The sequence below is a fragment of the Xenopus tropicalis genome, chromosome 8 (assembly GCF_000004195.4).
Source record: "Xenopus tropicalis strain Nigerian chromosome 8, UCB_Xtro_10.0, whole genome shotgun sequence".
NCBI classification, from domain to species: Eukaryota; Metazoa; Chordata; class Amphibia; order Anura; family Pipidae; genus Xenopus; species Xenopus tropicalis.
This window is the reverse complement of record NC_030684.2, coordinates 44169419-44232930: the sequence shown is the minus strand read 5'-3', so window position 1 is coordinate 44232930 and position 63512 is coordinate 44169419. Positions and strand designations below refer to the sequence as shown.

The following is a 63512-nucleotide window of genomic DNA, read 5'->3' as shown; positions in this document are numbered from 1 at the left end:
CCTTACTTACATTCTGTAGATCAGTGATCCCCAACAAGTGGCTCCCGAGCAACATATTGCTCACCATCTTCTTAATGTGGTTGTCATTTTTGACTTGGAGGCAAGTTTTGGAGGCATAAAGACCATGTGTACTGCCAAACAGAGCCTCCTGTAGGCTTCCAGTCCATATTGGAGCTACATAATAGTCAATCACAGCCCTTGTTGGGCACCCCCTAGAAACTTTTTTTCATGCTCCCCAAATTTTTTTATTTACATTTGGCTAACAAGTAATAAAGGTTGGCGGGCCCCAGCTATAGACTATAATGGGAATCTGTGCCAGTTCATGTGACTTGGTGAGAGTGGAAGTAATAAGAGCTTAGCCGCAACCAGACATGAAATATACAAAGAGCAGGTGTAAAGTGCAAACATGGATACATCATTTCCATCATAAACACAGCTTTTGTGCCTGTATCCTATTTAGTGTTTGCCAATTACTATTTAGTATTTGTGAATTGCATTTGTGTCTGATTCATTAGGTACAAGTTAGTTAGATGGGCCAAGTTATATTGGGGTCCTGCCTGCCGCTTCCTCATAGCCCCCACTACCCATTGGCTGCGCACCAAATTTGCCACCACTGGCAACGTTTGGTCTGCAGTGCTCTCCGACAGCTTGGCACTAGCTTCCTGTGCTCCTGTCCACCACTCGCTCCCTTTTGAAGTGTTCCTCCCCCCCCCAACTGTGCGCTAGGCATGTGCCTTTCCTGCCTACCCCTAGCTATGGCCCTGACCAGTTCTGTGAGTAGGAGCAACACCCAAAGGGAAGCATGGAATTAGCATGTCCTTAAGGCAAGACTTAACTCCAGGATTCCATACCTCTATTTGCCCTGAAAGCAGCATCGGACTGGGCCGCCGGGGTACCGGGAAAAAACTCAGTGGGCCCTGGCAGCCCAGATCCGACCCCCCTCAGGGAGCTCCCGCGGCTACCCTTCCCTGACGCCCGCAGGTAATTGTCTTTTAAGAGTGGTCAGGAGAGGGGGTTGGAGGATATTGGGTTGTGGGAGGGTCCCTCAGGCAGAAGCCCAGGTGGGCCCTGCACTCCCCAGTCCGAGCCTGCCTGAGAGGCAGAAGTAATTGGCATTTTGCCTTCGGGCAAGTATAGAGGAGCAAGTATAAGTGTTTGCATTTGCACTTGCTTTAGTAAATGAGCCCTAAAAACATGGTTTGGGCTTATAAGAGAAAATAACACAGAACAATACTAAACCTTCTGGAATCTCAAAAACGGGGCACAGCGGGGGTATTGCTTTAATCCGCAATAACTGCAAGGAAAAACTCATTCTGAGTGTGCATCTGAGTCTGGCTATAACAATGCATGGACATATTCCTACATATAATATATATCTCTTGGCGCTGCTCTCCCTGGCTTTGCATGCACAAATGAGTTGCTATTGTGCACAGCCAGTAAATCTGGGAAACAATAATACTAGAGGATTTCAGTATCTAACTGAAAATACCTCAGAAATGTATATTTTATTCTGTCTGTTGACCTCATTCTTAACTTGTGCACCTTTTAAAGGGATAGTATCATCAGAATCATCTTTTAATTGATTACTTTTTATTTATTTTTTAACCAATATTATATAATAACAGAATAAAAGTGTTTTGATCCTGCTTTACAGATTTGCTTTAGGTTAGTGGTGCACTGACTGTTCTCTCCTTTGCACAAATCTGCCCCTGCTGGCTCTGTTTGACTTCCTAGGGTGAAGACACACAGAGCTTCTAGTAGTAGCTACTTGTCACAGCTACAAAAATAGACAGTGCTGATCGTTTACTGATAATTGTCTCTATGTGTGTTTTAGCAGAGGCAATTCTCAGTAATTGTCTATGGCAGGGTATTTTCTGGCGTTTAATAGTTGTGAAAAGCAGGGGCGGGCCGAGCCGACCGGGCGCCCTAGGGAACCCAGTCAGCCACCTCGCCCCTGCACCTGCGCTATCGCTAGCCCCCCCGTGTTTTTTGGCGTGCATGTGCAGTTCGCGCAGGGGGGTGTGATATCTCAGATACAGGGGCGATAGCGATAGTTATAATGGAGGACAGACTAGGGGTAGGCAAGAGAGGCTCCTGCCTGGCGCCCCCCCAATCATTGCACCCTAGGCAGCTGCCTCTTCTGCCTACCCCTAGTTCCGGCCCTGGTGACAAGTAGCTCTATGTGTCTTCACTCTTAGGGACGCCCAAAACACTGCTGGTACAGACAGTTCTAACTCCAAAAAAACCCAACAAAGTGTTTCCAGTAGAGCGCTACCTTTGTTGGGAAATTATATTAGTTGGCTAGTGTTGAAGGGGCATGGACAATCAGTGACATCAAGGGGTGGATTGGTTATGTCATGGGGTTGGGGAACTATTGATGGTTTATGTGGTGGGTCCCAGAATGCAGGCTTAAATGGACTGGCCCACAGGCATAACAATGCAGGGAGGGAGAGAAGGAAGGGGAATTTACCACCAAGTACATTGCATATTTGTAATACCCACCCTGGCCCCAATTGGTGATGATTGGCTATGTCTGTGAAATTCCAGCTGTGTGGAAACCCTATGTCCCAGGATAAAAATCACCTGTACTAGCTGTATTAGGCAGTTCATATCAAAGTCAATAAGAGACAGTAGATGCAGTTTCAGACACTTTTCTGCCTTTATGATACATGTCTGCAGAGAAAAACCTGCTCAATATGACAGAACCATGTTGGGCTACATTCATAGATCACATTCCTAGCCGTGGTTTTGGGGGTCAGCTAGGGAAAGAAAGGTTTTATATTTTTTGGTTCTATTGAGGATGGGCCTCCCAGCTGCCCACACCCATTGGTGTTCCAAGTAGGCAGAATGGGAGCATGGACAGTTTATAAGATAGACATTACAGCACAGATATGTCTAGCCAGCCTGTTATACAGAGTATTTGAAGAAACACTTGGTTATAAAAGGACAGTAATACATGATAAGGCATACCCCCTTTAACCACCCCTTATAACAGAGAATACGTAATTGACTGTATGTTAAATAAAATCTTGGTGATGTCAATTCTGTTTTAAAGTTTTGTTCTCTGTAATCGAGCATATTCTGAGCAAATCCCAGTATTTTGTTTTACCATACCATATCTACTTCAAACATTGAATAAATGTGGCCTTCTCTTTTGTACCTCACAGCTTCCTTTCCTGTGAAAGAAAAGAATACAAGGTCTGGTTGTGTGACTGTGAGAAGTTTCTTGCCGAGTCCCTTGGTCACGCCATGCCTTTCACTTCATGACAGTGCTTGCCTTTCCCTTTATCGTTAAAGGGAGCCTAACGAAGAAATATAAGTGCACTTTTTCATGAGTGAACTTGCAGGAAAATTCTTTTATACGTATTTGTGGTGGTTTCACTACTTTGGACAAAACAGAGATTTGATATTGTATGCAGAAAGATGCAGTTTTGGTGAAGACTGGGAACAAGTACTCTGTCTGGGGTTCCGTTATTTATAATAATAATACCTTTCAGCACATTTAACAGCCTCTGGTCCAGTGTCGAGCTCAGATGCCAGGGGCCCACCAGAAAACCTTAGACCATGGCCCACTCTACAAACTAGTTTTCATCCACTTCTTCTCTATATTTTCCTAGTTTTTTTTTTTTAATCTTTACATAATATAATCTATTTTTCTATATATTTAGTTGCTTTGTTCCCATAGAAATATAAGTAATGACCATGAATTAGGCCAAATGGCTAGAAGCAAGAGGGCCCACTGACACCTGGTCCCACTGGGAATTTTCCTCGCATCCCTGTGGGCCAGTCCAACACTGCTCTCTCTGGTCATCAGCGGATGCTGTTGAAGTTCCGCAACAGCTGAAGGCAGCAATTTGGACATCAATGATATTTATTTTTATAGCCCATTATTAAAAAACTGAAAAATCCGTAGGGCACAATGACTATACACTATCATTTTCTTCATGCAATATGTGTTCTGTGGGGCTAAAGAGTGAATGCCCAAATTTACACTGTCCTACAGACAGCTATATGGGAATTTCTTTTGCCAGGAAAGAACAAGACAATTATGGGTCCAAGTTTGAGACTATGGCTTGGGATCCCTTCATTTCATGCCTGTTGGAGAACACCAAAACAGCCAATAACAGCCATCACCCTTTGACCCAGAGGGCCCCTTTCATCTGTGACCCAGTGCCACTGCAATGACAATGTTTCTTCCTTCAGAAACAGACCATGCAGCTCCATGGGACCAAGTTAGCGGGACAGTTAGACCTTAAATAAGGACCAGTTATGTTATAGGTTTTACACAAATTGCTGAGGGGCCCAGTAACTTCTAGTTTTGACAGTTCTCAATCCTGTCCTTTGCCCTTTCCATTTCCGGTTCTGTAGTCGCCTGTCACACCAGAAATCAAGGCACTATTAATTTATTATTTCGCTTTTTTGGGAGTAACTGTTGCAGCTGCATTAGTTTTAGGTCGTTTTTGAGGTCTGCTGAACGTTGGAAAGTGACAATATACTGAAGGTCTACATAGATAATTGCCTATAAAATCTAGGCCTGTATTCTGTGCAGGCTCAAGCATAAAAGATCTTTACTGTTTACTGTTCTCTCTTCACCCCACTTCATAAAACATAACACTGAAACATCTTCCAATATTCTAGAAGAGGATCATTATCTTACTGGAGTTGCTGAAATTGAAACTTGATACGCCATATCTCTCTTCTATAAGGAAATGGAGAAGTTGTCTCGAGGAACAGGAGTGAGCTGTTAATACTTCAGATGAGTTTGGGAGCAGGAAACCACACGGAGAGAAGAGAAAGTCTGTGGTTAATTGCCAGAGTCAAGACCAAACTGCTCAAGAACAGTAAGAAAAATAGAAGGCAAACAGCTCGAAATAAGTTATGTTTCCCCTTTACTGAAGTTGTTCGCATGGCGAATAAAATTTTACGATTTAAACTTCTAAATCTTTCAAGAAACTGTGAAACCATATGTGACCAACATGTCTCAAGTACTTCCTGTTGGTCTACTGTTGTCTTAGCATAAAACCGAGGTAATATATGTTCAAGTGTTCCTTGTTTGTGTTTGTCGTCTTGGCCATCTCTTCTCACTATTGGAGGTATATGTCTGAGGTAACACTGTTGTTTTGCTTCCGTTCCCTTTGACCTTTTTTGACATAAATTAGTGTTGTGACTGGAGAAGGTGGGAACGAATAGCTTTAATTGAGAGCCAGACACCTGTTCACCTGTTTTGCTGCATTTTATTGCACTATAATTTTGTGTTGACGTGCCATCCCTGACCAGACTGACTTCAAAGGCAAACTGGTTTGACTTTGGTAAGAGAAATGTAGTCACCTTGTAATGACCTTTCTAAACTGCTGTTGGTTAGTAGCCAGTCAAATGGGTCATAAAATGTCTTATTCCTTGTCCTACCCCTAATTAGGGTTAGGACATGCACACTGTGATAGAATGTTTGCTGGGGACTTTACATATGAGCTGCCCCATAATATCTCTTAAATCTTAATGATACAACTAGCAAGGCATTGTGTGAATTTCTGACCAAAATGTCTGATTATGCAATCCCCTCCTTTCCTCTTAAAACCCTTTTTAAAAGTCCAAGCAAAAACTGTGGTGGAATTCGTATGAAAGCAAATATAAATGCATGTAGTGAATAGATAAGAAACCACTGTTGCCCGTCTTATAAAGTGTAATATCCTGGTGTAATACCTATCTAGGACCCACAAACCTTCATAATAATTAGTAGATTCATAGATGGAGTGCATTGTCTTGTCAGGAAATTGTCTCTCTGAAAGTTAGCCCTAAGCATTTCTGGGTGACAATCACTTCACCAGGAAGAGAGGCCCCTCAAATTCACCATATGAGCCATTACCAGTAGGCTAAATGCGCACAAGGCATTTCCCCCATTTTCAGCCAGTGGAGAAGCACCTAAAACTGGCTTTTCCACCACACTGACCTCAGCCACTCATGATTGAATTTGTAGCCTATTGACTGTATGAGACCAAAAATATGGCCTCTGTGATCAATATCTGTCAAGGCCCTCAGAGTGATACAGTCTTTGGCCTTGATCAGTTCAGCCCAACTCAACTGGTCAAATAAGGGATCAAGTTGTTTGGTGACCTAGGCAAATGAGTGGCTTTAGACCCAGTTGTGCCTAAAATTATACATGCAGAAAAATTACTTTTTTTCTCTGAAAGCAAAGCATTTTTACTTTGATGATAGGATCTCTAAAATTTTTACAGCTCCAGTAAATGAGATGCATCCAGGCGCTTGTCAGGTAACTGTAGTTCAATAGTTAGTTTCCCAGATGTTAAAATTGTGATAAATAATACATGCATATTGTAGGTGCATCACAGTACAATAATATCCTTATCTTTTTAACAGCACAGAAAGCCTTTCTGGTTCTAGTTTATTAGTGAATGACATCATACTCATGGTGGGCAGTCAGGCACAGAGTGCCCCTTGATCCACTGCCAAACCGAACAATTAAATATAATGACCTCATTGCCTGGCAGCTAGTTGTGGTTCCTCATTGGGTGCTCATTGAATGAGGTCACCCAGCAGTGAATGGAGCAGCTTAACCAGTGTGGCTTGGGTGTCTTTAGATCAAATTAACATACTCCAATTTGGGGAAACCACACAGGTTTCCCCTCTTATCCCTCCCAGAACTGGCACAAAGAGGCCATTTAATCTGAGTTTTCAAGGATCAAGATGGGCACTGTGATGGGCACTGTGAGAAGAGCTACTAATAAAGGCTAAGCTTTTCATTGGAAGAGCAGACATCTGGTGCCTGTCATCTTCTACGGGGAACAAAGACCACAAATGCGTGTAAGCAGTAGGGAGAGAAGCCAGAGATGAGTACAACACACACATCCTGCCAAGCACACAAAGGCAGCTTCCTTACCAACCTTTCCAGCCCTCACTGAGATAAGTAGGTCACTGTGTAAATGTATCCAGGGCGTTTATTGAGGGCTAATGAGCTGGGCTTGTTGTGCTTGGCACTGGCACAAACTCTGTTTCTTTGCACTCAGTCTGTACTGTAAGAGCTGAGTAGAGAACCACTGCAATATGCCATATTTATTCCCTTATGAAAATATTTAGGCCTATTGCTTCCTAGGATGTATTGGGTTGAAGGCAGACAGGTCTACTCCAGGTGTATTTAGGTCTTTAGGTTATATAGGGGCTTAAATATAAACAATGGAAACCTTGAGACCTTTAGAAAACCATTGACTATTGCAATGTTGCAGGCATAATTATTGGCAGGGCTGATGTTCTGTTGAAGGAAAGAAAGGAGAACCAAGTACATGCCTAACAGAACATAATATTTTTTTTAATCAACATGTCTGTATTCAGGCCCAGACTAGCAATCAGTAGATTCTGGCAAATGCCAGAGAGGCTGACATAAGATGCCCCAGACAGTCACTATTTATGGAGCTTGTGTGGGGCTGTTTGGGCCTTTGTGTACCTGAAATGCTAGGATGTCAGTAGGGACCTGTCTGTATCCTTTTAAGTTGTGGATGTAGCTCAGACTTTATTGTTGTGTGAGCAATTTCATGCTCAGTGTGGCCTTTTGTTTAGGCAATGAATTACCCCATTCTGAAAGCAATACACTCTGTATATCACAGTTTCTCTTATGCTTTCGAATGTTGCCTTAAAGGAAACAATTGTTCAAGTTCAAGTGACAGAACATTTACATGCATCTATTTATATGTGCTTTCTCATGCCTTTCATTTATGTAGCGTGTGTGTATAAATGTAGTATCCGAGTTAGAAATACACAAATTACTCATTCTGGTTTCTGTCCAACCTCCCAGACCTAGAGAACGTCTAAGCTTAAAGGCATTGTCCTGTTTATAGAAGACGGTCACTCGAGATTTCTGTAAGAATAATCCAGCCCTATCCCTCTCAGACTGCCTTGAGATGCTGCACCCAGGCTGGGAGAGCTGGGGGATAAGGGATGATACTGTATAGCGGCTATACTATAGCCCATACATGGCCAGGCAGCACAGAAGCTCAAGATGCACTAACTTGGCAGATGATATACAGCAACAGTAACAAGTCATGTACATCTGTATATGTGCAAAATGTAAACAGTGTTGTTCTGTGTCTCTGCACACAACTGTTCTGCTTGTTTGGCAAGGTTGCCAAAGGAGTGGATCACACATAAGGTGGGTGATATCAGAATAATTTGATCATTTGGCCCTACTAAGTGATATTAGTAATGACAGGAATAAAGTACAGGGCTGCCTATCATGTATCTTTGAGTACAGAGCTTATGTGCTCTGTTTATGGGTCTGAAGCAGTGCAGTGTATATCTCTCTATTGATCTTGCACTTGCATCCATGTAAAAACAGTAAATTAACCCAAATATATTGGGCTCTTAGCAGTGTTGAACTGGCCCATCAGCGAACCAGGAAATCTCCCAGTGGGCTTTCCCACACAAATACTTGGCTTTATATGCTTTAACCATAGACAATTCCAATTTCTGTATCTGAAGAAAACTGGTAAATGGACTGAAGGATAGATGACAGAGAAGAGACTATGAATATAAAGAAGTTTAGCAATAAGAGAAGGAAAAATAGTGTTAAGAGTGATTCTGAGGTTTAAAGGAATACTGTCATGGGAAAATATGTTTTTTTCAAAACGTATCAGTTAATAGAGCTTCTCTAGCAGAATCCTGCATTGAAATCTGTTTTTCAAAAACACAAACATTTTTGTTAAATTTGATTTTGAAATTTCACATGAGGCTAGCCATATTCTTCATTTCCAGTGGTGCCACAGCCATGTGACCTGTGCTCTGATAAACTTCAGTCAAACTTTATTGCTGAGCTGCAAGTTGGAGTGATATCACCCCCTTCCCAGCAGGCGATCAGCAGAACAATGGGAAGGGAGCAAGACAGCAGCTCCCAGTAGATAACAGAATAGCACTCAATGGTAAGAAATGCAAGTCTGGCTTGGGACTCCTCCAGTTACATGGGAGTAGGAGAAGCAATGGGTTACCTGAAAGCTTTTCTAATGTGTAGCGCTGACTCCTTCTGAAAGCTCAGACTCAGGCACAATGCACTGAGATGGCGCCTACACACCAATATTACAACTAAAAATTTTTTTAGCAATGGTTGGTTTCAGAATAAGATTTTAAATGACAGAGTGAATGTAATTTAGACATAAAAATTGCACCATAAAAATTATGACAGTATCCCTTTAAGGTTTTGACCCCTGCTGGACCGCTGGCATCCAGGTCTGGACTGAGCTTAAAGATTGAAAATAGGCCCTACATTTCAGATACACTGAGGCACAGAGGTCCAAACAGCCCTATAGTCACAGGTTCTTAGAAAGCAAAAAATAGGGGCAAAGGGAACTATGTGCTGTTGATAAAGATCATCGGATATGGTACAGGATTATATGGGTTACTTTATGTGACAATGCAGTCATATACTGAGTGGGTGGAAATCAGGGGAAACTACAGGTTAGAAGATGTGCTTATATCCTTATCACATTCAGGTTTTTTAAACTTTATGTCTCTTCAGACAACTCAGGTTGGGGTTAGTTAATGAGAACCTGAGACTTTGGTGTGGCACACTGCATGCACTGCTGACTTTCCCATGTCTGTCCTGCTCTGACATTCACAAAACCCTTAGATTAACTTACATTCAAGTGAATTCTTAGGAGTCTGATGCAGCAGTTACAGTACTAATTCTAAGAAATAATGTGCTGGAATCCCATAACAATCAGCCTGACGCTCGTATCATTTTGTGCTACAGCTAGTGCAGAACAAAAATTCCCAAAATCCTCTTCTTGTGTTAGCTAGCAGCGGGATCCTGGGACTTTATTTACCAGTACGTGGTTATATGCAACGTCTAGCACTGTTGAGCCCATACCTGGGCCAACCCTTTCATACTTTTTTATCACTGGCTTTTTTTTGAGTACCAGATAAAATATGGCATCCTCTCCTTTTTATTCAGATGAAAGCTCCTTACCACATATGTTATCAGAACATTTACTCTAAGATATCTGTACTAATGACAACTCAAAAAGAACTTTTACTCTAATTTAGTAGCATTCCACTTTCTATTTTTTTTCTGTGTTTATCAAAATTGATTACATTTTACATTCTTTAGCTGTCACACCTTGAATTAAGATTGCTATCTGGTTAATAGGCCCCAAATGTAATACAGGTATAGGACCCATTATCCAGAATGCTCGGGACCAAGGGTATTCTGGATAAGGGGTCTTTCTGTAATTTGGATCTCCATACCTTGAGTCTACTAAAAAATCAATAAACCATTAATCAAACCCAATAGGACTGTTCTGCCCCAATAAGGATTAATTATATTTTAGTTGGGATCAAGTACAAGTACTGTTTTATTATTACAGAGAAAAAAGAAATCAAGTTTAAAAATCTGAATTATTTGATTAAAATGGAGTCTATGGAAGACAGGCTTTCCGAAATTCAGAGCTTTCTGTATAATGGGTTTCTGGATAAGGGATCCCATACCTGTAGTAACCAGGCTTCAGCTTGGAAGTCATAATGGAACATAAATAGGGGAGGGCCCAAATATAAACAGAAGCTGACACACACATAGCATTTTCAATTGCAGGCTGAAAAGAACCAGAACTAAAAGGCTAATAATTTAAAATCAGGGATGCACCAAATCCACTATTTTGGAATACGGCCAAACCCTGAATCCCTTACGAAAAAATTGGACGTATACCAAACCGAATCCGAATCCTAATTTGCTTATGCAGATTTTCATCTTCGGTTTCAGTTCGGCCAGGCACGTGTATTGGGCAAATCCTGCTGAAAAAGGCCTAATCAAGGCCAAATCCCGAAACAAATCCTGAAAATTTGCTTAAAACTGAACCAACTGTAACATTTTAAACTTTTATTTTAAAGTCAAACTTTCCCTTTAATAAACCTCAGAATTTCCTGTCATGTTTAGTCTGGCTGACATTTTTTTACCACTGTTTTGCAGTTACAGACCATGGTATCAGACTGTATTACCTTGCAGTGCCCTTGGAGCATGGCATTCTTCACAGTGACAACCAAAGGGATCATTTTTGTTGCCTGGGGTGCAAGTGCTAAACACTCAGGGGCAGCAAAGCCTGTTTCTTAGTGCTAATCTAACAAGCATTGTATCCCATGGAACACTGCACTCTGCCCTGTCCTTCCTACCTGTCAGAGGGCAAATGGTAAGGACAGGGCCATTGTGGTGTCTGTACCTATAAATGATGCTCAGTTAGGAGATGTGCAGGGACAACTATGTGTCTCCACCTGCCCTCCCTTCTAGATAGGTAGCGCCCAAAGTAGGTAGCTCTTTATTTCAAGGCCTAGCAGCAGGTATTTGTGATCTGAAACTGAGCACAGAGTACTGAGGTGATTCTGCGATAGCAAAACACAGTGTGCAAAAAAAATACCTGATTGCAGATTTTTTTGTACTTTGCTTACTGTGTTCTTCAGTGTAAATCACCCCTAAAGTGAATATAAATGCTGAGCCAAGTGCACCCAAGACAAGGGTGGCAACCTGTGCCAACCCCACAGTTCCAGCATAACATTGGTTCTTGTCTGGAAGAGTTAATGGTGGACCAGCTGACAGGGGAAGGGGAAGGAGAAACAAGGAGCTGGTCTAATGATGAACCATTAAAATACTGTGCTCTTATTTCAATAAATAAATAAATAGATCTCCTGGAATTGTGCAACCCCCCCACCCAAACAATATAGTTAAGTCCCAGGCAAGTACATCTGGTACCTACCCGTAGTTCTGAGTTCGCCTTGGGCCAGTAAGGTTTTTGCATGTATTGCAGTTTGTCTGCAATTGGTATCTGACAGTACTAGCATCCACATGAACAGGAAGGAAGTGTTTACCACTGTTTGTCCCAGAGACTACCATGCCAGCCAAAATGTGCCTTGTACCACAGGCCTTTGGTTGTGTTGGACACTTCTGGATTTAGGTCTCAACATGCTCAAATGCCTTGAAACTATGTTTATCATATAGCACTAATCTGTGCAAGGGGCGTGTAAGGAAACACTTTCCAGACTGGAAACTAAACCTTTTGCGATTTGTTTTCAGCGAGTTATAACATTTCAATGACCAGAAATGCGGCAGTTCATGTTTTTGTGAACATAGCCATTGTTGTCATTTATCTGCATTTCTGTCGTTGGAATCTTAACACATATCCTTTATTTCAGGGGATTACACTGGCTAATCTTTAGCTTTCATTCTTGCCTGAGAATACTTGGCAGTTTTACCCAGCCTAGAAAATACACTCCAACGCCTGCTCTTTATTAATACTTCCACATTTCAGGCCTTTGTGTGGTTTCCCTCACTTATTCTGTGAGTTGTTTCACACATTCTAGAACCCTTCAATGAGAAAGTGTCCCTGTCTTCTACTTCACTTATTCAGGCTAACTTAAGTTTAAAGGGGTGGTTCACCTTTAATTTAACTTTTGGTATATTACAGAATGCCCTATTAGCAGCAACTTTGCAGCTGGTCTTCATTATTTATAATTTATAATTTTAAAATTATTTGCCTTCCTCTTCTGCCTTTTTCAGCTTTTAAATGACTGATCCCAGAAGCCAAAAGTCTATAGCTCTGTTGGCTTACAATTTTATTATTATTGTTACTTTTTATTCCTTTTCTTCCTACTCTTTACTTAGTCTACTTGTATATTAGTCTCTCATTTAAACCTCTGCCCGGTTGCTTATGTAAATAAGACCCTAGCAACCAGATAGCTGCTGAAATGCCAAACTCAACAGCTGCTGGAAAAAAAAGCAAAATAACTGAAATACCACAAAAATTAAAAAAAAGAAAACCAGCTGCAAATTGTTTTAGAATATCAATGTCTATTTCATACTAAAAGTTAATTTAAGGGTGAACAACCCCTTTAATATGATCCGATTTGTCACTAGTTACTAATACATAGATTGTGGTTCCATCACTGTGTATATGAAGATATTATGGTATTTGAATTGGCTTAGCCATTCACCATAAACAACAGTAATATAACCATCTTTTTATATTTACATTGTGTAACTTAAAGGAGACCTTGATCTTATCAACATTTAGTAATTCATAGGCCTTTTTAAATCACCTTTTACTCACCCCATTAGGGTGATGGCATACAGGATGTCCTGTTGCCCAAGCTCAATCTTTGCTACTGCGGGCGGCAGGGCATCCTTTGTTTCCCGGTTGTTTCCTTCCCACAGGCTAACATGCAAAGCACCGGTGGTGAAACATACACAGTGCCAAGATGTCTGACCTTTTCGCAAAAAAACTTCAGGCAATTTTGCATTGCATATGTTTCCCCACCAGCGCTTTGCATGTTAGTCGGTGGTAAGGAAACAAGGGACACTTTGTTGCCCATGGTAGTGAAGATTTATGGCCAGTAAAATGTCCTATGTGCCATGGCCCTGGTATGAGCATGTTTATTTTCACAAATGCACGCTTGACCTTAGGCCTATGCCACATGGGGATGATTCTCAGTCTGCAGATATGCGTAGGCCAAGAATCAGACTCTATGCCCATCAGCTTTTGAATGTGCCTGCACCCAGATTCCACTGTGTTGGTCTAGGTACATGGAACGGATTTTGTCACAAAATGCATACTTGCACTTTTCTACTCCAAATTCTGTACTGTGTGCCATACAGGGAAAGGCGGATGCCAGCATGGGGTCAGATTCTCACCCTGCATTGATCCGCATCTTCTATTACATTAGCCTTACTGTAATTCCCATGTATTGCCATGTCTTTCTAGTTAGTATGTACAGCACCGTCTTCATCCAATATGCTTTGCTTATATGAATAAATGAATATAACAAGGTTAATTATGTATCTAACAATAGTTTTTTATGGCTTCACCAACATCCTAGTTTATATAGGTCCCAAGTGGACAAAACAGCAACAGCAAATGAAAAAATAGGCCATGGAGATATGGAAACAATGGAACGGTAGGTTGTTTCCCTTTCCCCTTCTGCAGGACTCAGCTAGACAAATCCACCGGAGATTTTGGCTCTAACTACTCAAGGACACACATACTCATAAGTTACTCATTAAGCAACATAGGGAAGCTACGTTATACAACGTGTGCAGGTGGGTAGACATGCCTTGTTTATTCTTAAACAATGCAATTTATAGATCAGTAAAATTCCCGACCAGGGATTCCTTAGGTGGGACATGTAAGCATACCTTGGTCACATTCCTTACCTGTTTTCTGTGAGCAAGGATGTGTTACGGATACTATTTATGATAAACCATTAACTTCTGGTGGGGTTTGGAGATGTAGAAACACTATTAGCAAAATAGATCAATCTGGTGTACCTGATAATAGCTATTCTTTATAATGTTTACAGGAGTAATTCAGTCCCAGATTAATGATACACAGTGATGTTCTAAAACATTTTTCAGTTTGGCATTTAAATGGCTATTTGTTTGAGAGCCTCAAAGGATAAGTGGGTTGCTGGGGTCAGTGACCCCAATAAAGTATGGAATTATACATGACAAATGCAAATGGAAAACCCTTAAAATAAATAAATAGGCCTTTAGACTAATGGTATATGATGCAGCAGCAGAAAACCAGTGGCAGAGAAAACATAGTGGTTACCATTATACTAAAGTGCCTGCATTGCTTCTTTTTGTAATATTGATTCTGACTTTCAGGGAGACTTTCATAGGAACAAGTCCTACTTTGAATAAAATAGGGCCCTGCAAGTTTATTTTGCCTCAGGCCTTGCAAGAACTAGTGGTCCCACCCCAGCCAAACACAATAGCAGCAGCAGCTGGCTGGTTGGAGGGGCACAAAAATGTACAGAGCTGTGTTTACACGTACCGCTATATAAATAAAATTATGCAAGCATACATACAGATGCACAGTATTCACACAGTCATCAGTGCAGGGCCTACAGCTGATACTACAAGAAGCAATCACAGTGATGTCAATGCAGTGCCACTTTAGAGAACCAAAATGAAAGCCAACAACACTTAAAGGAGTAGTTCAGTGTAAATATTAATGAAAAAGAGTTCTGACTATCATGTTAGACATCTGTCCACTCCAGCTTTTATAGATTACATTTTTGCCTAACTAACTATATTGCATATATTTTTTATTTTGTGCAGTCTATCCATTTTACCCAGTTTCATTTTTACACTGAACTGTTCATTTGAGGTGGCCATACACGGGTCAATTTCAGCTGCTGATATCGGTCCTTTTGGCATTTTATCCACCCGTGTATGGGCACCATCAACTTGCCTCGCCGATCTACGAATTGGCCAGATCTCGATTGGATAGGTTTGATTTTTCCGTCGGATCAGGGACCGCATCAGCTCGTTGATGTGTTACCCTATCTGATGATGCCTATGGTGCTGACGGCGCCTATGCATGTAGGTGGGCATATCAGGAGAAGATACGCTCGTTTGCCGACCTTGTCTGATTATGAAGCTGATATATACTTGGTGAATGATGATCTACTGCCCTAAACACCAGGCATCTATAGTCCCTTAAAATAAAATAAAGGTCTATCTGGGGGGGGGGGGCAATTTGTTGACTAGTAAGTAAAATTGCACACCCTTAGGCAAGCATACCTCTTCTTTAAAAAGCCCTGGGTTCTTTCCTGCATAGGGTTGCACCACCATATTTGTTGGTGTTCCTTGTGCCAATTTGAACTCCCAAAACTACTGCACATGTTACCCAACTAGAAGGGATCCTACAAATTAGCTCCCCGCAGTTTTTGTTGTCTTTTAAATGTTTGCAACCCTGGTAAATTATAAAATAAATGATACAAAAATGGAAAAATAGTTTATTCGTGAACATCCACTTTTCACTTTCAATTACATATTGAGAGTCGTGTATTTAAACTGCAACTAAAATAAGACAGTTGTTTATAACAGTGTTTCAGTACGAGTTGGCTTGTCCATTTCTCTATAAACATGTGCGGTGTTTGCACAGAGAAGGAGAGGGAGCGGAGCTCTAAATACACATTCTTTCATACTGAATATCATCCCCTTCCATAGTTACCTTAGAAAAGAACTGTACCTACAACAAAATGGCTTTTTGTTTTGCTAACAAATATATAACAATGTGCTCCCTGACTACATTACATAGAGCCGGGCTGTCCAACTGGAGTCCTGAGGGCTGGATGTAGGATTTATATGGCCCCCAGTCTGCTCAAGGGCTCTGTAGTCTTCTTTGTACCACATATTCATATAACCAAGCCTTTGAACATGCAAAATGGTAACTACTTTACCCACTGCATTTTAAAAAGTTGAACAACTCTGATATTGGGAATATTGAACCCTCTTTTCTAAAATATGAGAAGGTTCTGTGACCATATAAAGGCACGAGGCTGCACACCAAGTGCTTTTATACAGGTTATGGAACTTCAAAGTGACTAATATCCACATATTTTAAAATGGGGCTTTTGTAATATAATACACAATTTTCAACAATACACACAGTAAAACTGACACCAATAAGCACCACACCATATATTAGCAATCATAGTGAAGTTTTGTGGCTGAAAAATATGTTGAATTCCATAGGCTCTGATCTTTGGCATTTTTAAACACAGATCACAGGTTACATTCTTCCACTCAAGGACAAGCATTCATCAAATCCTGAAGGTTGGCATGCACTATTCATTGTTGTGTAAAGCCACTCTGATGGGCACCAGTGTTTCTTAAACAACTGAATAAAATAGGAACAGTACAGTTGCTACAGTAGATTCAATAATAAATACAAGAAATGTGTCTTGAATACACACAGCAGCCAGTACAGTGCAGCTTAGAAAATTACTATGGCAACACCTCTACCAGAAGTCTACACAACTGAATCCCTAAAATGATGCAGTAATCACCCAATCTTCTAATCCCACACACAATCCTTAGAAGAGCCAAAGAAGCTTACTAAACAGTCTCACTTTTATTTTTTCCTAGAGCATGTAGATTCTAAGCCCTGTTCTAGCCAGTCTATGTTCAGGGGTCTCATGGACTGATGTGCTCTCTTTGGGGACCTGCTGCCTCATGGCACACTCTACCCAGTGTGATGCTAATCGTCTACTCCATGCTCTTGTCTACTTATTATTCTTACTGCTGTCTGGCAAACATGGCTTCATACTTGTTGCTCAACAACCCCTTGGATGTTGCCCTCAGTGACCTCAAAGTAGAGGCTTATTTTTGAATTCCTGCCTTAGAGGCAAGTTGTGGAGGCATAAAAACCAGGTGTACTGCCAAACAGAACCTCCTGTAGGCTGCCAGTTCACAGGCTGGGTTCTACTAAGTAACTAATCACAGCCCTCATTTTGTACCCCTAGATACATTTTTTCATGCTTGTGTTGCTCAGCAACTCTTTTTACATTTCAGGTAAAAAAGGTTGGGGCATTTATGCCTCATGACCACCCTCATACCCTAGGTCACTGATCCCAAACCATTGGTTCCTGAGCAACATGTTGCTCACCAACCTCTTGGATGTTGCTCCCAGTGGCCTCAAATCACATGTATTTTTTGTACTTCCTGTCTTAAAGGTAAGCTTTAGTTGCATCAAAACCATGGGAACTGCCAAACATCACCTCCTGTAGGCTATTAGTCCACACAGGGGCTACCAATAGCTAATCACAGCCCATATTTGACATCGCCAGGAACCTTTTGCATACTTGTATTGCTCCCCAATTATTTTTAAATTTAAATGTGGCTCATGAGTAAAAAAGTTTGGGGTCCCCTGCGCTAGGTGTTCATCTGGCACCAGTAGCACTGCCACACTTCTACCCCAGGGAGTCATTCACCTAGCAATTAGATTCCATCCCAATCTCTATAGGGCAACTAACTCAGGAGCACAGATATCATATAGAGATAGATATTCACTACATCTCTACACCAATATTACATACATTATACCTTTGTACAAAGAGTAGTTGAACCTATTACATTATGGGCATGATACAGGTAGATCACAGGCATATTCATTCATTCCCCTCAACTACAACTGATTTCACAGGCATGAAAAAGAGGAAAGCAGAGGAAGTAACCCTTTTAGTTAATGCCTTGTGATGGTGAATAGCAGGTGTAAACAGGGTTCCCATGTGCCTTATTCATATTATAGATGCAATGCACGCATTGTTATTAGGAGCATGAAAATATGCAAAAAATCTTAATTATGGTGTTAATTATGGTCTTTGGAACTAGTGTTGTGTCTACTAATAGTAAATAAGAGCCAACAACTTTTGTGTTTTTTACAGTTTACATAATTTGTGTATATGTAGAGCTGTTAGCCAGATAGCTCTTATTGCCATGTGTCCCTGTTCTCCTTTCCAGATCATTCTTGCTGGTCCCCTGACAAACATGGTCTACAGCCTGCCAGTATAAGTCCTCTTCTGAATGTGAATGAGAGATTAGTACATGGGTACAAGGGCAAATGCCAAAATATTTTAAGGGATATTACCTATGTGCTATGATCAGATTATATTATTAACTATTACCTAAATGATACCCAAGAAATGATTACCTTAGTCTGCTGCCTAATGTTGGTGCAATTCCACATGACGCAAACGCTTAAGACAAACACCACTAAATGAAGCTATCAGTACTCCTCAATGATTATCATTCATCTCTTTTATTAAATGGTTCATGGCAGTAAATGCAATACACAAAATTAAGTAGCTAAAGGCCCAGACTTAACAGCAGAACATAAAGGGGTTTCATTACAGCAATACTCTTCTTACTATGGTTACTGACGCACCATCTGCGCCAAGAAGGCAGATTGCACTAATTTGCTCTATTTGGTAAAGGTATTGCATTTGCATCATGTGAGCTTCCGCCTTCTGCCTTGTGAACTACCTTTCACAATTAAAGGGATTAACCAAGTGGACAAATATTTAACCCCAAAAAAGCAATATACCCCTGTAGTTAAGACCTTACCCATCCTACCACACACTTTGCTTCTGCACAGTGCTAGAAACAGAGGTAGGCAGCAGTGGCAACTCAATAGGGCACATCTTCTGGGAGGCACAATCCCAGAAAATGTTTATTGTGGTAAGCACAGCAGTACTCTCTTTGGGAGACCAGCTCCTTGTCTTTCTTCACCATCCATGTGTCATCTGGTCTCTGTCCTCCACTAACTCTTTTAGACTGGGAAATTGTGCAGTGAGACCCTCTGCACAATTTGCACTATCCCTTGGGTATCAAGGTTTTTTGGCCCAGCTTTGCTTCTCTGTTGCCACACACAGTCATCAAAAACCCACTTAACCCTCTCTGAGCCTTAAACTCAGCAGTTACAATTCTGGTAGAAAGCAAATGTATTTTAACAGCATTTGAGAGAATTGAAGGGGGTATTTGGGCAGGGTGAAGGTAATATAAATGGTGACATCCCTGGATCCTGGACATTCTCATGAGACTCAGAGCCACTGAATAGCCAGTCTAAACAACTGACAAATAAAGCCAGGCAATATGTTGACACTTCATGTATGTCAACACTGCATTAGCTCACTACTGATAATACCCCTGAGTGTGGCAACATCTCCAGTGTGTAGAAGAAGTAAAAGCTGATGCCAGTGCTTCTGCATCCTGGCATGAATACTTGCGTTATCAGTGGCTAAAGTAAGACCAAACCCACATTATTGGGGTGATAATTATCTACTCCTAGCATTTTTGACACCTTGGGCCATATTCATCAAAGTATGAGTTTGAATCCTGAAATGGTTAACATTCGGATTATAAATGATAATATCGTATTGGCGATCCAAAAGTCACGGAATTTTCGTATCCGAACGATCGTAAATGGCGGGAAGACCTTTCTGACTTCTGTTATCCTTCTGTGCATGATTTTGGAAGCCTCCCATAGGACTCAATGGCACTCTGCAGCTCCAACCTGGCCCAAGGAAAGTCTCCCATAGGACTCAATGGCACTCTGCAGCTCCAACCTGGCCCAAGGAAAGTCTCCCATAGGGCTCAATGGCACTCTGCAGCTCCAACCTGGCCCAAGGAAAGTCTCCCATAGGGCTCAATGGCACTCTGCAGCTCCAACCTGGCCCAAGGAAAGTCTCCCATAGGGCTCAATGGCACTCTGCAGCTCCAACCTGGCCCAAGGAAAGTCTCCCATAGGGCTCAATGGCACTCTGCAGCTCCAACCCGGCCCAAGGAAAGTCTCCCATAGGGCTCAATGGCACTGTGCAGCTCCAACCCGGCCCAAGGAAAGTCTCCCATAGGGCTCAATGGCACTCTGCAGCTCCAACCTGGCCCAAGGAAAGTCTCCCATAGGGCTCAATGGCACTCTGCAGCTCCAACCTGGCCCAAAGAAAGTCTCCCATAGGGCTCAATGGCACTCTGCAGCTCCAACCCGGCCCAAGGAAAGTCTCCCATAGGGCTCAATGGCACTCTGCAGCTCCAACCCGGCCCAAGGAAAGTCTCCCATAGGGCTCAATGGCACTCTGCAGCTCCAACCTGGCCCAAGGAAAGTCTCCCATAGGGCTCAATGGCACTCTGCAGCTCCAACCTGGCCCAAGGAAAGTCACGATACCGAAGCTTGAATGAATCCGAAACTTTCGTACTCATTGCAACAAATACGATTTTGTTGCGTAATTGTTGTCACAAGGTACAAAAAAGTTGCACAAATTAAAGAAAAAATCACAGAAAACACACACACTTCTACAAATTAGAATTTTTTGTATTCAGACTCACTTTGATAAATGTGCCCCCTTATGTCATGTTACCATTTAGAGCAAAGAGGAATTACACAGACAGAATTGCTTTGCACACAAAAAAAGCTGCAAAATAGTTTTAAAGGGGTGGTTTACCTTTAAGGTAACTTTAAATATGTTATAGGATGCCCTATTTGTAGCAATTTTGCAATTGGTCTTTAATACTTATTTGTATAGTTTTCAAAGTTGCCTTCCACTTCTATATCTTTCCAGCTTTCAAATGGGGGTCACTGACCTGGACAGCCATTAACTATTGCCAGGGTCGGACTGGGGGGTGAAGGGCCCACTGGGGCTCCTGTCCCAGGGGCCCTGCAGGTGCTCCCAGCCAGGCGCTTCCCCTAACCCCCCCCCGCAGGGTCCGCCTAACCCCTCTCGCAGGGCCCCCCCTAACCCCCCTCGAAGGGCTCCCACCCGACGTCCTCCTCCAAGCGCAAAATTTGACACGTCGGAGGAGGAGCGGTCGGGAAGGGGGAGCACCAGCAGGGCTCGGGTCTGGGCCGCCGGGGCCCACCGGGATTTTTCCCGGTGTCCCGGCGGCCCAGTCCGACCCTGGCTATTGTTCTGCGAGCTTACAACTTTATGAATATTGTTACTTTTTAATATTTATCTTCCTATTCAGCCCCTATTTTATTGAAGTTTAAGACTCTCATTTAAACCACTGCTTGGTTGCTAAAGTAAACAAGACCCTAGTAACCAGTCTCCAAACTGGAGAACTGCTGAACAAAAAAGCTAAATTACTGAAAAACCTTGAAAAATAAAAAATGAAAACCAACTGCAAATGGTTTCAGCATATTATTGTCTACATCATACTAAAAGTGCATTTAAGATTGGTAGCCCATAGGGGAGATTAGTTATCCGCAGTTAATTTTGGCTACCGAAGGCGACTAATCTCATCGAAATCCCTTTCAACTGGCAATAAAGTGAGTGACTCGCAGGCATATGCCATCCGACTGTGATTCTTTTTTTTCAGGGTTGAATTTGTGGCAAGGCCACAAAGGCCCAGGCCTAGGGTGGCACAAACTGAGGGGCAGAATGCTGCCCACGCTAGCCAGGATTTAGCCAACAACAACTAATCTCCCCATGGTCCATAACCCTTAAGGTGAGCAACCCCTTTAATGGATGCCGTTAATAAAAATTGAAAGCAAACACTACCTGACTATAATATTGGGTGTTAGTTGTACTATGTACATTGGTAAGAACAGTCTGATGACGGCAGTTGTTTCCAATAGAGAATGCGCAATTGTGCATGCTATGCCTCCGCCTATGAAGGTTTACCAAGCAGAACCACCTTGTCCCTTTCTTCATCCGGATCCTACCTAGTGATTACACCACAAGCTCTTTCTCTCACCCTGCTGAAATGTTGTTTTTAAAAACATGCTTTATATATTTAGGTGTAGCAGGAATGCCTTTGTTGTGTTTTTTTGCGATGTTTTCTTTGTGCTAATTCCCTGCTTCCTACAAAGGGTTGGTAAACTAGCAGAGCCCTATTTACACTAGCAGACTTGTATGTTCAGTGTAATAAGCAGCAGATCTAGTTGCTCTGCACAAAGTACTTTAAGCCAAGGATGTCCGTCCTGTGGCCTTCCAACAACTCCCAGTGTCCCACGTACAGCCCGAAGAATGTCAGTGGGTTCAGGAAGTTTTAGCTCCACTGCAGCTGGAGTACATTTTACCTAACTTCTTTGCAAATCTATGTTGGTTTGCATAAAATAATGTTCTGCTCCTTTGCATAATCTTAGTGTTCTTTTTGCTAGCAAAACGCTTTCAGATTTTATCTTTCCCCTCTGCTGAGAACAATGGAGAGATTTTAGGAAGGAGTAGCAACAAGGAGATCAAATTCCTAATGGCACTGGCTTTATTTCTGAAGAGGTTGCACTTGGTCATTTTATCAATTATCATCTGTTTTGGGAAATTTCCACTGGCACTCAGTATTCCCAGGTACGGCTGTTATTAGACAGGGCTTCTTCCCATCTGCACACATAAAAGATCATTTACATTCATTTATGTTCGCTTTTCCCCACAGCCAGTTGTGCAATAAAGCACTTTCTCTAAAGTAGTGGCTTAACTAGTGTGCACAAGGCACTCCCAAACGCAAAAAATCTAAGGAGGGGCCCAGTGCACAGAGATTCATACTGGCCCCCACCAGCAACATCTTCTGACTGCTTAAGACTTTCTGTAATTTGGATCTCCATACCTTAAAGTGATACTGACACGAAAAAACTACTTTTCAAAATATGAATATACATAAAAAACTACCTATAGGTCGTGTTGACGGTTTTTCGCTGACAGGTTTGGTTTTGTAAGTAATTGTTACTTGAAGTTCGTAAACCTGACTGTTTTGCCAACCTGACTGTCCCTTCCCAGCCTGTCAGTTATAGCTTCTAATGCTAACAGACAAATATGGCTGCCCCCTCATAGAGGAACACAGGGGATCAGACAGGTAATGTAAATGCATCAGGCAAATATTTTTATGGCAAAATTATAAAGTTCTTGCAAAGACAATGTTATGATAGATGTAAAAAAATACTTACTTTCTGGTGTCAGTATCTCTTTAATTCTACTATAAGATTATTTAAACATTAAATAACCCCAATAGGTTTGTTTTGCTTCCAATAAGGATTCATTTTATCTTAGTTAGAATCAAGTACAAGCTACTGTTTTATTATTACAGAGAAAAAGAAAATCAGTTTTAAAAATTGCTTATAATGGAGTCAATGGGAGATGGCCTTTGTGTAATTCTGAACTTGGTTAAATAAAACAAGATTTACTACCAAATAAAAAGCCTCCTGTAAGCTGATAGTGTGCATAGAGGCTGCCTAATAGCCAATCACAGGCCTTTTTTGGCACCTCCATGAACTTTAATGATGCTTGTGTTGCTCCCCAAATCTTTGAGCAATGCCTCAGAGCAATGCAACAACAGCAGATTTGTGTCAACAGAATTGCCAGTTTGTGTCTGCAATTACACTGGGATTCTGGCAAAAATGCTACATTAGTGGGAAAAAAAACATGGAGATTGCACTCTAAATTGCACTTTGCACACTGTGTCAAGGTAAGTGCATATGCCCCATAAACTCTTACCAATAAGGATTCAGAAGACATCAGCAACAAAACATGCTATGTAGATAAACCATAATTTCGAAGAAAGGGGGATAACAACAAAACTACTGCATGGAACAAGGGAGGAGGGTGACATTTTAGTGTTGGGAAGCTATGAATAGAAGGTTTTCCATTGGAGAACTTATTATATATACTGTATATTATATGTTATATTATATTATGTAATTATAGCAGCTGATTTTTTGGGTGAAATCTACAACTCGTCTATATTATGCAATTATATTCTCCAAAGTCATATACAATTTTTAAGGGGTTGTTTGAGTTAACTTTTAGTATAATGTAGAAAGTGATATTCTGAGACAATTTGCAATTGGTCCTTATTTTTCCTCATTATTTCACTTTTTGTTCAGCAGCTCTCCAGTTTAAAGTTCCAGCAGCTATCTGGTTGCTAGGGTCCAAATGATCTTAGTAACAGGATGTGGTTTGAATAAGAGGCTGGTTAATAAATAGAAGAGTATAAAAATAAGTTATAAGAAGTAACAATACAATTGAGCAATAGTTTTGATTTGATTTGGAAGATGGAAAGAGTTAAAAGGCTAATTATCTAAAAACTATAAAAAAAAATAAGTAATGAAGATCAATTAAAGACTTGCTTTAAACCGGCCCTTTTATAACATACTAATAGATAACTTAAAGGTGAACCACCCCTTTAACAGGCAAATAAAAAATAAAAGTCTCTAGATGAAACTTCCCTAATTATAATTATTTTATTAGCATTTGTATCAGTTTTAGGTGAAAAGTATAAATCAGAGTTTTTTGTTTTTATTAAAACAAGGCCAATGAGAATTACTATTATCCTTTATTTATGAAATCTTGGAAATATACGCTGTGCACATTTCCAGACAGTGTAGGCCAGCCAAGAGCCATAGGCAAAGGGAATTTACTGATAAACAAGGACAGTTATACATAAAGAAATCTTCTATAAATTTCATGATGCAGGTGCATAGCTGTACATAAATAGATCTGTGCATCCATGAATTGTTGCACATGAATACACCGGATGCCAAAATAAAAACAGAAAAATTACTGTTTCTCTAAGAGGAGTTCCTAACAGAAATATTGAAAGATGGTGGCTAAATAACTCATCTTCATCAACAGTTATCTCTTATTTAAATATGTAGTGATCTGCAAGGATTCTGCTGGTGTGGGACAGTCTAGCCTTTTTGGCAGACTTCTATTTTGCATCAGCAGACAGGAATGTTGTAACTCTGTAGTATTGTATAAGTATGGCAGCCTGTGAGCAACAATATACACTATATGCAATATAGCAATAGCAATATTAAACCCAACAAGGGGCACTGCAGTTAGTGGCAGACTCAGTGCAGAGGGTCTTTCTTGACATTTTGGAGAAGTGTAGAGAGAAATCACATACAGCTAGGAAACTGGTGGTGCATCTTTTTTTAAAACAATTCTGTTTATTAAAAATGTACATGGTTTTATATACAGTTGGACAAGAGTAATCATTGAAGCTGTACAATCTATTACAAAAAATTGGACAATAAAAATTGACAATGTACATTGAATCACAAGTACAGAGAGTTTATTTCCCATAGTAATTTAACTCTGGAGTGAACAACGTTTTTGGTTGGGAGGGTGTGGGATCCTAAGTGGGGTGTCTTAGGGGTGATGTAGACATTCCTGATGAAAACCTTAAAGTGAAGGCAAGGGAGGGTAACCATGAAGGGAGGAGAAGGGAGAGGTTGGTGAGTCTCGAGGGGTGCTCACATATCTTTGTCTATGTCTAGTCCCAAACTTGGTTAAATTTTTGTAGGAGATGATTTAAGGCTAAGGTTTGACCAGAATGGTAGTGTGGGTCCAGAATCAGATTGTATTGGTATGCATAAAGAGAATTGGGTGTGTTATGCCCTACTAGTGGATACATCCTCCACTTGATTATTGTGGAGTTTAAAGTACTATTAAAGCTACATTTGAATGGCCTGCAGAACCTGCAACCAGAAGACATGTATCACAGGGCAGGTCCAAACCAAACCAAGTAGTCTGCCACCAGGGCAGAGCATTTCAAGCCGGTTTGTGCTATATCTGGATTCTTTGATGCACAGCCTTCTAATATTTATGTATGTTGATCTGTCTGGCATAAAGCCCGTCTGATCCGGTGAGATAACTTTATATAGAACAGGGGCCAGGTGGAAGGCTAAGACTTTGGCCAATATTTTTGCATCAGAGTTGATTAAAGAGATAGGCCTGTACATCTTTGCCGGGCTTCAGTATAAGGGCAATCAGCTATGCATACATAGATTGAGGGAGGGGGGATACCCACAGGACTGCACTGAATAGTTTGGTGAGAGGGAAGGCAACTTTGTCTTTGTTGGTGCATCTTTAGTTCAATATCTATAAATAAACTGTTCTCTTCCTGATTAATGAACTATCCAAATTCATTTGGCAGCTGTCTGAATGTCATTCTTGTCTTGCTACTATTTGCTGGGTGGGAAAACCAGCAGGAGGAATATCAGTGATGGGTTAAAATACTAAATAATACCAAACAAAACCTCTGAATGTATGTATAGGTGATAGTTGTCTCTGTACATTGTCCCGGCATGTAGCTGCGTCACTAAAAGCTTAAAGGCAGGGGGACTCTTTTTATTCCATATAACAGGGATACACAAGAACCGCTGGGGTGCATTCATCTGTGACTAACAGTCTGGCACTAAAGCAAAGATCCGTCTGGATCAGAAGCACCCTCACACCTGTGATCCTTTTAGTGCCATTATACTCAACCAGATTGCCTACCATATCTAGTATAATACAAGCCTGCAGGAGAACATCTTCTCCAGTAACACAGGGTGAAGGCAGAAGACAACACCTATTGAAGGTAAAGCAGGAACAACAGGGTATCATCCATTAGTATCTGAGAAAATGACTGGCAACTAGTGATGAGTGAATCTGTCCCGTTTTGCCATAAAATTCGCTAAACAGCAAAAAATTTGCGAAACGCATTTGTCGCACGATTTTTTTGTCGCCCGCACCTTTTTTTGATACTGCGGCTATTTTTTTGTCGCCTGCGCTTTTTTGATGCGACCGTGCCTTTTTTTATGCAACCGCGCCCAATTTCACGCGACCGTGCCCTTTTTTGCCGCACCCGCAACCAATTTTTTCATTCATTTTTCTGCAACAAATTTTCACGGAAGTTTCGCAAAACAATTCGCCAGTGCCGAATTCACTGCGAATCCATGCCTGCTGATAAAATTCGCTCATCACTACTGGCAACTGTGGGTAATTCAGTAACATGCCCAGAAGTTCACCTAGGTCCATTAACTCTGAGCCACCAATCAAATGTTGGATTTCATTATTCTAACTGCACTAAACCAGTAAAAGTTACCCAACGACCAGTTACTTTGGGTTACTGGACCAGAGCAAACATTTGCTCATGTTACTGAATAACCACCTGAACCTTGTAGGCATCACACTTTTAAAAACGCACTAGGCCATCATGCACATCTAAACAGCAACTGATACATGAGCTAATTAGATTTGCTTACATAAATAAAAAGTTTTTAACTTTAACTCTTTAACTGCTGGCGATATAGAATCTATATCACTGGCAAAAAAAAATTAGAAAACCAGAGATGCTGATTCTAAGGTTTTGGCATTCTATTTAAATGAACAGAGCAGCTACATTGCCTTAGTTAAAGGGTTAATGCATAAAGGAGCGTCAATATATCACATTGTGCATAGGTGATAGGACTGAAACCTGTATCAAAAATATACTTCACTATTATCTGAGTATTTTACTGAGTATTACAACTCACAGTGCAAGCTTACTCTGCCTCCATACACCCTACACCATAGGGAGGCAATAAGTACTGGGCTCTTCTGCACCTTGAAGCCCTGGGATGTCTCTAGAGTGAATGTTTGAACCAAGCTTAAGCTAGGGCAGTGCCTGCAGTCTATCATGTGCCCTGTTGTCACACTTTCCGCTTCACCCAAAGATTCAAAACAAACAGAATGGATGCTCTTATGTCATCTGTGAGAAATGCCACAGAGTAGGGTCCAAGAAAGCTTTTGGTTTGGCTTCCTTATAAATTTAAATTTAGTAATCACACCTCCCCTAAACACCTCTTCTCTAATACAATACCTTGTATAGCCTTTCTTCATAAATTATATTTACCATTTCAAATATTAGTTGATGCTGCCAAACGGACTTGCATTATACAGCTAATTCTACTGTCTTTTAGTAGTCTTAAAGAGAACCGTGCCCACAACAGCACCCATGACTAAAGGTCCCCATACACGGGCCAATTCTAGCTGCTGATATCGGTCCCTTAGACCAATTCGGCAGCTAATTGGCCCGTGTATGGGCACTACAGACGGGCCTGCCTGACTGATATCTGGCCTGAAATCAGCCAGATCTCGATCGGGCAGGTTAAAAAATCTAGTTGGATCGGGGACTGCATCAGCTCGTTGATGCAGTCCCCGGACTGAATTTTCCTATACCCACCGTAATAATTCTATAGTTTGGCCCCAGGGCCAAACGATCTAATTAGCCTGGATCCTCCCGTTATCGCCCACCTGTAGGTGGGGGATATCGGGAGAAGATCCGCTTGCTTGGCAACATCGCCAAGCGAGTGGATCTTAAGGTGTATGGGCACCTTAAAGGGCATGGAAAGGCAAAGTCACTTGGGGATGCCAAAATGTTAGGCACCCGAAAGTGACTTTAGTCGCCTACCTTTTACCCCGGGCTGGTGCCCCTGTTAGGAGAGAACAGCACCAGCTCGGGGTAGCTGCGAGCGCTTTCTTCTTCCTTTATCGCCGCGCGCACATGCGCAGTAGAGTGAAAAGCTGAACTTTAACAGAGAACAGGCTTTTCACTCTACTGCGCATGTGCCTGACTCACAGTCACAGCTTAAAGGGACAGTAACACCTAAAAATGAAAGTGTATAAAAGTAATTACTATATAATGTAATGCTGCCCTGTACTGGTACAACTGGTGTGTTTTCCTTAGAAAGACTACTATAGTTTATATAATAAAGCTTCTGTGTAGCCATGGTGGCAGCCATTTACAGGAGAAAAGGCACAGGTTACTTAGCAGATAACAGATAAAACCCTATTATATTCTACAAAGCTTATCTGCTATCTGCTATGTGCCTGTGCCTTTTCTCCTTTTTCTCATCTTCAATGGCTGCCCCCGTGTTGACATAGCAGCTCATTTATATAAACTATAGTAGCGTTTCTGTTGCAAACTTATCAGTTTTACCAGCGCAGGGCAACTGTACATTATATTTTAATTACTTTAAAACACTTTTTGGTGTTACTGTTCCTTTAACACAGCAGGAAGGAGGAAGCGCTTTCTCCAGGTACCCCGGGCAATACCCCAGGGGCACCAGCCCGGGGTACAAGGTAAGCAATTAAAGTCACTTGGGGGTGCCTAACATTTTGGCACCCCCAAGTGACTTAGCCTTTCCTTCTCCTTTAAGGCATCAATCTGTGTGCCCCACCTCCATGGTTCAACCACAGCATTACCTGCTTTCCTGCACAGTTACTGGAAATTATAGACTCACACAGACAAGGAAAGGATAGACAAGGAACTGTTATTGATACTTCTTTGGATTTGGACAACAAAATGGCAACAAACATTTTCTGCAATTGTGCCCACCTTTTATAAGAATGGCCAAAAATGGTGGCACCTTAGGCAGGTGCCTCTACTGCTTGCCTCTAGTTGCAGACCTTCTTAGAGCCTTCTCATTGGCTAATTCACTTAACTTACTATTGAGGACATAAGTAGCATGTATCATTTTAAAACCCAAATGCATTTTTTTTATCTCAATTAATTCTCATTAAACACAACTTATTTATCAGGTTTCAAATTGGTGAATTTTAAAGTTTTTTTCAGTTTGAATAAACTTGAAGACTTGAATGTTTGCTTATTTATTTAGAAATGTTGATTTGAACCATGAGAAAAACTTGAATGCACCAAATTTGTAATCTACTCATCAATGGTTCTACAAACTCTCAAAAGAATGTGATCTTTGTCTAGGACAACTCCCACTGACTTCTATATCAACTTGCAAGCTTTTAGATGCCAAAGTTTTATTTACATTTAAGTTTCTTTTGGTATACCTCCATTCTCTTTACAGTATAGGTCAGGGATCCCCAATCTTTTATACCTGGGAGCCACATTCAAATAGGTGTTGGGGAGCAACACAAGCATGGAAAAAGTTCCTTGGGGTGCAAATAGGAGCTGTAAATGGCTATTTGGTAGCCCCCTACGTGGACTGGCAGCCTATAGAAGGCTTCGTTTGGCTTTACACTGGGTTTTATGCAACCAAAACTTGACTCCAAGCCAGAAATTAAAAAATGAGCACCTACTTTGAGGCCCCTGGGAGCAACATCAAAGAGGTTGGTAAGCAACATGTTGCTCACAAACCACTGGTTGGGGATCACTGGTATAGGTGGATGCAGAGTTCCTGAGACTGTGAATGTCATACATTTATGTGGCACTGTATAAACAGTTTTCCCAAACTAAGTAAACCAGCACATCTACTGAAACAGAACTGCTAGCCTTAATGCTCTCTTCCACCCCTAACTAAAATATTTGATTTGTTAATACTTGTGGTAAAGCCCTGCCACATTCAGATTTTAGTCTTCTTTTGATGATATATTGATCGTTGTTTAAATGCTCTGATCTAAAACTAACATTCATACTAAAATTGTAACATTAGCACAGTTACTTTACTTTGCTGCAGAGATTTCAGCACTACCCTTTATGATATAGGTTCCATATATGTCACTGCTTTTATGGGTATGTTGGGGTCCCTACAGGGGGTTAAGGGGCGTGGCAGGGCTCCCTGTGGGGGACGCGGCTGATGGGGGCACCTTGGGGGGGTGTGGGGCTCCTGAGGCAGCAGCCCCGGTGGGCCCAGGGCCTAGTGCCAACTGGGTGGAGCAATTCTGTCAAAAACAATATTTTTTCTGCATGATTGCATCTGCTTCCACTGCAATGAGTCCCCCTTGCCTGTCTATATTGGTTGGCTTATGCAATACTCCTGAAATGACGCAGATGCCATCTACGTGGCCTGCATGGCCTGGCAGAGATCTTTGCATTGGGTGCCAGCACTGCTTAACCTTTATCTGTTAGATATGTTTGTGCCCTCCTTAACTTTGGGAATAAGACAGCTTTCATAATCATATACTGAAAATGCTAGTCAGTCTGTGCATTAAGTCCCCTATACCAAGGGCTGGAACTAAAGGTAGGCAGAAGAAGCCAATGCTTAGGGCCCCCTTTAGGGCACTTTTGTTCTACATACAGTCTTTGTGTCTTTTCCCCCAATGTCCACTCTTCCCACCCTGGGTCCTGCCATGAGGCAAGATGAGAAAGAACCTTGCCTCAGATGTACGGTTGCCACCTGTCCAGTTTTGACCCAGACATCCTGGTTTTCAGAAGGGCTGTCTGTCTCAAAACCACCTGCCCCACCCCCTGCAAGGGCACCTGCCCGTCATCCTCCCCTGAGTGCGCGTAAGTGAAATGCGTCAGGGTAGGACAACAGAGATCGGGTCTGGGCTGCTGGGGCCCACTAGTCCAACCTTGTCTGGACCCACTCTGATGCTGAAGAGGTAAATGTGGCATCAGGGCAGATATTCACTTGCTAATTTAACATTGAGGCTTTAGAAAACTGTGGTAAAAGTCATATATATATATTAAGATAAATATAAAAATACATATATAGATACGTATATATTTATATATGCCAATTACTTTTCACAACAGCCTAGTAAATGCCATATTCCTCCTTTAGCTCTATAGTGACATTCCGTCACTGTCAGGTTTATTGCACTATAAGCATGAAGTACGTGTAAAGCAGCAGAATAAAATGGCTCATATAAGGAGTGTTCTTATGAGAGAAAGTAGTATTACAAGAGGACTGCGCTACGTGACGCTACGCCGGTCCATTTCCCGCGTTTTCCCCGTACAAAGTGAGACGGGACATTCCAGCAGATAATGCACAGGTGGGTCTGATCAGCTCATCATTAGGCGAAGAATCCGCAAGCCTCGCTGCGCATGCGCATAATGCAGACTGGGCGTTAGAGAGCGGGGTTAGGGCACAGAGACCGGCACAAGTGGGAAAGTAGAGCAGTGAGAGAGAGCGCAGCCAAACTTTACAGCAAGTCTCTGCAGCAAGCGACACAGCAACATAAGTGCAGGACGAATAGGAAAACACACAGAGGAGAGATAAAGGAGGCACTGTGTGTGTGGCTGATGGAGATAAAGGTGCAGTGCGCAGCCGGAGCTGTTTAGCCGCTCTAGGAGAGGGATAAGAGACAAGCTGGTGCTGCTGAGACTGCATGGCACGGATCCTGATGGTGCCCCACAGTTAGGGATTTAGGGCTTCCTGATGGGCAGAGGACTGGGCTCAGAGAGAAGAGAGCAAGGAGGCTAAAAGGGGACCAATCGCCAAGCCAGACAGTCGGGGTAAGCTGAACTTTAAAGGGAAACTTCACTCAGAAACTTTTTTTTCACATAGTGGGAAAACATTTTTAAGCAACTTTCCAATATACATTAGATAACTCAGTGTAAATGTTAGTGCAAATGAAGCAGTATCTGACTTCTGAAACAGAACAAAAGTCAGTTCGACTTCTCATGGGAGAGGGTCACAAAAAGGGGGAATATTATTTGATTTAACAGAACATCAGATTCACAAAAGCTTTATTCTATTTTGTGAATGTGGTGGATTTGTACACTTCATTTTTTTTTCCTTCAGATCACCAATTTGTAGTACCTTATTTCTCCATGAAAATCTGGAGCTCAACTCATGTCAAGTAAAAGTTAGTGTGAGTTTTTGCATTAATAACAACATTTTGCTGGTGTTAATAACCGTTAATTCCAGCTTTGGCAGTTGTTAATTTGTCTTTGGTATTAGAATTAACATTTTATGCCAATTTAATACCCAAGTCGTATTAAACTCCATTTTTATTAATAAGCTAGAGTTTTCTATGGTTTTTATTCAGGAGTCAGAACCATGACTGCAGGATAAAAACAAGAGCCAGACAGATGCTGCTTTCACTTGCAATTACATTTATATGTAACTGAACATTTCTATTGCTGTATATTGTAAAGGTGCTTAGAATGACACAATTCGTTGTGCGAAAAGTATAATGGGTGGTGTTTATCTCCTGATAACCTTAGTGTGACAAAGAACACAGTTGTAGTGCAGCAAAAACTAAGGAAGCTCACTTTCTAAGTGTTTTTTTATTATATGTCATAGCATGGCCTGGGCTTCCTTAGTGGTGCTTAGCAATAGCCTAATGGGATTGCTTGTCATTCAGTAATATCTGGAGTATTGTCTGCCTATCTTAAAGGGGGATCAAGCTGAACATAGTTATGGGCTCAATATTATTGTTTTATTATTTGTTAAAAGATGCTTAATGGTAGTCCTAGGATGGTTGTTATTAAGCTGATGCTTCTGGTACATAGAGAAAGGTACAAGCACTGGGGGGTGCCAAAATGTTAGGCACCCCCAGTGATTGTAATCACTTACCTTATACCCCGGGCTGGTGATCCTGTTAGGACAAAACTGCCCCAGCCCTGGGTAACTGTGAGAAAGTGATCCTCTTCCTTCTGTCTTTGTGCCGCTTGCGCAGTAGAGTGAAAAACTGAACTGTAACAAGAAAGTCGTCATTTTCACCCTACTGCTCATGCGCCAGCCCCCGGGATTAGTAAAATGGAAGACAGACTGAAGAGCATCACAGCAGCTACGCCGGACTGGTGCACTTTCCTCATAACAGGAGCACCAGCATGGGGTATATGGTCAGCGATTACAGTCAGTGGGGGGTGCCTAACATTTTGGCACCCCCAATTATTTTACCTTTCCAGTGTATCCAGTGTACATGAAAAGGTGTTTGGTACATTGAGTCATGGCAGAGCTGGTAGTCGGGTAAGTTCTTATAAGAACTATTGGGATAAACACAAGGTTAGCTTGGTGAAAAAATAAAGTACTAGAGGCATAACACTGTGTCTTTTAGTAAAATGAAGCACCATTTAAAGGGAATGTGATAATTGATGGATAGGTGTTATCTTGATGATATACTTATTTCAACACTCATTTCAACACTTATTTCACACTACTTTTTGGAAGCAGTTATAGCTCCATATAAGGATTTGGCGTAGGAATGATGGTTAAGTGTGATCGGCCTAAGCATAGTGATCATTTGTGGTTGTACTGTGCAGGAAGGTGGTTGAGGTTGGCATGGGCTGGGTCAGTATAATCACAGGTATTATAATGAATGCAGTAAATAGGGTTTTTATGTTGAATGCAGTGACTTACAGAATCCACTTATGGTGTTTAGTTATATTGGTAAAAAAAAAAAAAAAAAGGATTTTTCCATTGGTGGTGGGGGTATTTGAACCTACAGAATTCTTCAGCAAGTGTCTTAGCTGACTTTTCCCTGGTTGCAGTCACAGGGATGCTACTAGTCATTTTTAGAGAGGAAAAAGCAGAGTAGTGGCAGTCTGACCCCAGCCTAAGCTTTGCCTTGGTACCCTAATGTGTGCCATGTATGTGCACTGACTGTCACAATGTGTTATTCACTCAGAGTTCCACAGGACTCTCTAACTAGAGGAACAGTCTGAAAGACCTGTGCTCACTTGTCACGTGATGGCTCGTTTGAGAATATTGACGTCTGAATTTCTTATCTCCGAAATGTTTGCCGTGGGTTTTATTTCCCTTCATTCTATTCTGTTGTAAGTTTGTTTTTTAAGAGAAAAAAAATCCATTGGCAGATCACTTAGTTTGGCATTCCTCTTGGGTGTAATTAAGTCTGAATTTCCTTTAGCAACAAAAACTCCAAGTTCTGCATCTCCAAATATAACACCAAATATTTCCTGTGTGGCATACATTATTTTAATCACTGGACCTTATCCTCTGAGTTTATCTGTAGTTTAGACAACAATAAATAGTCTCAAACAATTCATTATGGGGACCCCCAGCAAGATAGGACAAGATAAATGGGACTCATATACTAAATAGGTTGATCACAACTGATTTTAAGGACAATTAAGTGGATGTACACTTACAAACAAAACTTTGTCTAATAAATGGGAAGGTAACTGCAAACAAAACATAATTATCTGTCTGTTTTGGCATTGCTTTTTAAGCAATATAGCGAAAGCCAGCTCTATTTCTGCAGATGTCTTTATGGGCCTGTATGATATATATTAGCATATACACTGTACACCATCATTAATCATGGGGCCCCATACTACTAAATTAACAGGGCCCTTCCCTCTCATGTGCAGCCATACCTGTAATCTGTTCTATTAAATTCCCATTTATGCCAGAATTCTGCTCATAAACAACCCAAACCCCACACACTTCTGCACAAGCCTTACCCCTATGGCAACCTGTCAGTTGCTTTTTTCAGTCTAAGGTGTCCCATGTCAAGGGTGCCCTAATTTTAGGACCCCTTATATGTCAGGGTGGTGGCCTTGTATATATGCACAGTGCATTAAAACAATTTGAAACCATATTAAGTTGGGTTAAGGCACAGGAGCAGAGCAATGCTGCTTTTGGTAGCAATTACTTTTTAGGTTTTACAAACATTTCTAAACAATTTATTATGTTGAGTTGAAGAAAATATTTTATTTCATTGTGCAAAGTTTATTTTTGTTTTTATATCCCCTTTAACAACCAGTCATTTCAGATTGAGAAGGGAGCAGCTGATAAGCGTTTATACTTGCGAGAAATGTTACAGATCCTGTGACAATACCAGGGATAGTTGCCACTGAGGTGCAATTGGCACGTATGCATGTACTGCAGGCAACTGCATACTAGGGGAGTCCACTCTAGTTCTGAATAGTACCTGCAGCGTATGCACAGACGCAATAAAAGCTTCCAAAGGAGACAGTGTCAAGGTTCGGGTGTAATTACAACATGTAGTAAAGGTTTAATTGCCTACACGTAGGTTGTGAGTCCTGTTGCACACTTAATACTTAAAAAGGGTTAAGTGACTGAACAAACCTGTTGATAAATAAAGGTGCACCATGGGTTATACAGATGATGTATGTCCCCACATATGGATGAACTGGAACCTCTTTCCAGTTATTCTGATATTGCTCTCCATTTCCAATAAAATTGTAAATTGATGTTGAATAAATTGATGGTTCAAATTATGTGGTGAAGTCAGCAGTGGCTAAGAGCAGTAATACTAGCCTAGGGGCTGTTTTGGCTACGGTGGCTTGTGGGTTGTCACTGATGTTCAGTGAAGGATTGTTGGTGAATATTAAAAATGTCTTGTTACGTGGTTCTGTGAAATATCCACAATAGGTAATTGCGTTACTTTGCTTGGGTGGCCCTAAACATTATCTCAAGGGCAAGTCATTTTTTCTTTTCCACAGGGTCTAAAACTAACTAAGCTTACATATGTTCTGGCCATAAACACTAAACTCTCGTCTGCTTGAAGATGGCCATGCACAGACCCTGTGTATGGGGCCCTCCAACGGGCCTACCTGACCAGTATTTGCCCAAAAATTCGCCAGATGACAATCAGGCAGGGTTGACAATCCTGTCAGGATGAGACACATAGCTCGTTGATGCGGTCCTCGGCCAGACAGCCTGTATCCCTGTCATCGTGATCTGATTGTTTGGCCTCAATGTGGGCATATTGGGGAAATAATCCACTTGTTTGCTGACCTCATCAGATGAGCAGATCTTTCAGTGGATGGCCAGTCAGTCTCGCACAGTATGGCCAACTTGCTGCTTGTGAGTTAGTATTCACGTTGTCTTGCTGTATGTGTTTAAACCTTCATTCAACAACCAGCAGCCACTCTAACTGCATTACACGGTGGCCTTAGCTAAGCATATTGTAAGCGCTGATAAGTGTGTCAGGCATAAAAATAAAACAAGGAACTTGTGTGCTTGTGTCTGATGCACATACACTCTGTAGTCAAAATTTACTGTGTAGATTTCATTGAGTTCTGCATGTTAAATACACACTGAATCTTGTCTTAAAGCAAGCTGACCCATAACTGCTCACCTAAGGGCACGTCAGGTCAACCTTAACCTACTATAAAGGTCCGGTCATATTAAAACAGCAGCTATGTAGCTTCTAAAGACCAGTCATTAATTAGTGGAGGATTCTCAAAATGGATAGTTTCCAGTAGCTGGAGGGCTGCATGACAGCTGGTACTGAGTATTGCAGGTTTTATGGATACATAGGTCTGGGGTTGTGACAGGTGTTAGCAAAGCTTGAACAGTTAGGGTTTACTATACCTCCATGCAGGTAGTTGCAAGTAATGGCATTTGACGAATTATACTAGAAACGTGTATAAAACTCACAGGTTTGGGTTGGTTCTATATACAGGTGATAGTGGCTCCCACAAATCAATTAATCTGGACCAGAGCTTGATGACTATATGGCCATACCATAACTGACAAGTGTCATGTATTGGTCAGGGGATGCAGCCAGGTCCAGTTACTACTGATCCAAGTTGGGTACTAGCCTGTTAGCATTTAAGTATTACTTGCCTGAGCAAGGTGATGGATTGTTGGTAGTCACATGTACAGATAAAGTAAGTGGCATGTAAACTGTGGAGTTAGTTAAATGTATAGTAGTCTGCCTAGGTTAATTCATAGTGGGTAGTGCAATTTTTTGTTGCTGTTTCATAAATCCATGTCGGCCAATTAAGTTAGTATTTAGTGGCCTGCCACAAAGCAAACATTTGATTGGTTAATACAGGTCAAGAGACCTAGAACAAATTGTGCCTTTCACAGTCCATGCAGTGAAACAATATGGACATTGTGTTGGTTGTGGTTTGTGGCATGGAGGTGTTAAAAGGGGTCTCATGAGTTTTGGTTTTTTTTTTATTGATTTTTATTTTTATTTTTTTCTTGGAACAAGAACAGTCTGTCAGCAGAAGTAGCAATGGCCATACACAATAAGATCTGCTCGTTTGGTGAGGATGCCTGATTTGACTACCTCCGTTTTTGGCTATATTGGGCTGATCCAATCCTTTGGCCCCCAGCAGAGGACAGCATAAACACACAGATGCTGTCCCTATCCAAAAGGATTTTTAAATCTGCCCCATAGATATCTATATATAATAGGCTGTCGGGGAGGACCCATACACTGGCAGATAAGCTGCTGACTTGGTCTGAAGGAGCCATATCCGAATCTTTAATCTGCCCGTGTATGGCATGTACTGCTATTCAACTTCAGATGAATCACTTAGGTCTGGTAGGGCAGGATGGTGGGTCAGTGGTTAGGACTTCTCCCTTAAATGTTTGGGGTCCTGAGTTAATTTCTCACCAGAGCTCCTTCTGCATGGAGCTTGCATGTTCTTTCATGTCTGCGTGGGTTCTTTCCAGGTGTTCTGTTTCCCTCCCACACTCTGAAAACATACAGGAAGGTTAATAGGCTCTAGAGTTAATTTAATCAAGAGCCAGTGTGCATGATTTGGTCCTTAAATTATTAGCTCTGCTAGGAAAGAGATTGATGTGAACATTGGGCAATTTCTATAAAGCGCTGCCTAATGTGTTGGCACAATATAAAGTATAGTAAAACCAGTATTTAAACAGACAATTTATCATTAGGTTCATATTGTTTGGAAAACTGGAATTCTTGTGGCTTATCACTTGTTCTGACAGATGTTACACGTAACTTTGTTCAATGAGCCATGGGATGCGTTTGATTTAGTGTGTGCTTGTTATTTCTTTTCTGCTTTAGGTCTCAGTGCTGGTATAGACTCAAGCTTGGGAAGGGGTGTTCGTACAGGAAATGTTGATCAGTATGAACATGGGAACCAAAGATGTTAGCCTCCTTGAAGAGTCTTCTGCCCAACACAGTGACCTCCATGTCCAGGAACCTTCCACTCCAGTGGATATTCCAGCACCTCCACCCCCACCACCTCCTAATCTGAATAACTGTATGATTCCTGGGAGCCCAATCTTAAGGTTTGACACCAAGCAACGGTCACGATTACGCAACTTCAACTGGGAGGCCATACCTCCTGAGAAAGTGAAGGGCAAGCCCAGCCTGTGGAGCTCAGAGCTTTTTCATGAAGATCTGCAAATTGACACAAGAAGGATGGAGGAGCTATTTGGGAAACCAGAAGAAGACAAAAAAAGAAATTCTTTATTGGTACGCAGGACCATGTCATTAGGGGATTCACACTTGAACAAGGTAAGGCTTAATAGAGTTACACAAAAATTGTGCCATGAAGAGATTTTTTTAGCAATATTCCTTATTATATTCTAATGATCTGTCTTCTAATGATATTATTAGGCCTTGGTATATTATGACTTCTTATATATAAAATGGTGGCCAGTCTATGGAGGAAGAAATAAGGTGGAATAGCTTTGGGCACAAATTCATAAAACTAGAGAAATTGTAGTCCACAGAGTATTAATTAGCAGTTAGCAGTGGCCTGTTAACTACAGTAAAGTAGAAAGCAAATTAGGTACAATTGGTTGCAACTCAGGAATAACATTTACTCCAGTTTTGTGAATTCCATTTAGTATGTAAGAAAAGAAGCAACAACAGCATCCTTGGGATTGTCTTCAATCATGTCTCAAAGTAGAAGTTACCAAAAGCTTGACAACCTATAAATGTATGTTATCATGGTACATAACAATTATTTGTTTGAGTACATGTCCTTGGATCACAATTTTGTGCATACATACTACAATTTGTGTTGTGGGGCTTAACTAGATGATCAGCTTGAGCTCTACCAGCCACTCTTTGTTCTACACCCTATTGAGTTGAGGGCAGTGCCTGTGCCATTTAGTGTCGGTATAGCAGGGATCACCAACATTTTTTTACTCGTGAACCACTTAGATGTAAAAAGTGTTGTTAAGCCACACAAGAATGAAAAATAGTTAATTTAGGATGCCAGATAAGGGCTGTGGTGGCTATTTGTTAGCTTCATGTGGACTGGAGTAAAACTGTCTTCGTGCTTCCAAGCCATAAATATAAAAATGGCCACCTACTTTTGAAGTTACTAGGAGCACCATTATAGGGGTGGTGGGCAACATGTTGCTCATAAGCCATTGGTTGGGGATCTCTGGTGTATAGTAATAGCCTGATGGTCAGGTGAGAATTTATGGAAAAGTTCACACAGAAATGATACTGACAAAGACCAAGGCTTCTGTCAGACTGTTCCTCTTGCTTGCATTTACACCATGTCTTGGAATGGAATTTATGTTGTTATTGGTTTTCTTGTGTTTCACAATAGAAAAATAAGCAGTCGGCTCATATAGACGGTCTGTTTATACTGCAGAGGATTTGCTGTTTCTTTTTATAAGCAATTCCATTAACCTACAAAGTGTTTACGTTTCTTCTGATCGGACTGGTGGCATTTGGTATCGTGCTTTAGTCAAATGGAAGATTACAGTGGCACTGTGTCGATACCAAAACAAACGACTGTTTTCATTGTGGTGTTGTGGTTCTTAAAAGACTACCTCTATGACTGACTCCATAGTTAATCTTGGTCAAATATAGCTCTATGCGAGGTCCCAAGGCATTCGTTTTGCACACTTACCTTTATTGGTTGAGTGGATTTACACAGAACTAAAACTACAGCTGATGAAAAAGACTTTGTATGTAGCTTGGGAACCCCACTAATGAATTCCTTTGTGATCTCTGCAGTTTTATTCACCCTTTCCAAAGATCTAGTCATTGGCTAATTAGGTTAGACAACCAAATCAAGTGGCTACCACAACACATGTTTATTGGTACATAAGGACAACACATAGTGTCTGCTAATCTGTTGTCTTGTTGACCCCATTGGTCAGACTGTGTCTGGTCACATGTATAAGGCACTAGCAGCTGCAGAAGTTACAGGAGCTACATTTTCCTGCCATTTACTTTTATATGTTCTAGTTTGGACAATTGCCCAGATGTAGAAATGGATCAGCCAAACGAGCCCTTTACCTGTAATGTACCTAGAGGTTTCAAAGAAAAAGGAAAGCTAACATGCTCAATAGCATTTTCCCCCCCCCCCATCATGGAAGAATGTGGCCTACAAAAAGTGAAAAACAGGTTTCCCCTATAGTCTGAATTTGACAATCAATAATAAAGGACAGAAATATGGTGTGCTTTTCTTTTATATATTAGGAATGATTTTGGCACACCTATGGGATTTGTCTAGCCTTCCACAAGCTGATTTTTTTTTTTCTGTTTTGTTGATGGACTTATTTATACAGAGAGTCAATCTACTACTACAATCTAGATTAATTAGCTCAACCATGTCATTTTTGTTACAAGCATATATTATGTTCTAGGCTACTTTCTAGGCTAACCCTTTTCTCCTAGGACCTACATTAATTAAGTATCGGCTTTGTGACCCAATGATTTTTTTTAATGAAATTTATTGTAATCACTATCCGCTGCTCTTCCTTAGTGCATGATGGAGAATGGTGACCCGCCCTACCCTGTGTAGGGGTCCTGACCCAAATGTTAAAAATGCCTGTTGTAGGCTATAGCTGCCAGTAATAATACAGTGCATCACTGTACAAGACTTGACAAACAGGAGTGTAATGCAACATCCCACACATAAAGATAAAAAAAAACAGGGTATCAAATTACTTTTGGAACTATATACCCATTACAAATGTCTTTCACAGCAATTTCCTGTTCTTTAAAGGTGATGTTCACCTTTGCTTGTGTCAGTAAAACATTTTTACAGTATTTTTTTTTTATTTTTCATTTCATTTTCAAGATTTTTATCTTCCAAGTTGTGCTTCTGTCATTTATAGGTTCCTTGCACTCCCCCTAACTTAGGGATTGCAGACAACATGGCTGTGTCCAAGGACCCTGCACAAAGCCAGTGATATGAAGGAGGTGTAGGCATCAAGTGGTGCTGCACGTGCCCCATCTTTTATGGGTTTAGTTGCATGTCATTGAGCTTATTGACTGATGCTGTTCAGTGCCCTGCACCTTGCATCCAACTGGCTAAGGGGGGACTTAAGAGAATGGCAGCTTGCATGATTTAAATCTTTAATACTCTTGATTTTAAAAATTAAAAATATAATTGCAAAAAACTACTGATCAAAAAAATTTTTTGGACAGGTGAAAAATAAAATCTGCATTTAATCTGTAAGCAGGACTGCAATTTAGCACTGATTATCTGTCCATTTATGAGGGCCTTTCATGACTGAATTTGGAGCCTGCACCTTGCAGGGAAACCTTTCATCCCTCTCTGCTTTCATGTAGGTTTCTGCTCCTATTCTCCTGATGTAAATACAAATAAATGGCTTAATATTTATTAAAGTGCAGTACTTTGTACTAGGAGCCACTACCTTATGATTTGTGCCTGGGGTGACACTGGCAGGCATATATGTGAAAAGCATTTTACCCCTTTAAACAGCAGGGCCCTGTGTTGTATGAAATAGGATAATGTGGGGTGGATCTTTTAACCTCTAATTCAGAAAAAAATGAGAATTCCAAGTTATGTCTCCTGTGGCTTATTTGCTTAATTCACCATTGTCGCATGTTCTGAAGGGGAAGTTTTTCATGGGCAGGCAGCCATATGAACCTGCAGGGACATGGCTTTTGCAGGAAGAGCTGGAAATGGGAGGTGGTGGCAAGTTCTTTAGGTGTGAAATGCATTCATTTTTATTTTTGCATCACTTTATATTGCAGGTTTTTCTGCTGGATTCCCGGAGAAGCATGAATATAAGTATTTTCCTCAAACAGTTTAAAAGGTAAATATCTACAAAATAAAAAGTACTCTTTTGAAGGTCTACAAAATTTCCAGTTTCAAATTAATTGAACCCTATTAATTATGTTGACATTTTTCATGAAGATTTGAGGCTTAGATACGCTTGAGAAATTAGACAAAGCATAATTTCTTTTTAATTATAACAGTTGTTTATTTTGAATCACAGGATAAGTCAAACAGTATCACCAAGAACAAAGTTAAGAAACTACCTGACGCGTTTCGCAGTTATATTGCTTAGTCATAGACCCTTAATGACTGCCTGTCTTTATTTTGGCCACCAATATTTATATATTTATAATTATGTGTTACAGGAGTTTGACTCCCTTTAGTTGTTTGTTTTATTTCTGCAACATGGATTTGACTGAAGCAATTTAAAAAAAAAAAAACATGCTTTATATTTGTGATAAAGGCAACAATGAGAATATATGAACCAGAAAAACCTCTTCTTACATATTGTGTGAGTGGCTAGATTTCAATTTGCTTGTAGTAACGCCTAAAGGAAAATGTATTTCTGTCTGTCCATACCTGTAGGTTGTATCTTTAATGTGCTTTCACTATTAAAAGACTGTAAAATATGTAGAGTAGTTTCTCTCCACACTGTATTCCTCATCTGTATATTTGGAGTTATAGCTATGAATGTGAACTGCTGTACTGCTTGCAGCATTTAGGACTTCCTGCATAGCTGTTCAATACATTTTTGACAGCTGGCTAAGTCTTTAGGGATTGCCTTAGCTAAGTCAAGGGATCTAATATTTTCAGTTAATGTTATGCATATATGTAGAGAAGCAGTCCCTTGGTTTAAAGTGCTGCTGTTATTCTTTCCATATAAAAATATGGCCAACCATTTATCTGAAAATATGTGATGGTGAGCTTGTAAAATTGCTGCCAAAAGTAAGCAGATCCTTTTTGTGGGGGAGGTAATTGTTCTCATTCCACCAGCAGTCTGAGTGCAGCAATCACTCAAATGGTGCCTTTTCATCTGTGCTTGTGGTCAAGTTCATAGGTGTTTCTGTTGGCAGGTCAGCTGCACAAATAGTGGAAGATATAAGGAAGGGTAAGGCAGAAGAATACAGCTCGGAGAAACTCTCGGAACTCCTGAAGCAGCTGCCAGAAAGGGATGAGGTAAGAAGATGCTCTTTGTGCACCAAGGCCAATGCTATTTTAGAAATGTAATACTTTTTCTGTGGAAGGAAACAGCTATCCAGCTGCTGGAGCTTCAACCACTGTCAGACTGGACCTCCTAGGGCTCACCAGAGATCCTGACATTGAGTGCCCACTGTCATAACAATTAGATTGTGCTAAATGCTATAGATTTATATAGATGTGTGGTGAAAATTAGAAAGGACTGATGGGAATTGCCTTTGTCTAGGACCCACTGGCAGGCCATTTTGATCCATAGCTATGAACGAGCACCCTATTTGGTATTTTACACATTTAGCTTAGGGGTTGTGTCAGGATATATGTCATTCTTTGTAGTTTAGCCCACTGGTGTGCGCAGTACAAAATTCTTTGTGTGCACCACAAATTATGTGCGCTGGTCTTAAATTTGTGTGTGCGCGTACAAGTACACAGCTTAGAGGAACAGTGGTTACTTTCAGAGCCAATGGCTGTGGGCCACATGTACAGCCAGATACTGTATTAAGGTGGCCATAAAGGATACAAATCTTTTGAGAGAGAATTTTTTTTTCTCTACAGATGTTAAGAGCTGAATCGTCCGATATGCAGGCAGAAACAAAAAATATCTAACTCTGTCTGATGATTTAAAATTTCCATCCTGTCTGATCAATGAGACAACCAATATCCAAGGCTTTAGCCAATATCGGTTGCATTTTTTTCACCATACGCGCACTTAATGTCATATAAAACCTTGTTTCATATGTCTATGAAGATTCTCATTCATCCAGATCATGATATACAGTATCTAGTAGAATTGAGTCTAAAACTAAGTCTTGTTTCGTATGATAATATTGGTGTGTGTAAGATCACCTTTAGACTTAGGAAAATTAATCAATCCCCAATATTTCTTTTTCAGATAAAACGCCTCCAGGCATTTAAGGGGGACAGGAGCAGGCTGAGTGAAGCAGACCTTTTCATGCTGTTATTGCTAGAGCTTCCAAGGTAGGTTGGCACTGCACATAAAGCTAGAGTCTTGCAGGACCCCTCCCAGTTCAGTGCCTGCTAGTATTAAGCCATCAGCCTTATGCCTGGATTTAAAATTTGAATTAATTCTCTTTAAAAGCAAAAAAAGAGTTGATTCTTTCAGTCCCTGGGCAGGCATTAGTCCAGGAAAAAAAAAGGCAGTGAGTGGATTCTGAATGGGAAGTTTTGTGATGAAGGTGAGTGAATAGCCAGGAGAGGAAAGAGAAAGCTAGGAAAGGAGCACTAATGGTGGGAGAGGGAATGGAATAGGTTTCTCTGTGGCTGGCAATCACTTTCCCTTTTTAGTGGTCAGCAAAGCTTCTAGCATAATAGGAGGAAGGAAGGGAAGTACAGTAGGTGGAGACGGTCAGGAGAGGTTATTAAGTGTAATTAAAGTAGTGTGCAGAGTAGATGTGTGTGTGTGTCTTCATGCTTCTTTTTGTGTAAAAGAATTGTATAGGAAATCAATCAGGAGATTGCAGATTTCTCAGAGTAGGGCATCCCCAGGTGATAAGGGAGATCTTCTGCTATGTTTATAGCTATTTGCTAAACTCCTCCCTGCAATATCATTCTTTGTCTTGGCACTTCCTTTCACCATGGTCTTAGGGGCAGATTTATCAAAATGGGTGCATTTTTCTGTGATGAGCTCTAATCCCACACTTTCTATTCATTCCTGTGTGATTTTGAGAACTGTATTTATCAAATGGTGAACTTTAACTTTCACCCATTGATAAATATGTTTCTAAAAATCCCATTGAAATGGATAGAAAGTGGTTGATTTTTTCTGTGATGAGCCCTGATCTGGCATCTTGATATATATGCCCCTTTCTGTTTCAGGGGTAGAGGGGAAATAGACTTGAGCTGTTCATATATAACAAAAAAAAAAGAAAAATATCTGTTACACAGTGTAAACTCCTGTAAATCACATCTGGTGCTTTCCCAATAGCTACACCTTGCGGCTAGAGGCGCTGATTCTAAAGAAGGATTTCCATGCCAATCTCGTGTCTCAGCTCTCCACAGCCAGAGAACTTAAAGGGGCTGCAGAAGGTGAGAAATGGCCCTAATTTCTTACTGCTTAATATTGGGGGTCATCACTGGGCAAATTTATACTTGGGCAGTATCACCTGGCAAACAATCAAATGTTGGTTGTAACTGCAGCTGGCTAAAAGAAACGAATCACTGATTGATTACTTTGTGTTGCTGTCATGTGCAGATTTGCCCAGAGTTGATAAATGAGCCCACTTGTCTTTTGTCAAAGTCTTGTGTCTGTGTGCAAGAAACAGTCCAAGTAGAATGTAGAATTCTGTTTAGAATTAAACAGAATTAGAATTAATGTTTAAAAAAAAAAAAAAAAACACACGATGGGCCCTGGAGGGCCAGACCCGATGCCCCCGGGGCGCTCCCGCAATCCTTTGGTCTCCCGACATGCCGCAGGTTCAATTTAGGCATGCTCGGAGGAGGGGGTCAGAGGATGTTAGGGGCCCCTGTGGAGGAAGGGGGTGTGAAGGCGTCGGGGGCCATTGGGGGGTGCAGGGGCCCCTGCTTTCTTGTATGCAGTGATAGTTATTGTAATTTGCCTGTCACTGCACGCACAGGGCACAAAAGAGTGCTCTGTGGGCCAAATTTGGGCCGGTAAGAGGCGATATTGATATTTTTTCCTCCAGCGGAGAAATCACTGTGTGGCAAAAGGCACACTCAGTAGAAATTAAAACAAAAAACACAATACCTCTCTGTAAAAAAGAAATATTTTGGGGTTCATTCACTATTAAGAGTAACAAATCATAGCAACCAATCGGCTTTGATAAGTGCAATACAGGGAGAATAATGAAAGCAAATTTCTCACTCGTTGCCCAGCATCACTAAGGCAAATGTTAGTCTAGTCATATATTACCAATGCTGTCATCTGTCAAAAACATAGGCAGTCAAAGGACTCCATCTGACATCCTAAATAAGCCCCCTGGTGTATTTTAGTTTTTTTTTTTTTTTTTTTTTTCAGCAAATCCTGGTTCTAGGCCAAGTGAATTAGGGTCTGTGTCACACAGTGGCAGTCTCTCCAAGGCAAAGTATCACTTTAAATACTTTTTAAAAGCTGTATAATATAAATTCAGCCAAAATGTGAAATTAATTGCAGAGACAGGCTCTTATCACCAGGAAAAAGAGCTGAGAGGTTTGCACAGAACATTCAAACATAGGAAGTGCATTAATCCACACTGAAATCATGTTGCCCTTCTTGGAACTGCAAACATTTTCTTTTTTTTTTCCTCTGTGTGGTTAATCCACCAGGAGTCTTTGCCTTTCTTCTAATCAACACGTCATATCTAGCCATGATTAAATTTAAAGTCACGGTAGCACTAAAGCAACTGGAAAGCAAACAGAAAATATTCATAGAAAGCTAATACCATAATACAGGATTACCATTATCTCATGAATGTTTCCATTTACTTGTATTTCCTTTCCTTGCTCGCAGAATGGTTAAACCTCTCCAGGTTTCTTCAGATGCTCAGGGACTATAACTCCCAGTGAGGAGTTCCTAAATTCTAAGGAAAACCACTGTAGAAAACATACAGCTTTATCTGAGAGTGATGCTTCTAACATTAGAAATATGTCATAATTACCAACATATGAAGGTCATTTCCTGGGACAGTGATGCTAGGCAAGGCTGGAGTCTTGCTAGGACTAGAATTCAAAATAGGCCCTGCATTTCAAGAACGCAACAGCTCATATTTCACCTTTAAATTGAACTTTTAGTATGATGTAGACATTGATAGTCTCAGACAATTTGTAATTCGTCTTAATTTTTTAACTGGTTTTACAGTTATTTAGCTTTTTTTCAGCAGCTTTCAAGTTTGGTATTTCAGTAGTGATCTGGTTTTAGGGTCTTAATTACCTTAGCAGCCAAGCAGTTGTTTGAATAAGAGACAGAAAAATGAATAGAAGAGGCAAGAAGTATTAAATAGTAACAATAAAATTGTAGCCTCATAGAGCAATAGTTTTTGGCTACTGGGGTCAGTGACCCCGCATTTGAAAACTAGAAAGAAGCAAAAGAGCTTCCTCTTTTGCTTCTTTCTAGATTATTGTTACAAATAATTCTTAAACTGTAAAAAATTGCAAAGTTGCTAGGAATCGAACATTCTTTAACATTCTAAGGGGTATATTTATCGTGCTGTGTAAAAAGTGGAGTAAGACATTACCGGTGATGTGGCTCATAGCAGCCAATCAGTTGCTTTGCTACTGTTGAAATGTAATTGCTGATTGGTTGCCCTGGGCTTCATCACTGTTAATGTTTCACTCCACTTTTTACACAGCATGTTAAATATACCCCTAAGAGTTAACTCAAAGGTAAACCAGGCCTTTTAATGGCCAAACATGTGTTTGAAGGCGGTACTTGCACTTTCCCCTCCTTGTGATTGGTTCCAGCGTGTCCATATTGCCTCCTCTTCTGAATCAATTTCAAATACACCTTTTGACGCAAGAGAACCCTGGAACTCCCCCTACTTCAAAGGTGATGGTAGCTCCAGGGTTCTCACAGCAGGCTGTGTCTATAAATAGTGTACAGGAATCGTTTGGATGCCAGAAATGAGACCGTTCTAACTGAAATATTTCAGTGCAGTTGTGTCTGATTTACGTAAAAAGCGCAAATATTCCCTATAAGATGGCATTGCGCCAAGTGGAACTGCTCCTCGTGGCTGCAATTATGCTTGAAGTGTGGGTGGGGGGGGGGGACTGCATTCTGGCAAATTGCATTCAAAATTGCACTTCTATAATTAAATGATCCCTTTTATCATACAGGAGAAAGTAGCATTTTAGCTGTAGTTTCCCTTAACTTTAGCTCATGTCTTCGCTTTCCCATGCCTGGTCCCCATTTTCCTCCTAGAGCTGAGCTATACCAAACAACATGTGGAGGCAATTGGAGAGTGGAGACTGGCAGTTCCAGGATTAAATACAGATTAATGTCCTGTTACTGACTCCTGCTAGCTCTGCCTTCTAGATTTCCAGGGGGGTTCTTCAGGGAAGGTGAGGTCATTTCAGGGAAATCAAACGTTTGATTGGAGTGTCTAAACTCACCTTGAGAGGTGCAAGAATGCTGTGATGTGGAGAGTATTACACACATTCCTGTGGTTCCAATTTGCTTTGGTTACAGGGGAGACCAAGTTTAAATCACATATGTCTTTTGCAAATGTTTACTTTCCCCCACTGTTTATATGAGTTTCTAGTGAAATCATGGACCCCCCCCAGTTACTGTCGGGCAAATCATATTTGATGCTAGCTGGGGAACTTGACAGCATCATGGTGGTGTGCTTGTTCAGTCAGTTAAAAGAAATGCTTGTTGGAAGGAGTTAACCTTTTTACCCCTTTTATACCTTCATATAGCAATTTTAGTTTTCTCATATTTGTTCAATCCTGAACAAAAAATTGCTGTGTTCAGTTGTTCAGAACTTTAAAGTCACATCTTTTAAAGGTTTGAATTTGGTTCAGGTCAACACTTTCAAGATCCTGCAAAAGGTGCTAGAATGTGGCCAAATCCTGATTGAGTGCATCTCTCATGTGTTACATTGTTATGAGATAGGAGGCAAGATATCGGTAATGATGTCTACAGACCAGAAACAAAAATACATCTGCAAAGAGCCTCGTTGATCCCCCTATGACTCGGAAACTGTCCCAATTATGTATGGGCTCCCTATATGTATAGTATAGTATAGTGAGTTTATATATGTATAGTGAGTTTATATAGAGAATGAAGTCCCCCCTTCTGTACATCAGCAGGCATTGGTGTATATTTTAGAGGATATTCTCTAATCTCAAAAACACATGAGGCTTTATAGTAACGAAACAAAAATAACCTAAAATGTGTAATCCATGGCAGCCAATCAGCTGTTATGTTTCATATTTCCATGCTATGGGTAAATGCTAACTGTTGAATGACCTGGTGTAGTAACCAATGGCAACAACATATTACCAGAACTGTACTGATTTCTCTGTATGACTCTTTAACTCTTAAACTGTTTTCAGCCAAAAATGTAACTTATAATTGCAATCATTTTGTCCCTTTTATGTGGTTGGCTCTATGGTGTGCTTTTGGTTTCACATAATAAACCTGTTTAACAAGGAATGACTGAGGCATATGTGATGCATCTTCTCTTCGCTCTGCTTTTGCCTCTCTCATGTGAATCTGGCACCTGCTGAGTTTAGCCATAGCTTGCAGCCTTCCTTCATTCTTCTGAGCAATGTTTTATTATTTTTTTTATGAAATAAAAGTATTAAACATAACAGGTGTGTTATGCTCTACATATCTTAACTCATGGAACCTTGATCTCTCTTGTAGAACTTGGCTTAAAAATGTAATAATGCACTGCTTCAAGAGCCAACCTTCCTTTGGTCATGAACTACAAATACCAGTATCTCTCTGCTGTTGAGATGATAGTTTTTATTTCAAAACATTAAATCAAACCCATATATTCTGGTTTGTATTTTCAGTAACCAGATAAGACTAAGTTCCTTGGGAAGGAAACTTTGTATGTATACAAAGCTCTGTTTGCTTCATGGCTGTTTAAAGGAATACTTGACTCAAAATGAGGTGTCATTTTGGGAGGTAATGATTGATTAGGTATTTGCTAAGGATATAAACAAGCGTGCCACAAGGCAAATGGCAGAAATAATTACAAGTGTACCCATAGATAATAACCTTTAAATTCCTGCATGCTTCCTGGGGGTTACATATTTATCAAGGACCAGTAATAGTAACAAAACATTTTGTGAAACACCATTTAGGCCAAAGTCACAGTAGTTGTGTAGATTGCTATGGATCGTGTCCTAATGACTTTAGTGGGAAGCACTGTGGGTTGTCCTGTATCAGGAAATATAGCCTGGAAAATAATTAAAGTGATAATGACATGAAAAAAAAAAAATACTTTTGCCAAATATTAATCTACAGATCTACATGTTGCTAATTTTTCCCTGATCTGGTAGCTTTTGTAAGTAATTGTTACTTCTGGTTCCTAAACCTGACTGTATTTTTTTTTTTCAAGTATCACAAAAGGGGTAGTAAAATACCAGCCATAAGCCAGACTTTAGTCATGGCTCTACTGACGCTTTCCATTATTGTCATTGGTGCCATTACTGTCTAGATTGCTGAAAATGCATCTCAGATCACCTCCTAGTATAAAGAGTTCTGTGTGTTATGTTTTTGGGGGCAGTTGTTGCCTGATAATACCCATAAGTGAAGTAAAACAATGGCTAGATGTTATGTTACTACGTTTTAAACTTGAGTTGTCTTAGCTGTGTGAGTTATTCTTCATTATTATTATTCTTCGTTATTCTTCATTCTTGGATATAGGTGTAGGGCAATAGCATGTTCTACGAGCTCAGCTGAGCAGTAAATTGAAAAACCACAAAACATTTTGGATGCAGGACAAACTCTAAATGATTTAATTATACCTAGGTTTGTAAGGGCTCAATTATTTCTCTGATCTCTTCCTAAAAAAGGTCTATTGATTTGCCGGGAAACAAAGAACCTCTGTGCTCACTGTCATGGGAAACCGTCATTATAATGCACAAGAGCCATGATTAATTGTAATATATATATATATATATATAATACATACTCATAATCAGCACTTGGTTATGTCACTTGTCACATAATATAGGATTATATGGGGTACCTGTGCCAATTACTTCTGTGGCCTTATTTTGTCTTCTCCAAACTGGATTTTCCAACTAGCACAATGGATATGTCTCTTGAGTTCTGACAATATATCAATTGGCCGGGGGCATCAATTTGGCTACATACATAGGCCAATAACTTCCTGAGATTGATCCAAACCGCTTTTCATTTTTATAGAATCAGTAAGGTGAGAATAACAAGCAGTCTTTTATTGGGGTTATAGAACAGACTATAAGGATTTAGCAAGTTGAAATCTAAGAAGAGGCAAGGTGTATAGCAGCTACCTTTTTAGCTAGTAATTCGGATATAAATGTAAATAAATAATATAATATAAAGATCATGTTTCGAGTAAGGTTCTGGACTCTGGTACAATTTCAACCCTTGCACCCCCTGTAGATATACCTATTACAGAGTAGGCCTTGTGCATATCTACAATTTAGCACCATCCGCTAACAGATCCGTGCAAAAGGCCTACAGTCCTGTAATTTAAAGGACCCGCTGGCTTGTTTGGTTTATGCATAGAAAAATTCACCTTGAGGTCTTGGGAGACCTGTGTGAGAGTATGGTCTTCCAGCTGTTCCATTATATTATAATATATTATTTCCATGCAGCTGGAGGGACACAAGTTGGACTAATACACACTTCCTTATGAACTGTATTAGACAGTATTAACGTGTACAAGGGACATTTCAAGAGTGATATATTATTTACTGGACCGTAAGGCATATTTTCCAACACATTTAGGTTACAAATATGGACAGTCCCATGAAAGGGATAAGAGGGATGTATAACAGTGTTAACAGTACTCCTGGCTTTATTTATACAGTTCATAGGAAGTGGCTTGACCATTTTCATAGTATATGGTCTCAGACTTGTAGATAGCATGCAGCGCTGAACTCTGTTGTTGTACGGGTAGGATACAAACAAGACATTAATGTGCACATAGGAAAGGAGACGTGCCTCCCACGTGGAGCCTTTGCTGTAATTAACTATTTGGAAGGGCGAGAGCAAAAGTATATATAAATCCTCTTGTAAAGTGATATCACAACAGTAAGTGTCATTTAAGTGTTTCTTTGTCGAGTGTGTTTCCTCGGAAGTTTTTGAAACTTGAGCTCGCTGGTGATTAGCGGTAATGGAATGGAGATGGAGAGATAAGGTGAAGGATAAGAGACATCAGGCAGGCTTAAGCATAGAGTATGCAGTTTTAAGGCTTTACATGGGCTGACGAGGGATAAAGAGATGAGGACTATGAAGTGAAAAGAGGAATGTTACTGTCAGTGAAGAACTTAACAGTATAGTGAGTGAAGGGCATTAATGAAGTGTAGACAGTGATCTAGGAGCATTAATTTTGAGGTTATGGGCAATTATCTATCTACAGCAAGTAAAACCCAATACCAAACATTTGACTGGTTGCTATAAGTTAAATTATAGGTAAATTACTCTGCCTACTGTGATATACCTATAGGACACACTTTTTGTTAGACATTCATTGTGTTTTCTGTTTCGCTATCAGAGCTGCTGCAATGCTCGGAACTGCACGCCATTCTCAAGCTGGTACTCAAGGCTGGAAACTTTATGAATGCTGTGAGTGGTCTAAGCATTTCTTTTTGGGATTCATTACTCCATATATTTACACTGTCTTAATACTTTTTAATATTTGCTTTCCTACAATCTCTTCTTTATCTGATCCTGTGGTATTGCAACCACTATACATCCTTTTCCTTTTATGCTTTGAGGCCTTTCCATGCTGTGTTCTCATGTGCAATTAATGAAACCTCTGGTTGGATCCTTTGTAGGGTGGATATGCTGGGAATGCCATGGGCTTTCGGATTTCATCTCTCCTCAAACTTGCAGAAACAAAAGCCAACAAGCCTGGGATGAACTTGCTCCACTTTGTAGTGATGGTATGTAGCTAGATGGAATAAGGATCATAGCTGTCCTGCCGGCCTTTTACTGGGATATTCTTTTCAAGCCCAGGGATGTTGTCATTTCTAATTGGTTATATATATTATAATTGGTTGAGAGGCTTAGTAGGATTTACATTAATGCATTAATTAGTGCTGATGTTATTTCGCGATTCACCAATCTGCTGTGCCCATGATACATAATAACTGCTTACAGCTTTACGAAAGGGTTGAGGTAATAACAGGCCTGGTGTCATTTGGCTTTGGGGTTCTAGAACAGGTAGTTTGAATCTAATGTCATTGGTGAATGTAGTGGAACAATGTTACTGTATGTATTGTTGTGTAGTTAGGAACTGCAGCTTTACATTTTTAGCCTTCCAAGTTAAAGGCATAGTATACCCACAGAACATACCATCTCTGCATTTGTAGATGCTAGCCATAATTAACTGCTAAAAAGTTTATTTTTATACAGTTTAGAATGAGCATTTCTTGCCCATAGAGTGGTGTAGATATTACCAAGCATTGGTTGTCTAATTGCCATGTGACTGCAGAATTCCATACTGTGTTGTGTGTTTTTGTCAAAGCAGAACATTTTAGTGGGTTAACACATTTTTGGCAGTGTTGCCAAGGCATTTAAATTGCAGCCTGATACCAGCTGCCATCAGCCACTGAGAACAATGGCTCCCAGAATCTTACACCAGCAAATAGCTGGCTGTATCTGATAACCATTGTTGTTCCCACAACCTAGAGCGCTATGTATTTGGCACCCCTCCACCTTGACCGAGATTGCCTCTTCTCCATCAGCAGAACGGCTGAACTGTGCAAAGATCCTCTTGTTTGGTGACCTAGTCAAACAAGCAGATCTATACACCATTTTCTAGCTTCATTCTTCCCTTAGACAGATATAAATGTACAGTACTGGAGTGTGAAGTTGGATGCTGTGCTATATAATCCCGCCCATCTGTTACCCATCTCTGATCAGGTTCCCTTTATTAATTGCAGGAGGTACAGAGCAAGAATGCGGGCCTGCTCTCTTTCACCGACAGACTGGAGCATGTCAGCAGTGCTAGCAGGTAAGAAAGAATGTTCACTGCATATTTGCTTTTGTTAATGGAGTATGGATCTGCTTCAATATCTTAACAGGCTGGCACAGAGGACCTACTGAATAGGGCAGTGCCCAGGCTTGTGGATATCTGGGAACTTAATAATAATAAACCACAACTCTCAATAAATGGCATTTATTTATAAAACAAAAAACAGATGGGCGTATTTATAAATTGGCTTTCGTGCGACTGGGGAGTTATTCATTGTGCTCTATCTAATCTCTGTTCTTGTGCCCTTCTCTTCCAGGCTTTCTGAAGTCGGGTTGTTAGAGGAGTTTAACAAGCTACAGTCCAGGGTCACTTCTATGCGTCAGGCTTTGAAGGCATCAGAACAGAAAGATCTGAGGGAACAGATGGGCAAGTTTATAGAGGTAAAGTGTACATCCTTGTGGAAAAAAGTCTGAAAAATATTTGTGGTGGGCATTGACTGGGCATTGCTACCTTATTAATTTGTGGTGAATTACATATGCTGGACATGTCTGTTAAAGATACGTTCTATCAAGATGTATTTGTACTAGGACCATTACGTAACCTTAAGTGTTGTGTTATGTCATTGTGCTAACTCTGCTAAACCATAATGTTGTCTTTTACCCCTCCCTCTTTAATTCATTTGATCCTTCCCTTTCTACTTATTTACCACCTCTTTATTCCCTTGCTTTCTTTACCCCCAGCCTTCTGCCTCCATTCTAGCTTCAATCTATTCATTTAATTCCATGACCTATAAAGTATAAAAAGGGTATAGTAAAATCAATAAGTAACAGTATCTTTTTTTTTTTTTTTTAAATGGGTTTTTGTAGTATACAGAAGACCAACTACTTGAAGTTCAGAAAGAGATAAAGGCTTTACAGAAGGCAAGACAACAACTGGTGGAATTTCTTTGTGAGGAGGAAGAAACGTTCTGCTTGGAGGAATGCTGCAAAGTTTTTAGCTGCTTCTGTCAGAAATTTCAATTGGCCATAAAGGTGAGTGGTCCCTTCCTTTGTGTCCCTCTGAAATTACCACTCTTTAGGCCTCTTCTAGGGCAGTGGTTTATAAACTGAGGCTAGCCACCTAGGAAGAGATGACATTTATATGCCTGTTTGCTGTCCCCTTATACTCTAAGTTCAGCTTTAAGATTAATTAGGGTATAATTTGGGACTAACTTGCTGTAGATATTCTTGTAACTACAGCACAATGATAGAATAGTGCTTTGTTATATCTGTAACTTTGTTATTCGCTAAGGGGGCCCAAATCAAAAGCTGGTGGGCTAAAACCAAAAAATGGGTGACTGGTCTTGTGATATACAGCATTCTGTCAAGTGATATATGCAAATAATACATTCTGATGGCCTTGATTTGGTGAGTGGGCCAGTGGGAGGTCTAAAAGTACCAATAAAACAAAATCTAATTAAAGATTTTATTCTATTTGTACAGGAAAATCAAGACCGTGAGCGGGAAGATAAACGCCGTCTACAGTGGGAGAAAGAACGCTTACAAAAGAGGCATTCGATGGCTACCTATAGTTCATCAGAAAATCGGACAGTCGAGGATGACCTGGAACTCACATTGGAGAGAAATCTACGTAGTTTAACTAGATCTCCTAGTCTACGATTTTGTAGGATGCGTTCTTCAGGTTCATTCTCTCCAACGAGCACGATACCAGAACTAATTCAGAGAGACAAGTCCGAGGAAGACTGGGACCAGAAGAATGCTAACCAAATGCGAGAAGTATCTGAGCGACTGCTGAAGCAGCAGATGGAATATAAAAAATCTAAAAATGTTCACATTTTAAGTACTACAATTTACATGAATACAGAAACCACACACCAGGCTTCTGCCACAAGTCAGCCTCCATCAATTGGAAAGTCTGGTCACACATCTAGTCCTTTAAGTGAGGAGCCTGTTTTTGAAATTCCCAAACAGTCAATAGACCACCATGGCCTTCAAAGACAAGCAGCTTCCTTACCCATAGCTACAGCTGATACTAGCGGAGAGTCCCAGCCTGAATCAGATAAAGATACACAATGTGTGACACAGCCTGAACTCAAGCCTGCTAATAGGTTACAACCCCAGCCTCTTGTATCTTCCCCAAATGTAATACTACCGCAGTATGAATTAGAGTCTGCAAACCAACCAAATTCCCAGATTACACATGAGGCAACCAAACACTCAGACCTTGTACTTCCGCTTCCTTCAGCAACTTATATGCCTGAGATAAACATGCTGGGTACTGTAGGGAAGCTTAGAGATCAGGACATATCTGGTGTTTCCCAAACCCAGCCAGAAACAGGGAACCTGAGACAATCACAACCAAAATCGGATACTAACGTGTTATTAATAAATGGGCCTGAATATGAGAAGCCAAACCAAACCAAAATCCAGAATTCACAAGATGATTCCAGACAACTCTGTTTAGAAACTGAGAACATTAGAGAATCTCTACCAGGTAGTCCAAGAGAATCTATTAAGCAGTCCTCAGCCCAGATTGTGCCTTCTGCTCAAGGACCAGAAGAGTCCCACTTAGAAAGTACAAGTGAAGCCTGTAGACAATGTCCTACCAAAACAGATCCTACGATCGTCTCACAAGCAAACTGTGAGAGTCCAAATGAAGTAAAGAGGCAACCCCTGACTCAGTCTGGTTCACTAAATAAAAGACCATTGCTACTGCAAAATGTAATGGACACTTCCACTTCCTTGAAATTTAAGCCTGTACCTGCGAACCGCAGGCGATCATTACCACAAAGTGCAACTGAGCCTCCCAGACTGCCTGTCTCTCGCAGGCAGTCTGTCCCGCAGTGTGCAACTGAAAGGACAAGTCCATTAACCATCGCACCAGAACCTACGTTAGTGTCTCAACCAGAACCTAACATTTCCAGTCAATCTCAGCATGAAAAAAAGACTGATTCTCTTAAGCAAATGCCGTCTCAATCGGGATCAAGGGTGAAGAGCAAACCAGTAGTGCACCCTGTAATGCAGCAAAATTCACTAGACCAAACTAAGCCTGAGGTTATTGTAGAATCACTATCCCAGTCTGAGTCTAGATGCCCTGAACCATCGTGTAAACAGTCGGAGCTTGAGGCTCAAGGACAGTCTGCAGCTCATGCAGAGCTTGAGCCTGCTGAAGACCCTATTCAGCCTGGGAATGAAACTCCCAAACAATTGTTAGTACAGCCCTTAACAAGAAATGTTAAGCAGACACAATGCCAACCTGTGGCAAAAGTTCTGAAGCAATTAGTAGGGAAACAAAGGATGTCAAAGCAATTGCAGGCTCAGCCTGGAGTTCAGAAATCTCAGCCTGCAGCAGAAACTGTCAACCATTCAGTAGCTCGTTCTAAACCTGAGAGTATCAAATATACGCTAATTCGGACAAGTTCTGTCAACACCAGGACAACCGTGATGGAATCCTTGCCAAACAAACAGCAGGGTAAGCCAACAAAAGCCCAACCTTCAACAACACAAGAGAAGATGACAGAGATACAGGATGAGACTTCTAAAACTGTAAAGCCAAGAGACTCAGAAAGCAAACCATTAGCAAAAGGCCAAAAGCCTATTCATACTGTAGGAAAAAGGGACCCCCCTAATCCTTGCTCTAAATGGAAGAGAGAGCTTCACAATACCCCTGATAGAGGAGGTAGTGGTGGAAAAGGGGACCTAAAGTCAGAAAGCAGCAGTGCAGCGACAGTAAGTAATAGTGTTGAACACAAGAGGGAAGATAATCAGAAAAATGTTTCCATGGGTAGAAGTGGAAGCCCCATTGCAAAAATTCTAAAAAGTAGTGATCCTGGACTTGGAAATAAAAAAGTCTTTGCACAAAAAGATGCGGCCCCAACTCCCCTCCAGGGGCCTGGGGGTATGAAACAAACTACGTCCTCCCCCAAACTGGCTCAGAAGGAGACCAGGGACATCAAGGTTCCTAGCAGAACTTCTTCACCTAATCCTGGGTCAGTAAAAATGACACCTGACAAGGTGGCGTGGAATGCTAAGGAGAAAAATGACACTGCACATGTATATAGTAATGAAGGTTCTAAAGTGGCTGAACGAAAGTACAGGTCTTTCTTAACATCTAAATCATATATTCCTGCCCCACAAAAATCCTTACAACTGCCATGGCATAACTTGGAGTCTACTAGAGAATCTGTTTGGGTGCCCCACGTTGGGCCTAGTAGAACAAATGCTGTGGCCCGTATGGCTTTCCGTGTTATAAGGCAGGAATTCAGCACCTCTATACATCGTGGACTGAGGAGCCAGCACCTAGACAATCTCCCAGTATGGAGGTGAGAGGCTGCTTCTATAAGGATATTGCTTATAATGGCACTTTTTTTCCCTGTGCTGGTACAATGACATCAGAGACTGAACTTGGTTCTATCAAATATGTACCAGGTGCCAGTACGCATTTTGCAAGTCACTTCTGCTTGGATGATTTCTGTGTACTGTTCATTACAACCTAAATCTATACCCAAAACAATTAGGTTATATAAGCAAAAAAAGTGGCCTTACCTTATAAAACTGTTGCAGCAACACACAGCAAAACTGTGTAAAACAGGACACAAGCTGCAATAGCTTTTCAAAGAAGGATTTTAAAATCGATGACATTTTACCCATGTTTGGTACTGTGCTGTGGAACAATCACTGGCCAAAATGGCAAAGGAACCCACATATGCAAAGCAGTTTCAATCATAAACTATTTATTTGATTACAACAGTATATGTATATTATTGGACCAACATGAGGGGAAAAGGCAGGCTACACAATACTTATTACAAAGAATGAAAGGCATGTCATGCCTGAGTGGCGGTCTATTTTCCCTTTAACTGTGAGGGTGAACAGGACACAGATAATGAACATTTCGGCACTTCAGCTGATGCAGAATTACCTTTTACAGCATCCTGCTCTTTTGAGCTGGTGGGGGTGATGCTGGTAGTTGTAATCTTTCATTACCCGAAGTACCAAAAGTTGTCTTTGTTACTGCTTATGAACAACATCTACCTCCCTCAGTCTGTACCCCTGCAGAGAAAGCAGCCCAGATAGTGCTGGATGTCAAGGAATCGGATGCAATGCGTTTATATGTAAATATGTGTATGTATGTATATATTTGTTCCTATTTAATATGTAACCGGGTAGATGATGCTATTTATTGAGATGTTCTGCACATGGATTTCTTTGCATAGTATTAGACGTTGTTCCTTCAGCATATAAAGCTAAGTTGAATCTGGAGCGTATATATCTAAGTTTGTACTGATGGTAATTATGTGTTCATGGTGCCAGCTCCTTCCTTGGAGTATAAATCCAAATGCTGAGGCGTTACACAAAGAAAGCTGTTAGTAACCTATTTATATAAGGATATACATTAAAGGCAAGGTATATTAAATAATGTGTCTGGAGTGGTTCATTCTGTATAGTGTCTAGTGTGTTGTGAGCTCAGAAATGGATTCCTGACCCGTGCTATAGATACTTGAGAGGAGAATATACCTTTAATCAAAGGGAAAGAAATTAAATGTATATGGTAGATAATTAGTAAGCATTTTTCTCCATGTCTCACAATAGCACTATTCTTAAATGATTTGCTAATAAAGATTCCCCACACCTCCCCTGTAAGCAACAGGGAGAATGTGTCCACCCAAAACATTGAATTTATTGCAAAGGTCAGTCTGTGGCTTAATAAAAGGCAAAGTGCCAGAAGAGATGTGAGGGCTGTTTCTATTATTAACATTCACAGGTAGGTACTTTCAACTTCACTCGTTTTACTAGTTTAATGGGGTTGTTCAACTTTAAATGAACTTTTAGTATGATTTAGATTTCTGTGACAGTTTGCAATTGGTCTCTAATTTTTTTTTTTTTTACAATGGTTTTTTTAATTCATTAGCTTTTTGTTCGGCAGCTTTCCAGAATTTTGGCAGCTATCTGGTTGCTAGGGTCCAATTAAGCCTAGCAACCAGGCAGTGTTTTGAAAGAGACAGGAATTTGAATAGGGGAGGGCCTAAATAAGGGTCTAAGTAACTAATAAATTCCATTAATGTATGCCACCTTAATTTTTGGGAGTCACAACTCTTTTAGTCTAGACTTAGTTTGCCCCCAGTATCCATGTGGGTCACTGCTCTAAATGGAATGGGGTTTTTTTGTATTTTTAGCGCACATTGATTTTAAACCCATTATCCAAGAAGCTCCAAATGCCATCTCCTATAGACTAGAGGTTGGCATACATATTCAGATTTTAGTCTTCTTCTGACGAACGTTCAAGTATCGGTCGTATGTTTAAATGCAACAATCTGTGACTAACATTCAGACTGAAATTGTAGACTAAAGCCCATAAAATACAAATTGGTGGATGTTCTGAACATTAAATAGTTGGCCGACACCAGTCATACGAAAGTGACTTCCATTGTAGGATATCGTCCAATACACAATACATGAACAGATCTTATCGTTATCCGACCAAAATTTTCTAGCCTGTCCGATCAACTAAACAACTGATCACCAAATTATGGAAAGATCCCTTATCCAGAAAACCTCAAGCCTCATGCTTTGTGGATAACCGGTCCCACACCTGTATTAATTTTTTTTTTCTTATGAAAGAATAATACTATGGCCATTAAAATCCACAGAGGGATAGGAAACAAGACTGGTTTAGGGCTTGTACTCACAAGCGGTTTTTATGCGTTTGACACATTTGAGCGCATCTATATCCATTCGTTAATTGATTCCATTATATTCTGCCTGGTTGTACTCACATGTTCAGATTTTTGCTGCATTTTCATTTTGTTGCGTTTTTTTCGGTGCAACATGCTGCGTTTTCTTGAGCTTGATGCCCATTCATAATTCAGTAGAATAGAGGGTTGCATTTGGAACTGACAAAAATGCACGTAGATGTGTTTAAAAAAATGCATGTTTTTTTTTTTTTTTGCCCTCAGCATGTGTTTGTAAACGCATTTAAAAAAACGCTTGTGAGTATAAGCCTTTAGGCAGTGAGCTGAACCTTCATTTCATATGAATCATTTCTATACCTTTATTTTTGTGAGAAATGTTGTTTGAATATGTAATGTCACCATTGTTTACAGTGGAACATGTCACTTTAGATCAGGCTGCCGTAAGAATGCAGCTGAATAGACAAACTATTCATTGTAAGAGGCTGGCATTTTATTGTAGTGTACCCTCAACCTACTGACTAGTAAAAATGGTGCTTGGTGCCTGTTAATAGGGCAGAAATATAAAAATATAGGAAGGCCAGAATTTTGCCAAAAAAGGTGGCAACCCTACTACTGATCTAAATTTTTAACATGAAATATTTACCCTTTTGTAGATTAAAGGAACATTGCATTTTATTGGGGGTGATACATTTTGTATTAATATAATAGGCGGGGGCTGGGAATTATGTTTTTTTGTGGTACAAGGACTTTAAATCATTTCTAGAATGGAAGGACCTTCCATAACTCCCATTTACTACAGTGATGTCCTACTGTAGGCCTCTGGCCTTCCACTAGACTTCTGTACACAGAATCATTGTTTTAAAATAATTAAGCTCCTCAAATAATGTCATTTAATGGATCATAATGCATAACACTGAATAGTTTATTTTTTTTAATGAAGAAGGTAACTAAAGATAAATCTGTATATAGCTTTAGTTTATCAAAATGTGAGTTTAGAGCTTAATACATACAAACCCACATTCTCTCCATACCTATGGCATTTTTAGAAGCGTATTTATAAAATGGTGAGTTATAACTTTCACCTATTAATAAATACGCTTCTAAAAGTCCCATAGGAATAAATAGAACGTGGGTGAGATTTTGATACATGTATGGGCTGTTGTGCTGCTATCGCTGCCATATAAGATAGAGACAGATTTGTATAGAATTGTTAGGGTCATATTTATCAAGAGGTGAAAATAGTTTTCATTATATTTTCGCCTTTTGATAATCTGTGCCCTTCTGTATCCTATAGGAGCAGAGATGTTACCCAACCCCATCTCACTATACACCTATGTTCAAGAGATAAAGAGCTTTGGTGTTCTGGTGAACTGTGGTGAGCTGTTTTTTCACCCTTTGATTTGCCCTATAACCTCCTTCGCCTCAACTTACCTAACTGGTTTTGCTGCTATTTCCATCTCCCTCTATAATCTGGGTGCAAGTGTGGAACATCGCCCCCTACTGCAGTATGTGTGCTTTGCGTCCATAGGTGGAAAATAGTGAAGGAAGTCCACCATGACGGACGCCAAAAGTAAAAAGGGACAGATAGGAGGAGCTCAACATTAAATGGCAGAAGCCTATATGCCCTAAGATGATTTAATACCTTCTTCTTTTTGCCTTTATTACTCATATAAAGAAATTTCTCACTGTAAAAACACAGATTTTTTTCAAAGCTTTAACAAAAACAAAGAAAAAAACTCTTGCAATCAATAAAGAACTTTAACATAGTAGATGAAGCATAATTTGGTTAATCTGGCAACTGGAACCATCCATTTGCTTACAGATCTGGGTGTGATTGCGTTCATTGTGTATATGCAGCCACTTGTAGCGGCTTCTGTCTGATTAATTCAAACAAAGCCATTTTTACAGACAAATAACAGTTAATAGAAAGAAAGGAAAACTCTTTTTCTTTTTAAAATGAAAATATTCGTGAGAAAGTAAAAAGCTGTTAAATCTGCCTGCAATATAAACACTGTCATTTTGCTCTCTCTGCCTTCTTTGTCCTTTGATTGCCTACTTTTCTGGTGTTTTAAGACCCTTGACTACCCGTGAATTTTAAGTGATGCTTGGGACCTCACCCTGAATGTTTACTTTAGGTTAGGGGTTTTATGTGAAAAATATACTCTGTTTTCTAGAAACAAAACTAATTGCAAAGTATTCTTGTCTGTTCAAACAAAGGCCCAGGGTCAGTGCTCTTCTCTTCATTAAGTACAAGGCTTTTTGTCTAGGAATAAACAAACGGAGCCCACAGGTGTGGATATCGGCAGAATACGGAATAATCCTATACAATAGATACTGGCTTGCTTGTCTAATACCCCTTGGTGTTTCTTCACCTCTGCTGCACTTCCCCATCTAGCCCGCTGCCATTTTATGGACCGTGGAGTTGGGCGCTGAAATGACAAAGTGACAGCCATTATTTGAGGAATGTGCTGAAGTAATCTGTAGATAACCTGCACTCATCCCTGACCAATATTTGTTTCTGTTTCTAAGAATCAACATTCTTGTTTAAAGCAAGATTAAAATACTAAAGTTTAGTCCCTGAAGCCTAGGGAGAGGAAATGACTTGTTCCCTGGCAGAGGTAGGCGTCAG

The 63512-nt window shown here is 40.5% G+C and overlaps 1 protein-coding gene across 1 annotated transcript; it reads left to right on the top strand.

The window, feature by feature from the left end:
• The first annotated feature begins 31749 nt into the window (after positions 1 to 31749).
• Positions 31750 to 59610, top strand: LOC100496216 (FH2 domain-containing protein 1). Its single transcript, XM_002934907.5, has 12 exons — positions 31750 to 32212; positions 38461 to 38916; positions 42376 to 42437; positions 43474 to 43576; positions 44487 to 44572; positions 45540 to 45640; positions 52768 to 52838; positions 53051 to 53158; positions 54161 to 54231; positions 54509 to 54632; positions 55059 to 55223; positions 55674 to 59610. The coding sequence occupies exons 2-12, from the start codon at positions 38512 to 38514 to the stop codon at positions 58515 to 58517; spliced, it is 4140 nt and encodes a 1379-aa protein (XP_002934953.3). The 5' UTR covers positions 31750 to 32212; positions 38461 to 38511; the 3' UTR covers positions 58518 to 59610.
• The last annotated feature ends 3902 nt before the right edge of the window (positions 59611 to 63512 follow it).

Bases quoted from the DNA above. Each gene is read 5' to 3' on its own strand.
- LOC100496216 (XM_002934907.5), top strand. From the start codon at position 38,512: ATGTTGATCAGTATGAACATGGGAACCAAAGATGTTAGCCTCCTTGAA. The intron at 44,573-45,539 runs GTAGGTTGGCAC...CTTTCCCAATAG, and splicing joins TTATTGCTAGAGCTTCCAAG to CTACACCTTGCGGCTAGAGG. The intron at 45,641-52,767 runs GTGAGAAATGGC...TTTCGCTATCAG, and splicing joins ACTTAAAGGGGCTGCAGAAG to AGCTGCTGCAATGCTCGGAA.